The 52,324-nt window shown below is 35.7% G+C and overlaps 2 protein-coding genes across 2 annotated transcripts; both read right to left on the reverse strand.

The window, feature by feature from the left end:
* Positions 1–18,585: 18,585 nt before the first annotated feature.
* LOC132694725 (NKG2-F type II integral membrane protein-like) lies at positions 18,586–36,166 on the reverse strand. The gene is made up of 7 exons (XM_078450534.2): positions 36,119–36,166; positions 30,393–30,555; positions 29,928–30,005; positions 29,385–29,438; positions 28,689–28,840; positions 18,962–19,065; positions 18,586–18,706 (listed from the first exon to the last, which is right to left on the reverse strand). Exons 1-7 carry the CDS (start codon positions 36,164–36,166, stop codon positions 18,586–18,588), a joined length of 720 nt encoding a protein of 239 aa, XP_078306660.1.
* A 3,557-nt stretch (positions 36,167–39,723) lies between these two features.
* LOC132677284 (NKG2-A/NKG2-B type II integral membrane protein-like) lies at positions 39,724–49,243 on the reverse strand. The gene is made up of 6 exons (XM_081796022.1): positions 49,053–49,243; positions 48,654–48,785; positions 48,145–48,198; positions 47,512–47,636; positions 40,420–40,523; positions 39,724–40,169 (listed from the first exon to the last, which is right to left on the reverse strand). The coding sequence occupies exons 1-6, from the start codon at positions 49,237–49,239 to the stop codon at positions 40,049–40,051; spliced, it is 723 nt and encodes a 240-aa protein (XP_081652148.1). The 5' UTR covers positions 49,240–49,243; the 3' UTR covers positions 39,724–40,048.
* Positions 49,244–52,324: the final 3,081 nt, after the last annotated feature.

Here is a 52,324-nt window from a genome sequence, read left to right on the forward strand (position 1 = left end):
CAGTTTTCTAGGTGTGCAGGATGGTTTAGTGTTGGTCTGGTTGTATTTCATGGAAGTGAGACACACACAAAAATTTCCATGCTGTTCTGCCTGCAAAAAATATTTTTTAAGGATTTATACAACACCAGAAATAGTCAATTGATATAACGGCAAATATATTACACCATAAAGTAATAAATAGAAGTGTAGAACTTTTATGGAAGAATGCTGTTGGTACAAAATTCCAGAAAGATCTATGAATCTCAAGGCAGTGAGGGTAGCTTTAGTTGTATAAGGAATTCTAATAAATCAAATAATTGTAATGTAATAATTCAGTCAATGAGCTCTGCAGGCAACGAAATCTGGAATTCCTTTTGGCCTTTAAAAAGTTACTTCGTGTCCAGCTACCTAGTTTTTACTAATATAAAATGGGGATGAAAATAAGTTAAATAGAATGCATATAAAGCCTTTAATAGTCAATCTGGCTTTTTAAAGCTCTCAGTAATATAGCAGTTATTTTAATTATTTTTAACACAATAGCCACATTAACTTTACTGATTCATATCCTTTGGACCATGTAACATAATTCATTAGACAGGAATGTCTTTCAATATTGAATATCTTTTTTGCCAAGTTTTGTTCAATTTTTTAGGAAGTGTTTTGATTGTTTATAGTTCAGTTTAAATTAGCATTTTACAGAAAGTACCTCATCTTGCTTTTTATGAAAAATCAAACCGCTTTCATTCATCTAAGCAAATGTATGAGGAATTACGTTTGACCATTATGATTTGATGGATTCATCTTAAGATCTCTTTCTTAAGGCTGAGCTAAATATCAAATAATGTAACTGTATCTATAATTAATGGCAAATGCAAATTAAGGGTTTTGACATGATGCTCATGGGTTTCACGTGAAATGATGTTGATTTGCAAACACAATTGCACATGCGTATATGCACTTAATTACTTTTCCACAGGTGAGAATTTAAATATTTTAAGAAATTCTCCAATATGTTTCCTACTCATCCTTGTTTTTCACCCTGAGTTGTTGGAGTACAGATACCAATGTTTTATGCAATGTGATTGTGTAATAGTTGTGCCTCAGGTGCGTCCCATCCAGCATTTGTATCTCCCACTAAATGAGGTGACTAGTAGTGGCAGTAGTGACACATACCTTCTGTTGGCCAGACAGTCATGCATCGTCCAGAAGGAACCAGGTTCCTCTTGTAACCAGACAGTATCTGTGGTCTTCACAGCCTGCCGGCCCTGTGAGACCTCAGAAGGAGGCAATCGTGGAAAAAGTAGATTTCTCATCAGTGTGTCACTTCAAATTTGGACAGGAAATTCTTACCCTTGGGCTATTTTGAAGACACTTTATCTCCTCACACACCTCAAGAATGTAGGGAACCTTGAGCTTGTAGTCATGTAGTTTGTCCATTGGCAAGTGCCTCTGAGAAATTTTTGTGTTCCACAAGACCCTGAGGTCAGAGACTTGACCACTTAGGCTGTTAATTTGTTTGCATCTGACACAAACACTGAGAACTTATGCCTCGTGTAAAATATCTTCGATGTTTAAGTTTTACTTTTACACAATTTTGCTACATCTTCACATTACCAACTTCTTTTTTTAAGCCCTTGGTATGTCATTTCTATTATACGGAGAATATTCTAAAATCATCATCCCCGTAACAGGTATTTAATGGTATTTGGCAGTAATTCTGAAGACTTACTACATTTTCAATTTTATTGTCACTGACACAAAGATAACAATTTCAGAACCTTTCTTCTCAATTTTTCTGCCTTAGTTTTAATATACCTGTACTCAATGTTATTTGCAAATGAGTTATTTAGGTTGCTGCTGATAAGTAAATGCCTGTGGGAAGGATAAAACATTGAACAATAGTGAACAACAGCACCATGCCAGAAATGTGAATGTTAAATAATTACTCATATTATTCATTGCTTCATCCTCCAGTGATAGCTAGTTGTCTCTATTTAATTAGGAATATTTGTTGTACATGAGAAGAGCCTAAGTCTAACTAGGTAGGTGGGAAAATGAATGTGATTTTTTAAAAATTTCACTTAACTGACAACATTGGGAGAGTGCAGAGAAAAGTACTTTTAAAACACAATTAAATGATACATGAATATCAAAAGAAAAAAAAACACATTAAATGTAAATTACCTAATTTGCCTCAATGGAATTCTTTTCCTTTATTGTACATTATTGGACTTTATTTGTGAATAATTTTTGAGGATATTTGCCTGTATATTTCTATTGGTCTGTGTTTCTGGGTTTTTGTTTTTTGTTTTTGCAAAGGTGGGTGGCTATTTTATTTTTATGTATTTATTTTTAATGATTTTAATGAGAGTTGACATAGAATATTATATTAGTTTCAGGTGTAGTCATGGTGATTCCACATTTATCCACATTATAATACAATCATCACAATAAAGCTTTTTATATCGATCACCATACAAAATTAATACAATATTGTTGCCTATATTCCCCATGTTATAATTTACATCCCTGTGATTTATTTATTGTATAACTGAAAGTTTGTACCACTTACTTTCTTTTGCCTATTTCAGACATTCCTTTTTCCCTCCTTCCTTATGTCAATCACAACTTTAGCCTCTCTGTATATGTCTGCTTCCGTTTTGTTTGTTTTTAGATTCCACACTATCAGCTAAATCATATGGTGCGTGTGTTTCTCTGTCTGACTAATTTCATTTAGGATAAAATCCTCCAGATCCATTTTCATTACTTTCAGGACTGGTTATTGGTCATGAACTCCTTTAGTTTCATTTGTCTGAATGAGTCTTTACCTCGCCTTCTATTCTGAAGATAGCCTTACTGGATAGAGTTTTCATGGCTGCAGATTTTTCTCATTCAGCATTTGAATATACCAGGCCACTCCCTTCTGACTCCCCAAGTTTCTGTTGAGAAAAGTGCAGTGACCCCTGTGGGTTTTCCATTATAAGTTAAGGATTTCTTTTGTCTTTCTGTGTTTAAGATTTTTTTCTTCATCAACATATTTTGCACGTCTAATTACAATATGTCTTGGTGGTGTTGACTAGCTTTTGTTGATTTTGACGGGAGTTCTCTGTGCCTTCTGGATCTGGACAGTAAAAAAGAGACAGAGAAGGGCATTGTATAATCATAAAGGGGACAAGCCAACAAGAAGATCTAACAATTGTATCTATTTATGCACCCAAAGTGGAAGCACCCAAATATATAAAACAACTAATAACAAACAAAAGGAACTGTTTGATAGTAACACAATAATGGTAGGGGACTTTAACACCCACTTACAACAATGGACAGATTACCAAACAGAAAATAAACAAGTAAACAACGACTTTGAAAGACATTCTGTATCAGATGGACTTAACAAATATATTCAGAATCCATCCTCACATGGCAGAACTCACATCTTTTTCAAGTGCATATTGAACATTGTCCAGAATAGATCACATATTAGTTCACAAAACAGGCCCCAAATCATACAAAAAGTTTGAAATCGTAACATGCACCTTTTCTGACCACAACACTTTGATATTAGAAATCAACCAAAAAAACATATTAGAAAAAACACAAATACATGGGGACTAAACAACATGCTAATGAACAATGAGTCAACCAGGAAATCAAAGAAGAAATTTTAAAAAATACATCAAAAGAAATGAAAATTAAAACAAAACTGTGCAAAACCTTTGGGATGCAGAAAAAGTGGTCATAAGGGGGAAGTATACAGCAATGTGGGTCTACTTCAAGAAGCAAGAAAAATCTCAAAAAAACAACCACAAAATGATGACTGGATAAAAAAGAGGTTTTATAGGGGCACCTGGGTGGCTCAGTTGGTTCAGCGTCTGACTTTATAGCTCAGGTCATGGTCTCGCAGTTCATGGGTTTGAGCCTCGTGTCGGGCTCTGTGCTGACAGCTCAGAGCCTGGAGCCTGCTTTGGATTGTGTGCCTCCCTCTCTCTCTCTGCCCCTCCCCTGCTCATGCTCTGTCTCTGTCTCACAAAAAAAATAAACATAAAACATTAAAAAATAAAAAAGAGATTATATATGTGTATACATATATGCATATATATATATATATATTCAATGGAATGTTTTTAGGAGACAACAAAAAGAAATCTTTCCATTTGCAACAACCTGGGTGGAGGTAGAGACAATTATGCTAAGTGAAATAGTCAAGTGGAGAAAGACAAATGCAATATGTTTTCACTCATATGTGGATTTTAAGAAACAAAGCAAACAAAGGGAATAAAGAGAGAGAGAGAGAGAGGCAAGGCAAGAAACAGACACTTAACTATATATAACAACCTGATGGTGACCATAGGAGATGTAGGTGGGGGAATGAGTGAAATACGTGATGGGGATTACGGAGTGCACTTGCTCCGATGAGCACTAGTTTATGTATGGAAGTGTTGAATCACTACGTTGCACACCTGTAACGAAACGTTACACTGTATGTCAGTTAACAGGAATTTAAACAAAAACTTAAATAAAAAGTATCGTTTGGATATTCAGAGTCTTTTGTGATTTCATACCATCTTTAAGGTAGTTTAATCTAGTTCTGTGAAAAATGCCATTGGTATTTTCATAGGGATTACATTGAATCCGTAGGTTGTTTTGTGTAATATGGATATTTTCACAATATTAATTCTTCCAGTCCATGAGCAAGGTATATCTTCCCATTTACTGATTTATGTCATCTTTGAATTTCTTTTATCAATGTCTGATAGTTTTCATAATGTAGGACTTACTTCCTTGGTTATATTTATTCTTCAGTAATTTATTCTTATAAACATAAATGGGATTGTTTTTTTCATTTCTGTGTCTCATAGTTTTTTACTAGTGTGCAGAAAAGAACCCACAGTTTTCTGCATATTAATTTTGTATTCTGAAACCTAACTGATTTTATTTATTCTAATCATTTTGGTTTTGGTTTTGGTTTTTTGTTTTTTGTTTTGTTTTGTTTTTTTGTTATTGTCAGTGTTTTGTATATTTTTGGCAGAGCTTTTAGGTTTTTCTATCTAGAGAATCCTGTCATTTGAAAATAGGGACCATTTTGCATTGCCCTTATCAATTTCGGTGTCTTTTATTTCTTTTTCTTTCAGATTACTCTGGCTAGAAATACTGTGATGAATAAAAGTTAAGAGTGGACATCTGGTCCTGGATATGTATTTTTATTGGGAGTTTTTTGCCTACTGATTCAATTTATCTACTATTAATTAGTCTCTTTAGATTTTATTCCTGATTCAATCTTGAAAATTTGAATATTTTTAGGTATTGGTCCAATTCTTCTAGATTGTCCAGTTTGTTGGCATATAACTCTTCACATAGGTCTCTTATGATCATCTGTATTTCGGAAGTGTGGGTTGTCCCTTCTGCTCCTAGTTTCTGAAGGTATTTACCTGGGTCCTCACCCTTTTTTTCCTGATAATTCTGGTTAATGTTTTATCAATTCTCTATACTTTTTCCATGAAGCAGCTCTTTTGGTTTCATTGATCTTTTCTATTGTTTTTATAGCCTCATTTCCAATTATTTCCATTCTCATCTTTACTATTTCATCCTTCTAAAAAGAAGAGCATGGAAAGTTATAAATCTCTGGGTAAATATGAAAGACAATCTTCTGTTAATTTCTATGCAGTCTGCATAAGTATTCAGAGCAAAGTTTGCAAAACTGTTTTCCAGCGTATACAGTGTATGTAGGATGTAACACATATGAAACTATGCCGTAATGGGACAAGGGGGTAATCATATTTTTAAAGTGTCATTTATTCACTACTGATGCCATCTGAGCTTGTGAGTAGAATGTTTTGTAGGAAGGTTTATATAATGAACTCAATTTCTTTCATATATGGTTGGTTTGCTTAGGTTTCTTTTTGTTGAACTCCAATTTAGTATTTAGCCTTTTCTAGGAAGTTTTTTTATATATAGGTTTTACATTCTATTTATAATATGGCTTTATTAACATTTAATATCTGTGCAAAGAATAATGTATTCCCGAGTTTAATTCAGACCTAAAAGGTCCTTGTCTTTATTTTTTCCTTTGACAGCCTTATCCATTTTTTAAGTCTTTTCAATGAAAATACTCCTGTCCTTTTTTGATCCTTTCTACTGCAGATTTGTTCTGTCATGATTTTGTACTATTTATTATTTTCTCTTATTTACTTTGTATATAATGTCACCTAATATTTGCTTTTATGTTTTTATTTTTTTTTATTGTCCAACAATTTTATTTTCTATACGGTATGGTAGTATGTAAAATTTTGAGAGAATCTTTACATTGTAGCATTTTCTTCAAATATTTATTTATATTCTAGTTAGTTAACATATGGTGTAAGATTGGCTTCAGAAGTCAAATTTTCTGATTCATTACTTATATATAGCACCCAGTGTTCTACACAACAGTGCCCTCCTTGACACCTGTTACCCATTTAGCCCATCCCCCTGCCTATTTCCCCTCCATCAACCCTCAGTTTGTTCTCTATGGTTAATAGTCTTTTATGGTTTGCTTCCCTCTCTTTTTTTTTTCCCTTCCTCCATGTTCATCCATTTTGTTTTTTTTTAATTCCACATATGAGTGAAGTCATATGGTATTGTAGTTCTCTGACTATAATTTTGCTTATTTGCTTAGCATAATATTCCCTAGCTCTGTCCACATCCTTGCAAAGGGCAAGATTTCATTCTTTCTGATGCCTGAATAATATATATGTATATATATATATATATGCATGCCTGTGTGTGTGTGTGTGTGTGTGTGTGTGCGTGTGTGTGTGTGTATCCTTTATGCATTCATCATTTGATAGAAATTCACGCTCTTTCCATAATTTGGCTGTTATTGATGATGCTGTAGAAACATCAGGGCGCATGTGCCTCTTCCAATCAGCATTTTTGTGTCCTTTTGGTTAAATACCTAGTAGTGAAATTGCTGGGTTTTAATGTAGTTCTATTTCTTTTCTTTCTTTCTTTTTTTTTTTTAAGAACATCGATACTATTTTCCAGAGTGGGTGCACCAGTTTGCATTGCTGTCTACAGTGTAAGAGGGTTCCCTTTTCTCTGCATTCTTGCAAACCTCTGTTGTTTCCTGTGTTGTTAATTTTAGCCATTCAGACAGGCATGAGGTGCTATCTCATTGTGGTTTTAATTTGTATTTCCTTGATCATGAGTGATGTTGAACATTTTGTTCATGTCTGTTGGCCATCTGTATGTCTTCTTTGGAGAAGTGTCTATGCATGTCTTCTGCCCATGACTTAACTGGATTTTTTTGTTTTTTTTTGGATGTTGAGTTTGATAAGTTCTTTATATTTTTGGATATTAACCCTTTATCAGATATGTCACTTTGACAATATCGTCTCCCATTCTGTAGGCTGCCTTTAAGGTTTGTCGATTGTTTCCTTTGTTGTGCAGGAGCTTTATATCTTGATGGGGTCCCAATAGTTCGTTTTTGCTTCTGTTTCCCTTGCCTCTAGAGACATGTCTGGTAAGAAATTGCTATGGCCAAGATCAAAGAGTTTACTGCCTGTGTTTTCCTCTAGGATTTTGATGGTTTCCTGTCTCACACTTAGGTCTTTCATTCATTTTGAATTTATTTTTGTACATGGTGTGGAAAAAAAAGAAAATCCAAAGCTTTCCTGTTTTTAGCTTCTTGTGGTGTATGCTCATATTTCTGCTCTCTCTCTTTTGTAATATATGCACTTAAGGCAATTAATATTTCACAAGACAAAATATTGCTGTTATAGTTTTATTGTAACTCCTTAAAAAATTGTAAACATCCAGTGTGATTATATATCTGGCTCATATGTTAATTAGAAATATGCTAGGGAGATAAAACCATTCAAGGGTTTGCAAATTGTTGGTGAACTGTAGTTGGAGAATGTTCTATAATGGTGGATGTGGTCTACATTTGTGTTTAATATGGCTAGTATGACTGCTGACCCAATATTAAGCTTTTGTTTATGTTTAATTACTTAAAATTAGATTTAAATATTCATGTACATGTGCTCAGTTATAAAGGTTATTGCAGTGACATCACTGCTCTATATATTTTATATTACTATACATGAAAATGTGAGTGTATATATGTGTATATATGTATATAGTGTATTTTGTGAAACTTTGGAAAATTTTCATGACATTAAAAATATGGGTAGTCTATACTAATACATAGATCATGTATTATGTATGTGCATATATATATTTGTTAATTGTGTAGATTAAGTCTTTCTATAGTATTCCTGGTAAATCTGCTTGTTTGATAAGCAGGATGATAGAATTGTTTGAATCTCCATTTATGATTATTTTCTTCCCTTTTGTTTCCAGTCTGTGTTCAACTTGTATTATTAAGTACGTTCAAGTTTTATGAAACATTGCTAATGGTTTGGATACTCAATCTATCACCGTGAATTGTGCTTCATCATTTCAACAAAGGTTTTTGCCTTGTATTTTGACATTACATTAGCTAGAGAAGTTTTCTGGCTTGTGTTGGATGATTTTTTTTACATTTTTTATACTTTTATTGTTATGTTTGCTTCTGTTGAAGGAATATCTCATTAACAATTTAAAAAACAGTTACTTAAGTATAAATATTCTTGGACTTGAGATGAACATTATCCTATTTATGTTAATATAATTTTTAACTTCTTATATAAGTTTTACTGATACATTTTATCTCTGTGGTAAGTATACACACACACACACATAATTAATTGTTAAGTATACCATATTTATCAATTCATTTGGATAAACACTATCATTTCTTAGAACTCTACTTTCTCCTGGTTTACTTATTTTTCACAATATATATTTTATTTAACTTTCCTCTGTAAGAAGATATGAATTTGATATGTTTTAAACATCCTTTTACTGTGCCCTACATTTTACAGCATGTATTCTTTGCTCATTAAAGTCTAACAAATTAGTACCTTTACTCATTTTCAAGCAGTGAAAAGACCTAACCACCCTCACTTCTATTTCCTAAAAATGCTGTATTTGCTTGCTTAAATACAAATTATATATATATATGTATATATATATACATATATATATATATAATTTGAAACATTATCATCAAATGTTTTAAAATGCAAATATCTTTGGTATGTATGATCGAAGTATATAAGTCAGATTATGTTTCTGATGCCTTTCTGCTGCTTCGTTACTGGTGGATAGAAATGCAACAGATTTCTGTACATTGAGTTTGTATTGTGTGACTTCACTGAATTATGTATTAGTTCTAGCAATTTTTGGTGGAATCTTTTGGGTTTTCCCCATAGAGTATCACGTCATCTGCAAATAGTGAAAGTTTGACTACTTACTTGAAGGTTTGGATGCCTTTGATTTCTTTTTGTTGTCTGATTACTGAAGCTAAGATTTCCAGTATGATGTTAAGTAGTAATGGTGAGAGTTGACCTCCCTGTCTTGTTCCTGACCCTAGAGGAATAATTTTTCTCTTAGTTTTTCTCCATTAAGGATGATTTAACTGTGGGTCTTTTGTATGTAGCCTTTATGGTGTTGAGGTGTGTTCTATCTATCCCTACTTTATTGAGGGTTTTTATCAAGAATGGATGCTGTATTTTGTCAAATGCTTCTTTTGCATGTATTAAGTAGATGATATGGTTCTTATACTTTCCTTTATTAATATAGTGTATCACTTTGGTTGATTTGCAGATATTGAATCACCCTTGTAGTCCAGGAATAAATCCCACATGATCGTGGTGAATAATTATTTTAATGTACTGTTGGATTCAATATGCTGGTGTCTTGTTAAGAATTTTTGCATCTATGTTCATCAGGGTTATTAGTCTGGAATTCTCCTTTTTAGTGGTTTTTTTCTGGTTTGGGCATCAAGGTAATGTTGGCCTCATAGAGTGAGTTTGGAATTTTTTCTTCCAGTTCTATTTTTTGGAGCAGTTTGAGAAGATTGGGTATTAAGTCTTCTTTAAATATCTGGTAGAATTCCCCTGGGAAGTGATCCTGCCCTGGACTTTTGATTACTAATTCAACTTCTTTGGTGCTTGTGGGTGTGTTCAAATTTTCTATTTCTCCCTGTTTTATTTTTTATAGTTTATATTTTTCTGGGCACTAGTGACATCACAATTCCGGAATTCAAGCTATATAACAAAGCTCTAGTCATTAGGACACTATGGTAATAGAAAAAAATAAAAGACACAAAGATCAATAGAACAAAATAGATAACCCAGAAGTAACCCACTGTTGTTTGGTCAACTAATCTTTGACAAAGCAGTAAGAATATCCACTGGAAAAAAGACAGTCTTTTCAACAAATGTTGTTAGGAAAATAGGACAATAACGTACAGAAAGAAGAATGAAGCTGGGCCACTGTCTTACACCATACACACAAATAAGTTCAAAATGGATGAAAGACCTAAAGGTGAGACAGGGAACCATTAAAATCCTAGAGGAGAACACAGGTAGCAAAGTCTTTGTCCTTGGCCTGCACATCTTCTTTCTAGATATGTCTCCAGAGGCAAGGGAAACAAAAGCAAAACTAAACTATTGGGACCTCATCAACATAAAAACCTCCTTCACAGTGAGGGAAAGTGTAAAACAATTAAAAGGTAACCTACAGAGTGGAAGAAGATACTTACAAGTGATATTTCTGGTAAAGAGTTAGTATCCAAAATTTCTAGTAAAGAGTTAGTATCCAAAATTTATAAAGAATTTATCAAAATCAACACTCAAAATAAATGATCCAGTTAAGAAATGGGCAGAAGATATGAATAGACATTTTTCTAGAAAAGATATATAGATGGCCCACAGATGCATAAACAGATGCTCAGCATCACTCACCATCAGGGAAATGCAAATCAAAACCATGATGAGATATGACCTCACCCCTGTCAGGGTGGCAAAAATGAACAACAGAAGAAACAAGAGATGTTGTCAAGTATGCGAAAAAAGGGGAATTCTCTTACACTGTTGGTGGGACTACAAACTGGTGCAGCCACTGTGGGAAACAGTATGGAGACTCCTCAAAAAGTTAAAAATAAAACTGCACGATGACCTAGTAATTGTACTACTATGTATTTACTCAAAGCCATCAAAAGATGTAATCTTGGGGTGCTTGGATGGCTCAGTTGGTTGAAGGTCTGGCTCTTGGTTTCTGCTCGGGTCATGATCTCATGGCTCGTGAGTTCATCCCCACATTGGGCTTGTGCTGATAGTATGGAAGCTTCTTGGAATTCCCTCTCTCTCTCTCTCTCTCTCTCTCTGTCTGCCCCTTCCCCACTCACGCTCTCTATCTCTCAAATAAATAAATAAACTTTTTTAAAAAAAAGATGTCATCTTGCCATCAGCAATGATGTGGATAGAACTAACGTCTATTATGCTAAGAGAAATAAGTCAGTAAGAGAAAGAGAAATACCCTATGATTTCACTCATATCTGGAATTTAAGAAACAAAACCAAGGGTGAAAAGTGAGAGAGAGAGGCAAAGCAAGACACAGAATCTTAACTGTATAGAACAAACTGATGGTTACTAGAGGGCAGGTGGGTGGCAGAATGAGTGTAATAGGTGATGGTGCTTAAGGAGTACACTTGCTGTGATGAGCACTGAGTGTGGTATGGATGTGTTGAATCACTATATTAACTACTTGTAACTAATATTACATTATATGTTAACTAACTGCAATCAACAGAAAAACTTAAAAAAATAAAATAAAGGTTGCTTTCAATATTTACAGTCTTTTGTAGTTCCATACCAACTTTAAGATAATTTATTCTAGTCCTATGAAAAAATGCTATTGGTGTTTTCATAGGGATTACATTGAATCCATTGGTCTTTTTGAGTAATATGAATATTTGCATAATATTAATTCTACCAGTCTATAAGCATGGCATATCATCTTATTTTTGATTTGTGTCATCTTTGAATTTCTTTTACCAGTGCCTTATAATTTAGAGGATATGAGTTACTTCTCTGGTTAATTCCTTCTTAAGTGATTTATTCTTATAAATTCAATTATAAATGAGATTGTTTCTTAATTTCTCTTTCTCATAGTTATTTACTAGCGTATAAGAATGTAGCAGATTTCTGCATATTAATTTGGTATCCTGCAACCTAACTAATTACACTTATTAGTTCTAATGGTATTTTTAGTGGAGTGTAGGTTTTTCTATCTAGAGAATAATGTCATTGGAAAATAGTGACAGTTTTGCATTTTCCTTATCAGTTTGGATGCCTTTTTTTTCTTTTTCTTTTCAGATTTCTGTGGCTAGGACCTCCAGCCCTGTGTTGAATAAAAGTGGTAAGACTGGAATTCCTTGTCTTGATCCTGATCTGAAAGGAAAAGCTTTTGGCTTTTCACTGTTCAGAAGATGTTGGTTGTGGGCTGGTAATGTATGAACTTTATTGTATGGAGGGACATTCCCTCTCTACACACTTTCTGGGCAGTTATTATTATAACTGGATGTTGAATTTTCTCAAATGCTTTCTCTGCATCTGTTGAGATTACCATGTGAGTTTGATCATTGAGTCAGTTAATGTGATGTGTCAAGTTGGTTAATTTGCAGGTGTTGATCCATCTTTGCATAAGTGGAATAAAGCCACGTAACCATGGTGTATGATCCTTGTATTGTGAAATTCAGTTTGCTAATATTTGAGTGACGATTTTTGCATTTTGATCAGGGATATTGGTCTATAATTGTGTGTGTGTGTGTGTGTGTGTGTGTGTGTGTGTGTGTGTGCATGTGTGTGTGGGGGGTGTGTGTGTGTATGTTTTGTGTCTTTGTTTGGTTTTGATTTCAGGGTAATGCTATCCATATGGAATGAATTTGGTAATTTTCTATTGTCTTCAGTTTTGAGACTAATTTAAGATGCAGAGGTATTTTGTAGAATTGGGGTGCCTGGGTAGCTCAGTCAGTTGAGACTCTAATTTATGATTTTAGCTCAGGTCATTCCAGTGTCAAGGGATAGAGTCCCACGTTCAGCTCTGCACTGAGCATGGAACCTGCTTGAGATTCTCTATCTCCTGCCCCTCTCCCTATTCATGCTCTCTCTCTCTCTCTCTCAAGTAAAAATAAATAAAAATAAAATAAAATAAAACTAATTCTTTGTTGTTGTTGTTCTGCTTGCACGATTTCTACTACCTTGTTTCCCAGGTAGTTGATCCTTTCTGCATCACCTAATCTGTTATTGATTCATTCTAGTGTATTTTTAAATTTCCATCATTCTTCTCTCCAGGTCTGATTGGTTCTATTTTATATTTTCCATTTCTTTGTTGACATTCTCACTGTGTTCATCTTATCCTTCTCTTGGGTGAACATGTTTATGATCATTACTTTGAACTGGTTATCAGATAGATTGCTTATCTCCATGTTATTTCAATCTTTTTCTGAGATTTTATCTTATTCTTCCATTTGGAACATATTCCCCTATCTCCTCATTTTCCTTGACTGTTTCTTTCTATCTATAGGTAGGATTAGAACAAAGCATTCATTAATGATGCCAAATAATGTAAATTCACTAATGTCTTCTGAAGTTAGATGCACTTATATCTATTATTCCTGTATTTATAAACATTTATGCTTTTAATTACATAATTTATAATGTCCTTTGTTACATGGAGAAATATGGGTACCCATTTTTGGCTTTTAACTCTAATGAAATCTATGCCTATCAGTATAAAAAACACACCCAAAATTACTCAAAATAATATGGATAGTTAGAATTTACATTTTATGATATAAAGGTATATATTTAACTGCCTATTTCTAATAATGGCAAACCAAGTGACCTAAGAGAGATGGATAAATTGGAAGTCAAAAATAGTGAAAATATATTTGAAATATGATGGTAAAGTGAATTTGTTTCCAAGGATTATTTTTTATTTATTTATTTTCTCTCTCTTTTTAGTATTTATTTATTTATTTATATGAAATTTATTGTCAAATAGGTTTCCATACAACACCCAGTGCTTATCCCAACAGGTGCCTTCTTCAATGCCCATCACCCACCCTCCTCACCCTCCCACCCCCCCCCAACCCCCCATCAACCCTCAGCTTATTCTCAGTTTTTAAGAGTCTCTTATGGTTTGGCTCCCTCCCTCTCTTTTTTTTTCCCTTCCCCTCCCCCATGGTCTTCTGTTACGTTTCTCAGGATCTACATAAGAGTGAAAACGTATGATATCTGTCTTTCTCTCTATGACTTATTTCACTTAGCATCCCACTCTCCAGTTCCATCCACGTTGCTACAAAAGGCCAGATTTCATTCTTTCGCATTGCCAAGTAGTATTCCATTGTGTATATAAACCACATCTTCTTTATCCATTCGTCAGCTGATGGACATTTAGGCTCTTTCCATAATTTGGCTATTGTTGAGAATGCTGCTATAAACATTGGGGTACAAGTGCCCCTATGCATCGGCACTCCTGTATCCCTTGGGTAAATTCCTAGCAGTGCTATTGCTGGGTCATAGGTTAGGTCTAGTTTTAATTTTTTGAGGAACCTCAACACTGTTTTCCAGAGTGGCTGCACCAGTTTGCATTCCCACCAACAGTGCAAGAGGGTTCTCATTTCTCTACACCCAAAAAACAATAATCCAGTGAAGAAATGGGCAGAAAACATGAAAAGACACTTCTCTAAAGAAGACATCCAGATGGCCAACAGGCACATGAAAAGATGCTCAACGTCACTCCTTATCAGGGAAATACAAATCAAAACCACACTGAGATACCACCTCACGCCAGTCAGAGTGGCTGAAATGAACAAATCAGGAAACCATAGATGCTGGAAAGGATTATTTTTTTTAAATAAACATATTTATTTTGGTGAGGGAAGAGGCAGAGATACTGGGAGAGAGATAAAGGAAGAGAAAGAGAGTATCCCAAGCAGTCCCTGTGCTGTCAATGCAGACTCAATATCATGAACCATGAGATAATGAACTGAGCCAAAATCAAAAGTCAGACATTAAAGTGACTGAGCCACCTAAGTGCCCTTGTAGTTTTATCTCCAACCTTACACCCATTAATTACCAGAAAACAAAATTTTTAGATTAGTAAATTTGGTACAAGAGATTAGGGATACACAGCCTAGTCCTTCCTGCATTCTCCTTGGCAATAGCTGCCTGTAAAGAATACATTTTCTGCTCTGTTTCAACAATAGTAGGTTTTAAAAAGGCACCATCTTTCTCTGAATTTAGCACTAAATGGGTACTATTTACTTCTGGGATCCAAAATTACAAGTCCATTATGTTAGATACCTATGGATATTCTCACAAAGGAAGACACAGAGAAAATTACCAATTTGATCTTTAGAATAAGGGAAAGAACAGTACTTGCAACTTGATTTCAAGACAGCAAACACATATACAGAAAAAATTACTCTAGTGTCCACACATGACGTGTATTGAATTTCTCCCCTTTTTAAAATGCAAATTGCTTTGATGTATGTGATCAAAATGGTTGCCAGATAGCATTTCTGATGCCTGGCTATATCACTGTGTGAAAGGAAGATGACAGTTATAGGGCTTTGGGTAGCTGGAAAATGGCCTTTATTGAATATTGGCAAAAGCAAAATATGAAGAGATCACAGACAGCAAGAAGTTCATGCGGTTGGGCTTTATTATAAGGATCTTTAGGCATTATATTATTTATTGTTATTTATTGCTCAGAAAAACCCTATGAAGTTGCTACAATTAAGATCATAATGTCACAGGTGATGGCACAAAAGCAACAGTTTCTTAAGCCCAAACCACTGAAATCTAGTGACTACTTGTGCCAAGAGGTACTGTTCAAATACTCTTCAAGTAACTATGAATAAGATACTATTTCTACCATATATTCCAGCAAAGGAAACAGCCAGAGCAGTTATGTAACTAAGCCCCAGGGCTAAGAGTGTGCACTGAGAAATTACATGAAGTGACCAGTTTCAGGGGATCCTGGGTGGCTCAGTCAGTTGAGCATCTGACTTTGGCTCAGGTCATGATCTCACTGTTTGTGGGTTCTAGCCCTGCGTCAGGCTCTGTGCTGACAGCTCAGATCCTGGAGCCTGCTTCGGATTCTGTGTCTCCCTTTCTCTCTGCTTCTTCCCTGCTTGCTCTCTGTCTCTCTGTCTCTCTCTCTCTCTCTCTCACTCTCTCAAAAATAAATAAACATTAGAAATTACATGAAGTAACCAGTTTCAATGCCAACGTCCTTTAACATTATACCTTCTGCTTATGCCTTATTTGATCAAGAACCATGGTGAAACCATCATGTTTGTCTCTATACAAAACTGCTTTACAAGGATTTTAGGCACACAAGAAAAAAAACAGATGGGAAGTTAAGAGAGTATTAAATTTTTAATCTATTTCCAAATAATTTTCCTTTACAAACTTATCTATCTCATGAAATATAAAAATATTCTTATGACTACAATGGTAGATTAGGTTATTTTCAGTGAATCTACATTTCTTCCCTCTGACCACTTTGAGAAGAGTATAATCTACAGACAACCAATGATTAGTTTGCCATTGTGACTTGTTTTCACAATATAATGTGTGGGTAATGTGATAGGATATGAGTTCAGAGGCACTAAGTTCAGGCACTAAGGAACACATTTCTGCTAGTTGCTATCTCTGCCATGCAAGATCATATACCAGGATCTGAGCTGCATCTGTATGTAGTCTGGAGTCAAGTCCGTAAATGCCCAGACTTGATCAACCCTAACAGAGCCAAACCACAAACAGGTGAATGAAAATTAAATGCTTAATTTTTAATGTCATTGCAATCTTGGGTTGTATGAAACACAACTTTAGTAATTAGTTACAGCTACCATAAACAGTTATATTCAATTCATTTTGAATATTCATATAATTTTTCTATAAGATAATAAGGAATATGTAGAGAGAATATAAAGAATATGTCTATCTTCACAGAAAAATGTATATGAGATATGAATGTATTTTGCAAATAATAATTGAGTTTAAACTCCTTCCCTCTTATAATTGAATTAGGGTAGGAATATTTCTGATTCATCTAATTACTCAAGTTTGCCTTGAATTCTGTCAATAACTAGCTGTTTGACCCACACAAATATCTGTACATTTTAATTTTTGGTTTTCTTCATTATTTAACATTTTATTTTTTGCATCAAAATGTTTTTTAGCCTGGCTGTAAAGACTGACAGAAGTGGGCACATAAAAAATTGAAAAAACTAAATGTCATCCAAAATATATGAACCCAGTTGAGGAAAACAACATATAAGAAAGGGTATCAAAGGACACTGGTTATTATCCAATTAGAAACCAATCTCTACCTTGAAATAAATCTAATTGTTGATAGTGCTGCACTAAGAGAGATTCAGAAAATACACTAGAGTTCCATTCTTGGAGGAAGTGGGGCTGATATGAGTGGCTCTTATGCAGAAACCCTGTGGTTGTTCCATGTTAACCCCGAGGGGCCGTTCATTTAGTACTCTCATCTCCAAATCCACCCTCAGTGCCCTGTTCTCAGATAACGGTGCAAGATCCTATCCATTTTCTCTCTTTTCATCTCACATGAAGTTGACTTTTGTCAGTAAAAGACAATGGAGAGCCAGTGCAGCAGAAAGGGCTCTTCTTCCTGGCTTCATGGTGTTGTCTCTCCTTTGGCCGCCATGGCTTGATTGCCAGTTGCAGTCTTGCAAGAAGTCCTGTGTATTTGTCCTCCAGCAACTTTTTGTAGCCAGTCTGTCAGTTTCCTGTCTTCTTGTCTTGCCTTCTACTGCTCTGACAAGGAGTTCTTACTGTCTGCCAGTCACAGCCTGAGATCCTTCCTCACCAAGTTCAGCCCGAGGAGTGTGGAGCTGCTCTGTCCCAGGCCAATCCAGTGAGCATGTCTGCCATGAAGCTGTGTGTACCCACATCATCTTCAACGACATCTGAATCCCATCTTTCGAGAGTAGACCTAGCTTCCCAGTGATCCCTCCTTTAGTTCTAAGATATTCTTTGTAATTTTATTTACTTAGTAGCCTTTCCCCTTAGTAAGCTTTCCCTTATAAGTAGATAATAATTGTTTACCTCAACTTCCTTCCTTGTTTCTGTCTCCTGACTCAATTCTGACCGATAGCCTTGTCACCCTGGAGTGTTCAATCCTCATTTGAGGCCCTTAAAGGGCTAGAACAAATCAGCTAATTTGGAAATATATATGAAATTATTCACTGTATTGAGAAGTTTACACTATGTTATGATTTGTAATTAATACATATTTTATTCTACTAAATAGCAAAGCATAAGAAATAAATAATATATACCGAGTATATTTTTTTACACTAATATAATTACATTTGAGAATAGTTCCATAACACCAAGAATGAAGCCTCAAGTACTATTTGGACTTTGGGCGATATATATGCATTGATGCGGATTCATCCTTGGTAAGAAATGAAACATTCTAGTGAGTGATGTTGATAATGGGAGAGGCCATGCACATGTGCAGACAAGGACAATCCAGGAAATCTCTGGAGCTTCTTCTTAATTTTGTTGTGAGCCTAAAATTACACTAAAAAATATTATCTTAAAAATTGCAAAGAATATAATCATATTGCTTTTGAAATAATGAGAGATGTATTCTTTATAAATGGTGAAATAACATTATACCAAAATGAGGTAACTAAAATGCCTGGTGCTTACAAACATATGGTCTTATTACTGAGCAGGGTGCAAAATAAGTTTTTCTTATTTGAAAACTGAAATATGGACACTTCTTGTCACTCTCTGAAGATGCTGACAACCTGAAATACAGAGAATTATACCTCATTAATCTTGCCATAAGATTGCTTATATCTCTTATTAGGGACCATAGTATTTTGAGGAATGAACCATCCATTTGACTCATACTTAAATATCTCAATCTCAATATTTCTCATACCATTTTTCTCTGGAAAAACTTCAACTACTGTGTTTATCCGATTGTTCACACATTGCTCTTTTTGTTTCTAAGAACAATTCTTGTGAGGCATAAAATAAAAAGTTGTCAGGAGACTTACACTTTGGGAGAAAATGTTAAGGCCTTTGGCTGCACAGATGAACTATGATGGCTTCTCGGGGATCCTCTAATCCATGTAGTAGTAGAGAGTAAATTCCACAAAAACTATGAGAAAACAAATTTTATTGGGAGTCAAATACAAGATCTTATACTCATTTTAATTCTGTAATAACACATAAAAGTTCATCCTTTCTTCCTTTATAGACACTTTCAAATTATAATGTTACACAGTGGACACGAAAGTATAAAATTATCTTAGTAGGACTAAGTGAGGAGGACAAACTGACCGTGAAAACAATTTCAGAGTTTAGAAAATGGATCACAGGTTAATAACTTATGAAATAGGTACATTGGAAAAAATCCTGGAGATTCAAGGCAAAAGCACATTTGTCATCTACTCGCCTAGGATGCTCCCGTGACTCCCACCTGCCCACCCCTGGATCAGTGGTAAGAAGACTGAAGCTGTTACAACTGGGAGAAGCTGCAAAGAGCAAGGGTGCTGGTGCCATAGGTGGAGACTTGATCAGCAGTAATTAACATCAAAGGTAAAAGTCACAAGGTCATAAAAATAAACAATAAGAATTTGGAAAAAATGAACAAAACTATCAGCAGACAGACTGTAGTAGAGAAGATTCTGCCATAAATGTTTGGCAACAAAAAATAGTAAATCTAGGAAAAATGACATGCAATGCATGTTTACTGAAGTATATGTTTAAAAAGTGTCTACCTAAGAAGTAAAAAAAAAATATGAAGAGAAATTTAAAAAATCTTCCAATGAAAGGAAAGCATAGGTCAATAGAAACATCTGCTGGGATAAGTTGTTGCACGTATTAGAACAAAAGTACTTAAAAGTCATATTTAAGGGCACCTGGGTGGCTCAGTCGGTTGGGCGTCTGACTTCAGCTCAGGTCATGATCTCACAGGCCCGTGAGTTCGAGCCCCGCATCTGGCTCTGTGCTGACAGCTCAGAGCCTGGAGCCTGCTTCCCAGTCTGTGTCTCCCTCTCTCTCTGCTCCTCACCTGCTCATGCTCTGTCTCTATCTCAAAAATAAATAAAAGCATTAAATTTTTTTTTACATAATAAAAATAAAAGTCATATTTATACACATATGAAAACTATAAAGAAAACTTAGTTCAAAAATTTGCATGAATATGTGATGGCAGCAATTTAGCAAGTAGGAAATATCAATAGAGAAACAAAACTATATGAAGAAACCACAGAGAATCTGAGTGCATCATTCCATACTGGAAATGGAAAATCCACTCAAGTAGAAAAAAAAAAAAAACTAACGAATGTGAAGGAGTAACAAAATTTATTTATACCTTAGGATGAGACAGAAAAAAGAGAACCACTTACAGAATTCAGACACTTTCAAAACAGTATCAGGAAAGCCAGCATAGGTCTAAGGAGAATATGAGAAGAACAACAGAGGCAGAAAAATACAGGACAACAATGTTAAGGCATGACAAATGAACTGCGCACTAATATAATGTAAAATATTTATAGACACCAGAGACTTAGCAAACTGCTAACAGAATGAGCACATACAAATCCACGTCTCATGACATCATAATGAAATGACCAAAGAACACTGGCAAATACAAAGAAATAGTCTTGAGGGAAGAGAGTGGATTTGAAGTGACTTAAGTCAGCATGAAAATCAGGGATGGGTGATGCGTCTTCCATCTCCATCAGCCTTACACCACATTATCTACCACAGAATCCATATCCCTGCCCTGCACACTAGTTCCGACTGAAACGGGATACAAGCAGCAAGATGAAGGAACAGAAAGACACAGACCCTAAATCCCCCATGGAAACAATACCTTAAAAATATCCAGACACAAACCGAGGTATAATCGGTCTAACCAGCTTTGATAAAGGTGCCAGGACCATTCAATAGGGAAAGACAGCATCTTTCACAAAGGGTGTTGGCAAACTGACTTCCCTCCCACATGCAGAAGATTGAAGCTGGATGTTTCCATTTACACCGTATACTAAAATTAACTCAAACTAGACGAAAGACATAAATGTAAAGTGTAGAAGTTCCTCAAAGAAAAATTGGGGGCAAAATAAACAACACTGCATTTGGCAATGGTTTCTTGGCTCTGCCACCAAAACCAGACCACAAAGGAAAAGTCCATTGTAGACAAATGGGCTATATCAACCTAAACATTTCTTTGCATTAAAGGGAATGATCAACAATGAAAAGACAGAGTGGAAAAAACACTTGCAAATCATATATCAAACAGGGAATCACGTCTAAAATATATAGTTAGTCTACAACTTAGTATCAACAACAACAAACACCAAGAACACAATGAAAAAATGGGCAAAGAAATTAGACATATTTCCAAAGACAATATAAATTGTGAAAATCATATGGAAAGATGCTCAATATCGCTAATGATCAGAGAAAAGCAAATCAAAATCATGATTACTTATCACTTCATACTCATAAAGATGGATGGCACACAGCAGAAAATTGTTGAGTCGCCTGGTGGCTCAGTTGGTTAAGTGTCTGACTTTCAGTTTTGGCTCAGGTCATGAGCTCACAGTTTTAGGTTTGAGCCCCGCGTTGGGCTCTGTGTTGATGGCGCAAAGCCGGCTCTGGATGCTGTCTGTCTCCGTCCCTCTGCACCTTCCCTGCTTGCTCTCTTTCTTTCTCTCTCTCAAAATAAATAAATAAACCCTCTTTAAAAATGTTTCAGTGAGGAGGTCAAAAAGAAGGAGACTTACACATGGTGGTTGGGAATGCACATCGTTCAGCCGTTATGAAGACATGGATGGAGCTTCCTCCAGTGATTAAAACTACAGTTACCACAGGAGTCAGCAATCCCACATGTAAGAAACTATCTACAAGAATTGAAAGCAAGATCTCAAGGATACATGCACACCCATGCTCAGTGCAGCAATACTCCTAAGAGCCACAGGGTAGAAGCAGCCCAAATGTCCACTGATGGATGAATGGAGAAAGAAAGTGTGGTATACACCTACCAGTGTAATATTATTCAGCCGGAAAAAGGAAGGAAATCCTATTAGAATAGCCATTTCTTCTCACTTATGGTTAGTTTGTAGGATATAACTTGGGTATGTATTAGAAGGAACTGAAATCAGTATCTCAAAAGGATTTCTGCACAGCCATGCTCACTACAACTTTACTTACAATAGCCAATCTATGAAAGCAACCTAAGTATCTGCCACCCGAGAAGTGGTTACGAAGATATGTATAATGACTATAAATGTGTGTATAATGACTATAAATGTGTATATAATGTATATGTATAATGACTATGCATATATACAAATGCTATTCAGCCAAGAGAAAAAAGGAAATCTTGCCATTTGTGACAAATAGATGTCCCTTCAAGGCATTTTATTAAGTGACTTAAGTCAGAGAGAGATACACAAATACTGTATGATCTTACTTACATATGGAATCTCAAAAAACTGAACTTGTAAAGAAAACATATAGCCAAATGTTGTTTCCTGAGCCTGAGGGGTGGGGGAACTGGGGAAGTGTTGTTTAAGTTTACAAACTTGCAACTAACAGATAAAGAAGTTCTAAAGATCTAATGTACCATATAATGAAATGGTCATCATTACTGCATTATGAATTTTGAAGTTGCTGAAAAAGTAAATCTAAATAAATAAAAACTAAAACTAAATACATATGTGACATGACAAAGGTGTTAGCTAATGCATATTACCATAGTGACCATACTGTAATGTATTAGGCAGTGTTGTATGTTAATTATATGTCACAAAACACAAACAAAAGATATATTTGTTATACTTACAGCAACTACTAAGTACATAATTTAAAAACATAGCTAAGACATCAACAGAAGATTTAAAAGGGAATACTAAAATATGTGTTTAATCCAAAAGATGTCAGGTAAGGTGGAAGAAGAAAATAACACAGACATCGAGAACATTCAGCAAATGACAGACCTAAATCCAAGGATACAAATAATTACCTTAATTTGAATGAAATAAATATTATAATCAAAGTTAGAAATTGACATTCTGAATCAAAAACAAGTAAGATCCATCTATATGTTCTCTACAACGAATGAATATTCATGGGAATTAAATAAGTATTCCAAGTATAAGATAGTGTCATCCTGAATAAAAGAGTAGTATCCATCTATATGCTCCCTGTAACTGACACACTGTAGATTCAAAGGCATACATTGGTGAAAATAAAAGGATAGCAAAAAAATAGACCCTACAGACAGTAACCAAAGAAGAGAGTAGAAATGACTGTTTTAATAACAAAGTAGCTGTTAAAACAAGAAATGTTAACCAAAATTAAAATAAACATTTCAAAATGTTCAGGCTGTCAATATAAGAGGAAGATAAAACAATTATAAACATATGTTAATCACCTAACAATAGAACCCTTAAACACATGAAATAGAAACTGACAGAATTAGAAGGATAAATAAACAATTCAATGAGTGTACTTGAAGATTGAAATCTCTTCCTTCAGTAAGTAAGAACAGATAGTCACAAAATCAGAAGGACTATGGAAGACTGTCAAAACACTAGGAATCAGCTTGATATAACTGACATGTATAGAAAGTGTTCTAGATCATAAATATGGATCAAAAATTTTTTTTAACGTTTATTTATTTTTTTGAGATAGAGAGAGACAGAGCATGAACGGGGGAGGGTCAGAGAGAGGCAGACACAGAATCCAAAACAGGCTCCAGGCTCCGAGCTGTCAGCACAGAGCCGGACACGGGGCTGGAACCCACGGACCCGAGATCATGACCTGAGCCGAAGTCGGCTGCTTAACCGACTGAGCCACCCAGGCGCCCCATGGGATAAAAAATTTAAGCATGGAAATATTCAAAGTAATTTCTCTGAAGAATAAGAAATGAGAAGAAACAATGGAAAGAAATCCGGGAAATTTCCAACGTGTGGACAGTGATACACTTCTGAAAAATTCACAGTTCAAATATGAAATCTTTGAAAATCTTATACTGGATGATAGAAATTACCTTGTACTGGTTGACAATAAACTGAGAAACATCAAAGCTTTTAGGATGAAACTAAAGTAGCGTTTAGAGACAATTTGTACCTTTGTCAATTACACTCAAAGGGAAGAATGTTATCAATACATGATTTAAGTTGCTACCCTCTCAAAAAGCAAGAAGAGAGGAGCCAGTAGTTAAAATATGAAACACATACGTTTAGCTAAAAGTTGATTGTGGAGTATGTATAATAGAATAACTCAAAGTAGCCCCAAATGGACCAATACCCAAATATCCAAGAGCATCCGCAACAGAATTGGTGAATACATTGTAGTAGAATCGGACAACAGAACAACAAAGAGATGTGGACAATTTGCAACTGGTGCAGCTATCGGGATGAATCACACAAGTTTACCTTCACCTGACAATGCCAAAAATACAATATGCATACTGTTTGATTTCATGTATACAAACTGTTTTTAAAATGCAGAAAAGAACTTGATAGTGGCATTTTGCAGTGCTGGTAATATTGATTTTCTCATTCCATACAATGGTGACACTGAAAACTCAGCTGTCTGTTGGCATTTATAGCATATGATCCATGTGTATGTACATTATACCACAATAAAAACTATCAAGAGAATATTATGAAGAAATGCAAATATATGTAAATGTGATTTCTCTGATGCAGAAGGCACCTGAACAAAGTAATATTTATTCTTATTTTTAAAAAGCCTTTTGAATGGGGCACCTGGGTGATTCCATTGGTTAAGCACCCGACTCTTGATTTTGGCTCAGGACATGATCTCAGCGTTTGTGAGTTTGAGCTCCGCATTTGGCTCTGCGCTGACAGTGGGTAAAGTGTTTGGAATTTTCTCTCTGTCCCTCTTTCTGTCTCTGTCCCCCTCATTCACTTTCTCTCTCACACAAAATAAATAAATAAAAATAAACTTTATAAAAACCTTTGGAAGATAGAAATGAATAGGCAATATACATGCAAAGATCCTGAAGACATATAATAACTCTGAAAATGAACTTGTATAAACTCCCTGTTTAACAAAGGACAATGTTGGGGACACCTGGGTATATCAGGCAGTTGTGCTTCTGCTCAGGTCAGGAAAGGATTGCTTCTGAAATGGAGCCCCAAGGCAGGCTCTGTGCTGACACCATGGAACCCTCTTGGGATACTCTCTCCCTCTCATTCTGCCCCTGCCACTGTTTGCATTCCCACTGTATCAAAATAAATACATACATATTTAAAACAAAAGGAAGGTCTTTAAAGTAGAAAGCTGACATTAAAAAAAAAACAACATAAGGACATTAATTAAACACATAGGAAAGTGCAAAATTTGTACCCACACAATATGAAATGCGTATTTCCAAAAAATGCAGTCATTCATTGGAAAAGTATAGGCCTTTGAAAAAGTGTTGTGGAAACAATGGGGTATCAAATATTATTTATAATTATATACTTCAACTATATTAAAATGCTCAAAATTAAGCACACATACGTGAAAAAAAATTGAAGGTGTATTATAAAATGTGCGAGACCTACAGTTTGACAGAGATATTTTTAGACAGAATATCAAAAGCACAATCCATAAAAGAAGAAATTGATGAAATGTAGTTCATCAAGATAATATCTGCTCTTTGAAGAGAAAATAAAGTCATAAACTTGTGAAGAAACATTTACAAATCATACATCTAATAAAAACAAAAACAAAAAAACTTGCCGCCTGGGTACATAAATATTTGTCAAAATACAATGAAAAAAAGTAAAAATGTTAGCAAAATATTTCAGGAGATACTTCACCAAACACCATGTATAGATGGCCAATAAGTACAGGAAAAGATGCTGAACACTATTAACTTTAGGAGCATTCAAAATAAAACCACCCCCAGACCAGACTTCCTGTTCTGGAAAGAAAGAGTGGATAGACTTTTCCCTGTTCCTCCCACCAATGCAGCTACAATCCCTGGGCATTATACAGAAGATGACATAAGATTCAGAAAGCTAATGAGAAAGCTGACAGATCCCAGCCCTGGAGACCCAAGGAATGGCATGGTGGTGAGCTTCCTGGAATTTCCCTCTACCTCACATAGACTGGTGTCAGAGAGCCTAGCAAACCACAGACACCAACAGGTACATACCCAAGTCTCCAAAATGTTTTTTCTCTCTGCTCAAAATAACAGATAAAAGGCATGCTAGAAAGACAGAAATGTTTTAGACACTAATTGCGTGATTCTAATAAAAAACCATTGACTATCCACCAAAAAAAATCAACAGGCATGCAAGGGAAATTAAGACTTTGTCTGATAAAGGAAAACTAAGAAAATGTATCACCACCAGACCCACTCTGAAAGAACTCCTAAAGGCAATAAATGGCAAAAGAAGGCATCTTGAATCATCAGGAAGAAAGAGAGAACAAAAGAATGAATAAAACTCTCATAGGCATAATGGACTTTCCTTCACTGTGTTCTCTAAATTGTTTGATATTTGAAGGAAAATTATCAGTTGCAGCAAAATTATAAATTCCATGTGATTCTCAAAGTAAGTAGAGAAACATTTAGGACACAGTATAATTGGGACACGGTAAGGGGCCATAAAGGCAAGTAAGTCTCTACATTTTACTCCAGCTGCTGTGGGTTGTTACAGACTGTATAGACAGTGATCTGTGAATATATAATTATCTATATAAAGATATATAATATCCATATATTTATATAAAGGAGATTAGAGCATATGTGTACATATATAACTTCATGTATATAAAGTTATTTATTGTGCTTGCTTCGGCAGCACATGTACTAAAGTTATTTATGAAGATGAGACCTACTTTGCTATAAATGATGCTCCGTCACAGAGGTAATGATGTAGAAAACTATAACCTTCACTTTTATCTCACAGCATCAGAAATATAGCATCACAAAAAATAAATTCTAACTGGGTCATAAACATAATTAAAAGTTAAAAGATAAAGAAATAAAGAAAAAGGTGAGTCCAGGAAAATAATATAGGAAATAATATTCATGAACTATCAGTAACTTCTGAAATAGGTCCATAGTAATGATTGTAACACACCAAGTGCTAAGTAGGACTATGGTAACATTAAAATTCTGATCATTCCAGAGAGAGAGAAAGGGAAATAAAGAAGGAGGTGGGGATAAAGAAAAGAAAAGAAGATAGACCAGACAAAGTAACTATATGGCTTAAGGTATTATGCTGAGTGAAATAGTCAGAGGAGGACAGATATCATATGTTTTCAATCATACTTGGATGTTGAGAAACTTAACAGAAGACCAAGGTGGAAGGGAAGGGGGAAAAAAACAGTTACAAACAGAGAGGGAGGGAGGCAACCCACAAGAGACTCTTAAATCCAGAGAACAAACTGGGGGTGGATAGAGGGGTGCGGGAGAGAGGAAAATGGGTGATGGGCATTGAGGAAGGCACTTGCTGGGATGAGCTCTGGCATCAATCACAGGAATCTACCCCCAAAACCAAGAGCACATTGTATACACTGTATGTTAGAAACTTGACAATAAATTATATTAAAAAATAAATAAATACAATTCTGATCATTAAAAGACTCCATTATGAAAGTAAAAAATGCATGTCACAAATATTTTCATCTTAAAAACTTGAGAAAGAGCTCATATCTAAAATATGACAAAGGCTTCTAAGAGGTGAAAAAAAGGCACCATCCTGGAGAAATGGGCAAGAGACACAGCCCAGTACTTCTCTTTCTCACAAAAGAGAATGGCCTTAAGATTTACAACACAGAAAAATGGTACTGTGTATAACCATCAGAAATTATTAATTACTTTTACTGAGACTACTGAGATTTGGGTCAAAAGACTAGTTGATACAATGGATATTTACACAATACAATAAAAGATGTAGGGAACATTTAATATATTGAAATTTCCACATGTCAATGAGTGTGCAATTTCAGACTAACGCTTACAGGGAAGTGTATTACAATTATACATAAATATAATTATGTTGTATTTATAGGTTATTTTATTATGAAAACCATAACATTTATATTACATAAATATGCTCTGTAAGATGTAGTTATATATAATAAAGGATTATAAATATGATATGTGGAGGAAGATATAGGAAAGAATTTTCATAACACAATTATTCATAATACCCACATAATAAAAAAGAACTATTTTACTGAGAATGGTTTGAAACTGTCATATTCATATAAGAGAGTAGTGAAATTTCACAAACTATAGACAAATGTGTTAATATAGATTGATTACAAATACCATCTGCCAGAGAAAGGAGACACATATAAAAATGCACACTGAATGATTCCATTGACATAAAGCCCCCAAATAAGCAGAAATATTTCATAAAATGAAAATGGGCAGGCCTGATAAAGGCTGTAAACTTCTGTCCCATGATGTGATTGGTATTTGTGTGATACTATATATTTTATAATCAGTGTGCACAAATGCATAGTTTCCTTGATGTCTTGTAAAATTAAATGTGAAGTTTATTTCAGGAAAAAGAGCATTTCTAGAGAGACAGGTTTCTATGAAAAGTAAGAACTGGAAATTATCAAATGTACATTCAAGGTATAAGCATATAAATAATGTGTCATACAGTCAACATGTGGAGTATTAAAGACTTTAAATAAACTACAAATACATATGTCACTATGGATGAACTCTACAAGCATAATATTCACTCACAAGCTTTTAATAGAATCTGGAAACATCTAAAATCTTACCTTGTCCTCTTCATCATCATAGTAGAGCAGGTTAGAATTCTTAGAAGCACAGGACGTCAAACTCTCCTTCCACGATTTTCTCTCAGTGCTAATGTAATAGCAATTGTTGGAATACGTAAACCACTCTTTCAGACAATGACAACAGAGACATGCTGGAAAGAGATTACGAGGTATTATCCAAAAAGCTTTGACTATTACAAAATGAAACTTTACATACTGTATATGTGTACACATATGTGTACATAACATATTCATATACCCTCACAAGCTGGTAAAATTAAAGCAACACACACACACACACACACACACACACAAACACACACACTCAGAGAAGAGTCAGACTTTCATCCCCTAATTTATGTGCCCATATAAAGCAACCACAAAAATGTCCACCTCTACATGTCCTGAGAATCACTGAACACAACAATCTTTATGGAACGATTTATCTTTTATCATGTTATAGGAGGAGAACATGTGAGGCAATTGTTAACAACGGGTACGGTGATTTTAAATGAGCATTTCTTCATATTGTTGCCTAAGAAGTAATAGTCTCCTAGAATCATTATTTCTGAAACTTCATTAAGCGATTTTCTAATTCACTTTTTCCAAAAGAGTCTGTTATCATCTTTGCCTACTTGGAGATAGAGCTAAAATAGACAGAAGACTAGTAACAGATGTTTGCAAGTGATGTTGTACCTTTCTGGATCTTTGTTTCCAGGGACGTTTTGTTCTGCTCTGGTCCTTCAGTAGCTTGAACATTAAAGTAATCTTCAAGAAACATAACATTAAATTAAGTGGATCGCAATAATTTGAATTTCTTAGTTTGAAATTTGGTATATTATTTAGAATTAGAAAATGCTGCAATAAAATTGATTTTACCAGTAAAATTTTAATAAAGTAATGAACATGAGAGGGGGAAAAGAATTCAAATGCTTAATGAACCAAATTTCACCATCTCTTACAGTATTTGGTTTAACCAATCTCAAGAATTCATTTGTATATATCAATAAAGTCTCTCACATAACTTGACTGTGAGTTATAAAAATTCTGAAAAATGTTTAATACTTCCTACAATTATGTGTTATTTCTACTTTAGATAAATTCAGAATAACTATTCCACCTTTAGAGCATGCATCCATCAAAATGGGATAATAAAATTCCATATGTTATATAACATTTCAAAGAACTGATGATATTAACGTGAAACACTCCCTATTAGTCATTCAAACACTGACTTACAGGGAATAACGTTTATTTTTACCACAGTGGACATCAAGACAAGGCAGATGATTCCCAGAACCTCAGCAATGTACCTCCCTGGACACAAGAGAAATGAAAACACTGACAAAAGATGCATGGAAATAATCATTTAGGAAATTTACAAACAAGAGAAGCAACAACCTGCAGGGAATCAAATGTAAACCCTTGGACCCCAAACCCATATCTACAATTGTAATCTTCTCTTAGATTACACCATTGCATTTGCAGTCAACATACTACTCCATGACAGGTTGGTAAACACTACGGATTGTAACACTGGAACAAAGTGAGTCCCCAGAGTTCAACGACACTACCATATTCCAACTTCTATTTCTGATCCTCACAAATGAAAACTACGTGAGATCATTTCCTACTCTTTCCCTACACCTCTGCACCCCAACATCACATCCCGGAACAGATATACCTGTCTGTTAAATATTTTACCTTTGCAGAGATAGTTCTTGTCAGTCCCTTGAAGCTCCTGAGAAGCAACTTGAAGATTGAATTCCGCATGGGCCATTTCCTGCTCAGTTACTGAAATGGATCTATTCATGCTCTTAGGTTTCACTCGCCCTCTTTGTGACTCCTTAACCTGACTGAGTTCTGCCTAAGTTAGTCTTGGGTTATTCGTCTCTGCAGCTGAGTAGTGTCAGGCACAGTGCTGAATGGAACTGCCCTGAAGGTCTTGATCAAGAGTGTATGTCATGTGCTGACGACATTGCTAGTACAGTGACACCGGGTGGGGTGCAGGGTGAGGGATACTGCTCATTTGAAGTGGAACAATGCAAAATCTAGCTCCACTTCCCTTAGAGCTTAAATAAGTATTTCGTGACAGAATAACAGGGTTTTACAGTGACACAATGTTTGACACTGTAGTAATGGTTGGGAAAGTGTAAACAATACATGAGTGAAGAAGAAAATAATTCAAGAATAATACTGACCTCATTACTGTAAGGTCAGATCCAGGGACACCTTTCTACACTATTAGACTAGCCAGATTAAAATTAAAGGCTGTATTAGAGAAATCCTGTTGCACCAATTTTTGTGATGGTGAAAATCCATTATTGCTTAAAAATAAAGTACTGTGAGACTAGGGAATACTAGTTTTAGCATATATAGGAATTTCCTATAATAAGTGACTTTTCTTTGGGGATTTAGATTTCTTTACTAAAAGGTAATACAATGCTATCAAGTGATATTTTAGGCTGAAACCTGTGGAATTCTGAGTTTTGTTGATTTTAAAAGGACTATTTTATATGTTGCAAAACATTATGTGACACACTAAACTTATCCAAAGCATGAACAATGGTGAAAACAAACAACAACAACAAAACCCATATTCTTAAAAAACACTTATTTAACATCTGAAAATGGCAATTGATTTCATGGCAAAAATATGAAAGTATAGAATGATAAATAAAAGTGTAAATCATTTATGGAAGAACACACTTGGTGCAAATTTCTGGAAAGATCTATGATTTCAAAGGCAGTGAGAGTAGCTTTATTTCTAGAGGAATGGTACCAAATCACATAAATGAAATTTCATACTTCAGTCAATGAGGTCTGCAGTCCATGAACTCTGTAATTACTCCTGGCTCTCAAACTTACAAGCATCACCTTCTAAAAGTTACTTCATGGGTGGGAGGAGTTAAGGTGTTGGAATGGCATGGAGACGCTAATTTTGTCTCCTCCCTGTAATGCAGCTAGAGAAGCACCAGACCATTTGGAACACCTAGGAAATTGATCTGAGGAGTGTAGCAATAACCTGCAAAACCTGAGACATAGAAGTAGGCGGTTATGCAGGGCGAGAGGTGAACTGAGGGGAGAAAAGATGAAGAGAGTAGGGAGCCATTTTCATGCAGAGAAGACAGAGAGAAAGAAAGGGGGAGAATGTGGTGCATTGGGATCCTGCAAGAAAAGCACTCCTCCCTGAAAGCAGCTGGATAAAAGAGACAGAAAGAGTGAAAATACTCATAGGGGACTGAAGAAGAAATCTGTCCCCCAAAACCACTGACAGGGGGAAAGGAGAGGTAGTCAGTACTGCCAGGGTTTCTATAAACAGTAGAGCGGAGTTTCTATAAACAGTTGATTCAGAGCACAGAGGTTGGTGGTGCTCTGGTGAGGAAGTGGGGCGAATCCCCAGGAGCAGGCAGTGCTGTCTGAACCGTCTATGTGCTGTAGAGAGAGAAGCTGTTCCCTGCTTGGAGTGCAGTTGGTAGTGGCCATATAGCTTCACAGTGGGCAAAGGTCCGAGCAGACCCCAGAGACAGCTACATTTGTTAGTAATGGGACAAAGATGCCAGAGTGCCACAAAACTGGATCTAGCTGTGTGTTGTGATTTCCTATAATCTCTGAACCTCTGCCACTGTGCAATCACATGAACATTTTCTGAGGCAAGACTGCACCTGGCCACTGCTCAGCAATACCCTCCCCCAGAGAGTCAGTGCATATCGAAGCAAGCGGTCTCTGAAATGTGGGGTTCTGAAACACAACACTGTCTGAGATAAAACTCTGGAGAGAGGTTTCACCTGGAAGGTGGACAGCTTAGACATGGACAGGGTAGAGGTGTAGAGTGGGCAGAGGACTGCAGCCAAGGAGGGGTGCTTGCTAGTGGGGCAGTGAGAGCACAAGTCCCTGTGCCAAAGACTAGGACACTGGGTGAACCCATTTCCACCTCTCCCAGGCAAGCACATGGGTGCCACACTGATCCATCACCGTAACCTAAGCACGGCCACCTAGTGAGGAATGGAGCCATTACACCAAGCCCTGCCCAACTGTGCCCTCCAAGCACACCCCCCAGAAGACCAGCACAAGTCACTCCACCTGCCTAGTGCATGAAATAGAGGAGGCTTCATCGTTTCAGTTCTAGGGGAAACTGGATGTCACTTCATTTGGGTTTCATTGTGTTTGCTGGTTCACTTATTTGCTCATTTATGTTGCTTTTGTTATACCTTAAATTATTTCCCCCCCCTTAATTTTCTTTATTTTCTTGGATACAGAAAAAAATGGTTTTATTTTTAACTTGTTTTTTTTTATTTTTTAAGTTCCTATTTCAGATCATTTTTGTATTTTATTTTATTCTACTTTATTATATATATTTTTAATTTCTAAATTTTTTTCTTAGTTTTTCTCCTTTCCTTTCCTTTTCCTCTCTATTCTACCGAGATTTTTTTCAATATGCAGATCAAAACACTCCTAGGATCTAGCTTCCTTTATTTGATTTTTTGTTTTTTTTCAAATTTTAATTTTTTATTTTCTTAATTTTTTTCTTCCTTCAAAACGACAAAACAAAGGACTTAACCCCAAAAGAGAGAACAGGAACATATCACAGCCACAGACTTAGTCAACACACACAAAAGTAAGATGGCTGAACTAGAATTAATAACCACGATAATGTGAATACTAGCTGGGGTTGAAAAAGCATAGAAGGCACCTGACAATCCCTTTCTGCAGAGATAGAAATAAAATCTCTTCAGGCTGATAGTAAAAATGCTACAACCAAGATTCAAAATGAATGCATGCCATGACGGCAAGGCTGCATATGGCAGTGAAGCGAATCAGTGACATAGAAGATAAAATTATGGAGAATAATGAAGCAGAAAAAAGAGAGAACAAAGGCAAAGAGCAGGATACGAGACTTTTAGAGCTCAGTGACTTAGTAGAAAGGAAAAACATCCAAAACAGAGGTGTTTCAAAAGATGAAGAGAGAGCGAAAGGGGCAGAAAGTTTAGATGAGCAAAATACCAAAACATTTTCCTAATCTGGGAAGGACACAGATGTCAAAATCCAGGAAGCACGGAGACCTCCCATTAGATTCCCCAAAAACTGACCATCACCAAGGCATATCTTAGTAAAATTCACCAAATACACTGACAAGGAAAGAATTGTGAAAGCAGCAAGGGAAAAAAGTCCTTACCCTATAAGAGAAGACACATCAAGTTTGCAGCTGATGTATCCACATAAACTTTGCAGACCTGGAAGGATATATTCAACGTGCTGAATCAGAAAAATATGCAGTCAAAAATTCTTTATCCAGCAAGAATGTCATTCAGAATAGAAGGAGTGATAAAGAGTTTCCCAGAGACACAAAAAATAAAAGAGTTCATGACGACTAAACCAGCCCTGCACGAAATTTTATGCAGGGCTCTTTTAGTGGAGAAAAGACAAAACAAAACAAAAAAGACCAAAAGCAACAAAGACTAGAAAGGACCAGAGAACACCACAAGCAACATCAACTCTAGAAGGAACACAATGGTACTAAATTGATATCTTTCAGTACTCACTCTAAGTGGAAAAGGACTAAATGCTCCAATGACAAGACATAGGGTATCAGAATGGATAAGAAAACAAGGTATATGCTTCTTACAAGAGACTCATTTTAGACCTAAAGTCATCTACAGATTAAAATAAGGGGATGGGGAACCATCTATCATGCTAGTGGCCATCAAAAGAAGCCTGGAGTAGCTGACTTATATCAGACAAACTTGATTTAAAAATAAAGACTGTAACAAGAGTAAAAGGGCATTAAACCATTATTAAGGGGTCTATCCACCAAGAAGTTCTAACAATTGTAAATGCATATTCCCACAATGTGTGAGCACCCAAATATATATATAAATTAATTACAAACATAAATTTCATTGATGGTAATACCGTAAGAGTAGAGGACTTCAACACCCACATCTTACAGTAATAAACAAATCATGTAAGCAGAAAATCAACAAGGAAACACTGGCTTTGAATGACATGCTGGACCAGATGGACTTAACAGATACATTCAGAACATTTCATCCTAAACTAGCAGAATACACTTTCTCTCGAGTGCACATGGAACATTCTCCAGAATAGATCACATACTGGGTCACAAATCAGCCCTCAACAAGTACAAAAACATTGAGACCATACTGTGCATATTTTCTGACCACAACTCTATGAAACTTGAAATTAATCACGACAAAACTTTTGAAAGGACCATATTTACTTGGAGATTAAAGAACATCCTACTAAAATATGGATGGGCTATCCACGAAATTAAAGAGGAAACTAAAAAGTACATGGAAGACAATGAAAATGAAAACAAGATATTCCAAAACCTCTGCGATGCAGCAATGGTTATAAGAAGGAAGTACATAACAATCCAGGCCTTCCTGAAGGAGGAAGAAAGGTCTTAAATACACAACCTAAAGTTACACCTAAAAAAGCTGGATAAAGAACAGCAAATAAAGTCCAAAAGCAGTGGGAAAGGGGAAATAAAAAAGATTAGAGCAGAAATCCATGATATTTACATTTAAAAAAAGAACAGATCAAGGAAAGCAGGAAATTGTTCTTTGAAAGATTACCAAAATTGATAACGCAGTAGCCAGACTGGTCAAAAAGAAACACGGAAAGAACCCAAATATAATCACAACTGGAAGAGGAGATATTACCACCAACACCACAGAAATACAAACAATAATGAGAGAATATTATGAGCAATTATATGCGAACAAATGGGACAATCTAGATGAAATGGACAAACACCTAGAAATATTTAAACTACTAAAACTGAAACAGGAAGAAATGAAAATTTTGAACAGACCCATAAGCAGGAAAGAAATTGCTTCAGTAATCAAAAATCTCCCACAAACAAGATTCCAGGACCGGCTGTCCAGGGGAATTCTGCAAAACATTAAAGAAGAGTTAACCCTTATTCTTTTGAATCTGTTCCAAAAAGTAGAAATGGAAGGGAAACTTCCAAACTCACTCTACAAGGCCAACATTACTTTGATTCCAAAACCAAAGACCCCTCTAAAATGAAGAAATACCAACCAATTTCCTTTGTGAACATGGATGCAAAAACTCTCAACGAAATACTAGCAAATTGGATCCAGCAATACGTTAAAAGAATTATTCACCCTGATCAACTGGGATTGATTCATGGATGCAGGTCTAGTTCAATACTGCAAGTCAGTCAATATTTTACATCACATTAATAAAAGAAAGGATAAGAACTGCAAGATCCTCCCATAGATGCAGAAAAAAAAAACCTTTCACAAAATGTAGCTCCCATTTTTGATATAAGCCCTCAAAAATATAGGGATAGAAGGAACATAACTGAAAATCATAAAGGCCATATTCGAAAGACCCACAGGTAATATTGTTGTCAGTGTGGGAAAAACTGAGACCTTTACCCCTAAGGTCAGGGAGATGACAACAATGTCCACGGTCACCACTGTCATTCACTATAGTGTTGGAAGTCCTAGCTTCAGCAATCAGACAGCAAAAAGAAGTAAAATCATCCAAATAGGCAAAGAGGAAGTTAGACTTCCACTCTTCTCAGCTGAAATGATACTTTCTGTGAGAAATCCAAAAAATCCTACCAAAAAACTGCTAGAACTGATACATGAATTCAGCAAAGTGGCAGCGTGTCAAATCAATGGATCTCTAATATATTGCATATTCATTCTGCTTTGTTACCCTGAGTTGTTGGAATAAAGATACCAATTTTTCTGTGATGTAATTGCTGATTAGTTGTGCCTCAGGTGCATCCCATCAGCATGTATAATCTCCCACTCACTAGAGAGACAGGACAGTGGTGACACATGCCTTCTTATGGGTATAGGTAATAATTTTTGCAATGTTTTTTGTATGTATTTATAAATGTGAAATATACTTGGGGACAAAATGGTAGGTGTTCTACATCAGAATGCATTTAGCAGCATCTCTCACTTTTCTCCATTCTTTATGGTAACAGATGCATATGTGTAGATGGGATATTCCAACATTGGAAGAGATAGGGCATTTCAGTCCCTTCTTCACCCTGGACTCTGTAGGATCCCCAAATCTAGGATTCAAACAGGTTATCTTGTCACAGATTGACAATCTCCTTTGTATTCTTCAATTCCAAAAGACACAGCCTATACAGATGCCCAAATAACACACTTTGTGAGGAGACTGGGGTTCTTGAGCAATAGGGGAAAGGACAGTAATTGCAACTTGATTTCAAAAAAACACGAAACACAGACACCGAAAAAATTACTCTAGTGTCCACACATGATGCATATTGAATTTCTCTCCTTTTTTAAAAGCAAATTTCTTTAATGTATATGATCAAAATGGTTGCCAGATAGCATTTCTGATGCCTGGCTGTTTCACTGGGTGAAAGGAAGAAGACAGTTATAGGGCTTTGGTTTTTATGGAAAATGGCCTTTATTGGACACTGGGAAAAGCAAAACATGAAGAGATCACAGACAGCAAGAACTTCATGTGCTTGGGCTTTATTTTAAGGATCTGTAGGCATTATATCATTTATTATTATTTATTCCTCAGAACAGCCCTATGAAGTTGCTACATTTAAGACCATCATGACACAAAAGCATCAATTTCTTAAGCCAAAACCACTGAAATCTAGTGACTACTTGTGTCGAGAGGTACTGTTCAAATACTCTTCAAGTAAATATGAATAAGATACTATTTCCATCATATATTCCGCAGAGAAAACAGCCAGAGCAGTTATGTAACTGAGTCCCAGGGCTAGGAGTGGGCACTTAGAAATCATGAAGTGACCACTTTCAATGCCAATGTCCTTACACTTTTTAATTTTCTGCTTATAACTTATTTCCTCAAAGACCATGTTGAAAACATCTATACTATCATGTCTGTCACTGTATAAAACTGATTTACAAGGATATTTGGCACAGAAGGCAAGAAAAAAAAACCAAATGGGAAGTTAAGAGTACTAAATTTTTAATCTATTTCCAAACAATATCCTTTACAAACTTATCTATCTCATAAAGTATTACTTAAAAAAATATTCCTACGGCTCTAATGGTAGATTAGGTTATTTTCAGTGAATCTACGTTTTTTCCCTGTGACCACTGTGAAAAGAGTGTAGTCTACAGACAGCAAATGATAAGTTTGCCCCCGTGACTTGTTTCACAATATAACGTGTGTGGGAATGTGATAGGTTATGAGTTCAGAGACCAGGCACTAAGAAACACATTTCTGCTAGTTGCTATCTCCGCTATGCAAGCTCATATACCAGGATCTGAGCTGCATCTGTGTGTAGTCTGGAGTCAAGTCCATAAAGGCCCAGACTTGATCAACCCTAACAGAGCCAAACCACAAACAGGTGAATGAAAATTAAATGCTTAATTTTCAATGTCATTGCAACCTTGGGTTGTATGAAACACAACTTTAGGGATTAGTTACAGCTACCGTAAACAATTATATTCATTTCCTTTTGAATATTCACATAATTTTTCTAGAAGAGTGTAGGGAATATGTAGAGAGAATACAAAGAATATGTCTATCTTCACAGATATAAATGCATATGAAATATGAATTTATTTTGCAAGTAATAACCAAGTTTCATTTCTTTCCCACTTATAATTGAATTAGGATAGGAATATCTGTGAATCATTTTCTAATTACTCACGTTTGTCTTGAATTCTGGCAATAACCAGCCTTTGACCTACACAAATATCTGTAGATTTTAATTTTTGGTTTTCTTATGTAACACTTTATGTTTTGCATCAAAGTTGTTTTTTATTTTTTTATTTTTTAATGTGAAATTTATTGTCAAATTGGAAGCTAAGTGAAATAAGTCACACAGGGAAAGACAACAAAGTGTTTTTTAGCATGGCTGTAACGACTGACAGAAGTGGGTACATAAAAAATTGAAAAAAACTAAATGTCATTCAAAATACATGAACCCAGTTGAGGAAAACAACATATAAGAAAAGGTATCAAAGGACACTGGATATTATCCAGTTAGAAACCAATCTCTACCTTGAAATAAATCTAATCTTTGATAGTGCTGCACTAAGACAGATTCAGAGAGTACACTTTGGTTCCATCATCAGAGGAAGTGGGGCCGATCTGAATGGCTCTTATACAGAAACCCTGTGGTTGTTCCATGATAACCCCAAGGGGCCGTTCATTTAGTACTCTCAGCTCCAAGTCCACCCTCAGTGCCCTGTTCTCAGACAACGGTGTAAGATCCCATCCATTCTCTCTCTTGTCATCTCACATGAAGTTGACTTTTGTCGGTAAGAGACAATGGAGAGACAGTGCAGCAGAAAGAGCTCTTCTTCCTGGCTTCATGGTGTTGTGTCTCCTTTTCTGCCATAGCCTGGTTGCCAGTTGCAGTCCTACAAGAAGTCCTGTGTACTGGTCCTCCAGCAACTTTCTGTAGCCAGTCAGTCAGTTTCTTGTCTTCTGGTCTTTCCTCCTGATGTTCTGACAGGGAGTTCTTCCTGTTTGCCAGTCACAGCCTGAGATCCAACCTCACCAAGTTCAGCCGGAGGACTGTGGACCTGCCCTATCCCAGGATAATCCAGTGAGCATGTCTGCCACGAAGCTGTGTGTAGCCACATCGTCCTCGATGACATCTAAATCCCATCTTCAGAGAGCGGACCTGGCTTCCCAGTGATCCCTCCTTTAATTCTAAGATATTCTTTGTAATTTTATTGAACTTAGTAGCCTTTCCTCTTAGTAAGCTTTCCTTTACAAGTAGATCATAATTGTTTACCTCAACTTCCTTCCTTGTTTCTGTCTCCTGACTCAATTCTGACCTATAGCCTTGTCACCCTGGAGTGTTCAATCCTCATTTGGGGCCCTTAAAGGGCTAGAACAAATCAGCTAATTTGGAAATAGAAATGGAATTATTCACTGTGTTGAGAATTTTACATTAATGTTATGATTTGTAATTAACATATTTTATTCTAATAAATAGCAAAGCATAAGAAATAAATAATATATACCGAGTATATTTTTTACACTAATATAATTACATTTGAGAACAGTCCCATAACACCAAGAATGAAGCCTCAAGTACTCTTTGGTCTTTGGGTGATATATATGCATTGATGCGGATTCATCCTTGGTAAGAAATGAAACATTCTAGTGAGGGTGTTGATAATGGAAGAGGCCATGCGCATGTGCAGACAGGGACAATCAAGGAAATCTTAGGAGCTTCTTCTTAATTTTGTTGTGAGCCTAAAATTACACTCAAAATATTATCTTAAAAATATGCAAAGAAAATAATCATATGGGTTTTGAAATAATGAGAGACGTATTCTTTATAAATGGTGAAATAACATTATACCAAAATGAGGTAACTAAAATGCCTGGTGCTTACAAACATATGGTCTTCTTACTGAGCAGGGTGCAAAATACGTTTTTTTTTCATGAAAATCGAAATATGGACAATTCTTGTCACTCTCTGAAGATGCTGACAACCTGAAATACAGAGAATTATATCTCATTAATCTTACCATAAGGTTGCTTGTATCTCTTACTAGGTACCATAGTATTTTAATGAATAAACCATCCGTTTTGACTCATATATCTCAATCTCCATATTTCTCATACCATTTTTCTCTGGAAAAACTTCAACTACTGTGTTTATCTGATTGTTCACACATTGCTGTTTTTGTTTCTATGAACAATTCTTGTGAGGCATAAAATAAAAAGTTGTCAGGAGACTTACAGTTCAGAAGAAAATGTTAAGGCTTTTGGCTGCACAGATGAACTATGATTTCTTCTCTGGGAGCCTCTAACCCATGTAGTAGCAGAGAGTAAATTCAACAAAAACTATGAGAAAATAAAATTTATTGGGAGTCAAATACAAGCTCTTATACTCACCTGAATTCTGTAATAACACATAAAAGTTCATCCTTTCTTCCTTTATAGACACTTTCAAATTATAATGTTACACAGTGGACACGAAAGTATAAAATTATCTTAGCAGGACTAAGTGAAGAGGACAAACTGACCATGAAGACAATTTCAGGGTTTAGAAAATGGATCACAGGTTAATAACTTATGAACATTGGAAAGATTCCTGGAGATTCAAGGCAGAAGCACATCCATCATCTTCTCACCTAGGATGCTCAGTGTCTCCCCACCTACCCACCCCTGGCTCAGCGATCAAGAAGACTGAAATGTTACAACTGGGAGAAGCTGCAAATAGCAAGGGTGCTGGTGCCACAGGGGGAGACCTGATCAGCAGTAATTAACATCAAAGGTAAAAGTCACAAGGTCATAAAAATAAGCAATAAGAATTTGGAAAACATTGAACAAAACTATCAGTAGACAGACCTCAGTGGAGAAGATTCTGCCATAAATGTTTGGCAACAAAAAATAGTAAATCTAGGAAAAATGACATACAATGCATGTTTACTGAAGTATATTTTTACAAAGTGTCTACCTAAAAAGTAAAAAAAAAAAAAAAATATGAAGAGAAATTTAAAAATGTCTTCCAACGAAAGGAAAGCATTGGTCAATTGAAACGTCTGCTGGGATAAGTTGTTGCACATATTAGAACAAAGGTACTTAAAAGTTATATTTTGGGGTGCCTGGGTGGCTCAGTTGGTTGGGCGTCTGACTTCGGCTCAGGTCATGATCTCACAGGCCGTGAGTTTGAGCCCCGCGTCTGGCTCTGTGCTGACAGCTCAGAGCCTGGAGCCTGCTTCCCAGTCTGTGTCTCCCTCTCTCTGCTCCTCACCTGCTCATGCTCTGTCTGTCTCTCTCTCTCAAAAATAAATAAAAGCATTGAAATTTTTTAAAATAATAAAAATAAAATTCATATTTATAAATATGTGAAAACTATAAAGAAAACTTAGTTGAAATAATTGCATGAACATGTGATGGAAGCAATTTAGCAAGTAGGAAATATCAATACAGAAATAAAACTATATCAAGAAACCACAGAGAATCTGAGTGCATAAATCCATACTGGAAATGGAAAATCCACTCAAGTAGAAAAAAAACGGTGAATTTGAAGGAGTAACAAAATTTATTTATACCTTAAGATGAGAGAGAAGAAAGAGAACAATTTACAGAATTCAGAGTCTTTCAGAACAGTATCAGGAAAGCCAGCTTAGGTCTAAGTAGAATATGAGAAGAACGACAGAGGCAGAAAAGACCAGGACAAAATTTAAAATACTTATAGACACCAGAGACTTAGTCAACTGCTAACAGAATGAGCACGTACAAATCCACATCTCATGACATCATAAATGAAATGACCAAAGAACACTGGCAAATACAGACAAAGAAATACACTTGAGGGAAGAGAGTGGATTGTGAAGTGACTTAATTCAGTGTGAAAATCAGGGATGGGTGACACGTCTTCCACCTCCATCAGCCTTACACCACATTCTCTAGACAGAATCCATATCCCTGCCCTGCACACTAGTTCCGAATGGAATGGGATACAAGCAGCAAGATGAAGGAACAGAAAGACACAGACCCTAAATCCCCCATGGAAACAATACGTTAAAAATGTCCAGACACAAACCCCCGCATAATCAGTCTAACCAGGTTTGATAAGGGTGCCAGGACCATTCAATAGGGAAAGACAGCATCTTTTATACAAGGTGTTGGGAAACTGATTTCCCACATGCAGAAGAATGAAGCTGGATGTTTCCATTTACACCGTATACTAAAATTAACTCAAAGTGGACTAAAGACATAAATGTAAGGTGTAGAAGTTCCTCAAAGAAAAATTGGGGGGGGGAATAAACAACACTGTATTTGGCAATGATTTCTTGGCTCTGCCACCAAAACCACAGAGCACAAAGGAAAAGTCCACTGTAGACAAATGTGTGATATCAACCTAAATATTTCTGTGCACTAAAGGGCATGATCAACGATGAAAAGAAAGAGTGGAAAAAACACTTGCAAATCATACATCAAACAGGGAATTGCATCTAAAATATAAAATTAATCTACAAGTTAATACCAACAACAACAAACACCAAAACACAATTAAAAAATAGGGCAAAGAAATTAAAAAAGCATATTTCCAAAATCAATAAAAATTGTGAAAAATCATATGGAAAGATGCTAATGATCAGAGAAATGCAAATCAAAATCACAATGAATTATCACCTCATACTCATTAGGATGGATGGTATAAAAAAAAAAAAAAAGCTCAGGTGCCTGGGTGGCTTAGTTGGTTAAGTTTCCAACTCTTGGTTTTGACTCAGGTCATGATCGCACATTTGTGGGTTTGAGTCCTGCATCAGGCTCTGTGTTGACGATGCAGAGCCAGCTTCAGATGCTGTCCCTTTCCCTCCCTCTCCACCTCCCCTGCTTGCTCTCTCTCTTTCTCTCTCTCTCAAAACAAATAAATAACATTTTTTAAAAAAGGGTCAGTGAGGAGGTCAACCAGGAGGATACTACACACTGTTGTTGGGCATGTAAATCGGTCACCGTTATGAAGAAGGGAATGGAGCTTCTTCAAGAAATTGAAAATACAATTATCACATGAATCAGCCATCCCAACTGTAGGAAACTATCTAAAAAAATTGAAAGCAAGATCTCAAAGATATATATACACCCATGCTCACTGCAGCATTATTCATTAGAGCCATAGGGCAGAAGCCACCCAAATGTCCACTGATGGATGAATGGAGAAAGAAAGTGTGGTATACACATAACACTGTAATATTATTCAGTTGTAAATGGAAGGAAATCTTATCACCTGCCACTATATGCATGAAATTCCAGGACATTATGCTAAGTGAAATAAGCCAGTCATACACATGAAAAAAAAAAAAACCTGTTTGATTTCACTTATAGAAAGTATCCAAAGTAGTAAAAGTGATAGAAACAAGTAGAATAGTGGTTGCTCAGGTTGAGGGGAAAGCGTTGAAGAAGAATTATTGTGCAGTGAGTTGAGTTCCAGTTTTACAAGAGGAGAGCTCTAGATATCCTTTGCAACAATGTGATAGTTGGCACTCCTAACTTAAACTGGGTGCTTCAACTGGTTACGATGGATGATCTAGTTAAATGCAATGTAAGATATGCGAGAGTATAGGATTCCCGCTATATGACACTCTGGAAAAAACAAAATTATGGAGACAGTAAATTGATCAGTGGTTGACAGGGTTTAGGGGGAAGGAAGGATGGATAGGGAGCACAGAGGATTTTGAAGGACGGGAAACTATTCTGTAGAACTCCATAATGTTTGATACATGTCACTATCTACTTTTCCAAACGCATAAAATGCCCAACCTCAAGAGTAAGCTTTGAAGTAAACTATGGTCTTTGGCTGATAATGATGTGTCACTGCAGGTGTATCAGTTGTAGCAAGTGAACCACCCCACTGAGGGCTTTTGAAAATGAGACAGTCTATGAACTGCTCCTGCATTGACACATAGACAGTAGGGGAATACAGCATATACCGGTGCTATGTCTGAGTTTTGCTATGAACCTAAAACTGCTCTAAGACACTAGGCTATTTTTTTAACATGGGTAATGTGTTAAATTCTATGTTATGGGGTCATGGAATTTTCTGCAACAGCTTAAAAAAGAAAATCAAAGTCAAACCCACAAAAAGAGGTGATCTTGACAAGGACAGGAGAAAAACAACTCATTATATTTAGGTAAATAACAATATGATTAAAAGATGAGCTCTCACTGGAAAAATAGTGGGAAAAAAAAGAAAGAAACCCACTACCTGTGCGCACACACACACACACACACACACACAAAACAAACAAACAACCAAAACAAAGCAAAAAAACCTGTCAAACAGGAATTATACATTCAGAAAATAGTTTTTTAGAAAACAAGATGCATAAAGATCCCACATAAGACACACAAACGAACAGAATTTATTCTTACTACACCTGCCTTTCAACAAAGTTCTTCAAGCTACAAGTAAAATGACACTAGATGGTAACGCATATCCGCAAGAAGAAATAGAGATCACCAGAAATGATAAGTAGGTCGGTAAATGTTTAGATCTGCATGTGTATTTTCCTCTCTGAATTTCTTGAAAAGACAAGATAATTTGCAGCCATAATTATAACACTGTATGGTGGAATCTATACTATAAACCTTATGGTTTTTAGCATTTGTTAATGTGTGTGGTACAAAGTCTCCATGAATGCCTCCCTTCAGGTATCCAACGTGAAAGCATGAAAGCAGAGAAGGTAAAGAGATGCATAGTTTGTGTTCAGAAACGAGTGGGAGCTGGCTTCAGTACAGCACTGTTAGAAGTACAGATTTCCCCTCTCTCTGACAGTAGATTGTTCCTATGAAAACTTTCCTAAGCTGAAATAGTGTAAATGAGGAAGCAAATATCATTAATTTACACGGAAAAATTGCTGAGCATCCCTGTTCCAAAAATTCACCACCACCGCCAAACACAAAACACAAAAAATAACCTCCCTTAGGCTTTTCTGATACCTCAAGACAAGCCTTGTGAATGAAGAGGTACAGAAAATAAATTGAGATGAAGCACAGACACTCAAAAATACAGTTCAAACCTACGCCTGATACTGATATACAGAGTGGATTGTTTTTTGAGAAATGAACTTGACAGGAACAGTCTTGCTCCTCGGGCTGTGAGCTGCTTCTCTAACAGTAAAACTAGCCCTGAACACAATGAAAGGATTGCTATGGAGAATACATGGTAAAAGAAGGCATTTTGGATCATAAGGAAGGAAGAGAGGACAAACGTAAGAATAAAATTCTTACCAGGTCTAATGGACTTTCCTTCACCTCCTGTGTTTTCGAAATTGTTTGATATTTGAAGCAAAAGTATCAGTTGAAGCAAAGTTATAACATGCATGTGATTCTCCATGTAAGCAGAGAAATATTTAGGACACTTATAGTATAAATGGGACATACATTACCATAAATGGTAATGGACCATAAAGGCAAGTAAGTCTCTACATTTTACTCGACCTGCTGTGGGTTGTGATAGGCTGTGTAGACTGTGCTCTATGAATATACAATCATCTATATAAAGATATATAATATCTATATTACTTATATCAAGGAGATTAGAGCACGTGTATATATATATATATATATATATATATATATATATATATAAAACTTTATGTATATAAAGTTACTGATGAAGAAAAGACCTACTTTGCTATAAATGATGCTCCGTCAATGAGGTAATGATGTAGAAAAATACAACTTTCACTCTTATCTCACAGCCTCAGATATAAAGCATCACAAAAAATAAATTCTAATTGGATCATAAATCATAATGGAAAGTTAAAATATTAAGAAATAAAGAAAAAGGTAAATACAGGAAAATAATATAGGAAATTCTATTCATGAACTTTGGCTAACTTCTGAAATAGGTCCAATAATACTCATTGTATGAACAAAACGCTAAGTAGGACCATGGTAACATAAAAATTCTGATCATTGAAAGACTCCAATAGGAGAGTAAAAATGAAGATGCAGGTATTTGCATCTTAAAAGCTCAAAAAAGAACTCAGATCTAAAATATGACAAAGACTCCTGAGAAGTGAAAAGAAGACACCGTCCTGGAGAAATGGGCAAGAGACACAACCCAGCACTTCTCATTCTCACCAAAGAGAATAGCCTTGAGATTTACAACCCAGGAAAATGGTACTGTTTCTAACCATCAGAACCTTTAATGAATTTTTCTGGGACTGCTGAGTTTTGGATCAAAAGCCTATTTGGTACAATGTATTTTGCACCATAAAATAGAAAAATGTAGGGATAATTTAGTATAGTGAAATATACACATATCTATGTGCAATTTCCTACTAATGCTTACAGAGAAGTGTAGTATAATCATACATGAATATGATTGTGTTACACTTACACATTATTATTTTATTATGAAAACCATACATTTATTTTATATAAATATATAATTTGTCGCTATGTGCAATAAATGATTATCAATATGATATGTGGAGGAAGACATAGAAAAGACTTTTCCTAACATAATTATGCATAATACCCACTTACAAAAAAGGAACAAAATTTCTGAGAATGGTTTTTAAAATGTCATATTCATATGAGAGCAGTGAATATTCACAAACTGTAGACAAGTGTGTTAATATAGATGGATTACAAGTAGTACCTGGGAGAGAAGGGAGACACACATAAAAATGCACCCTGAATGATTCCATTGATATACAGCCCCAAAATAAGCAGAGATATTTCATAAAAGGAAAATGGGCAGGCCTGACAAAGGCTCTACACTTCTGTCTCATGATATAATTTAGAATTGTGTGATTCTAACTACACTGTAATCAGTGTGCACAATCATATGCCTAGTTTCCTTGATGTATTGTAAAATTAAATAGTAAAGTTAATTTCAGACAAAAGAGCATTTCTAGAAGCACAGGTTCCTATGAAAAGCAAGAACTGGACATTATCAAATGTACATTCAAGGTATAAAACTATAAATAATGTATCATAGAGTGAAACCATGGAATATTAAAGACTTTAAAAGAAATAAACTACAAATACACATAAAACTATAGATGAATTCCACAAGCATAATATTAATTGCAAGCTTTTTCTTTTTAATTTTTTTAACATTTATTTACTTTTGAATCACAGAGAGAAAGCACAAGCAGGGGAGAAGCAGAGAGAGAGGGAGACATAGAATCTGAAGCAGGCTCCAGGCTCTGAGCTGTCAGCACAGAGCCCGATGTGGAGCTCAAACTCACGAACCTTGAGATCATGACCTGAGCCAAAGTCGGAGGCTTAATCCACTGAGCCACTCAGGAGCCCCATTTAATGACAAGCTTTTAATAGAATCAGGAAACATTTGAAAACTTACCTTGTCCTCTTCATCATCATTGTAGAGCAGGTTAGAGTTGTTAGAAGCACAGGACGTCAAACTCTCCTTCCATGATTTTCTCTCAGTGCTAATGTAATAGCAATTGTTGGAATACGTAAACCACTCTTTCAGACAATGACAACAGAGACATGCTGGAGAGAGATAATACGAGATATTATCCAAAAAGCTTTGAATATTACAAAATGAAAATTTACATACTGTATATGGATACACATATGTGTACCTACCATATTCAAATACCCTCACAAGCTGATAAAGTTAAAACAAAACACACACACACTCAGAGAAGAGTTAGGCTTTCATCTCCTAATTTATGTGCCCAAAAAGGAACTACAAAAATGTCCACATCTACATGTCCTGAGAGTCAGTGAACAAAATCGTCTTTATGGAATGATTTATCTTTTATCATGTTATGGAAGGAGGAAATGTGAGGCAATTGTTAACAGCAGTTACAGTGATTTTGAATGAGTATTTCCCCCTCAGTCCAGAAGTTCATTAAACGATTTTTGAATTCACTTTTTCCCAAAGAATCTGTTATGATCTTTGCCTACTTGAAGATAGAGCTAAAATAGACACTAAACTAATAACAGAATTTTGCAAGGGATGTTGTACCTTTCTGGATTGTCGTTTCCAGGGATGTTTTGTTCTGCTCTGGTCCTTCAGTAGCTATAACATTAAAGCAATTCTCAAAAAAACATAATATTAAATTAAATGAATCATAATAAGTTGAGTTTCTCAGTTTAAAATTGGGTGTGCTATATTACCAGAAAAATTTAATAAAGTAATGAACATGAGAGAGAAAATAATTCAAAAGCTTAAAAAACCAAACCTCGCCATCTCTTACTATATTTGGTTTAAGCAATCTCAAGAATTAATGCGTATTTCACCATAAAGTCTCTTCTATGACTTGCCTTTGCGATATTAAATCCAAACATATGATTAATTCTCCCTAAATTTATTCTCTTATTTCTACTTTAGATAACCTCTAAATAATCATTCCACACTTAGAGCACACATGCATTAAAATGAGATAATAAATTCAAAGTGTTACACACTATGTCGAGGAACTAATGATCAGTAAAGTGAAAAATTCCCTTTTAGTCATTCAAACATGTACGTACAGGGCATAACAGCTATTGTTACCACAGTGGACATCAAGACGAGGCAGAGGATTCCCAAGATACCGGCAATGAGCTTCTCTGGACATGAAGGTGAGTAGTAGGAAGAGAAATGCAAACACTGAGAAGGGATGCCTGGAAACAATCATTTAGGAGATATACAAGCAAGAGAACCGACAATGCACAGGGAATCACATAAAATAACCTGCACCTCAAACCCATCACTATCATTGGAATCTTCCCTCAGAATATACCAATGCTTTCAATTACAATACCATATTCCAACCTCCAGCTCTGGTCCTCACAAATGAAAACTATATGAAATCCTACTCTTTCCCCACACACCTGCACCCTACCTTCACATCCTAAAACAGATATACCTGCTTGTATTAAATGTTTTACCTTTGCAGGGAGAGCTCTTGACATTCCCTTGAAGGGCCCGAGAAGCATTTTGAAGATTTAATTCTGCATAGGCTATCTCCTCCTCTGTTACTGAAATGGAACACTTCGTGCCCTTAGGTTGCACTTGCTGTCTTTTTGAGCCCTTAGCATGATGGAGTTCCGCATAAGTCACGCCTTGGTTGTTCATGTCTGCAGCTGAGTAGTGTCAGCTACAATGTGGATGAAACTGCCCTGAAGGTCTTGATCAAGAGTGTGTGTCATGTGCTGATGACATTGCTAGTACAGTGACACCATGTGGGGTACAGGGTGAGGGATGCTACTCATTTGCATGTGAACAATATAAAGTCTGATACTAACTTCCGTAGAGAGAGAAATAAGTGTTTCATGATAGAATAAGTGGATTTTTACGATAATAGCAGAATAGTATTGGTTGCAAAACATGTAAAGCACTAAATTAGTGAAGAAGAAAGGAATTCTTGAATAATAGTGTCCTCATTAATGTAAGGTCAGATTCCACAGACATATTTCAACACTATTAGAATAACCAGATTAATTAAAATGCCATATTAGAAAAAAAGTGTTGTATCAATTTTGACAATGTTAAAACCCATTACTGGTTAAAATTAAGTCCCCTAAGATGGGAGAATATAATTTTTAGCACATATAGGAATTTCCTGTTGCAAATGACTTTTATTTGTGGTTTGAAATTGTGTTTCTAAAAAGTAATGCACTGCTATCAAAGTGATATTTTATTTTGAACATCTGCAGAGTTCTGAGAATTGTTAAATTTTAGAAGAAATATTTCATATGTTGCAAAATGTTACATGACACACTAAAATTGCCCAGAGCAAGAACAATAGTGAAAACAAAAAGAAACAAAGCATTTTTTACAAGAGGACTTAACATCAGAGTGACAACTGATTTAATGGCAAAGATATGAAACCATAAAATGATAAATAAAAGGGCAGATCATTTATGGAAGAACACAGTTGTTACAAACTTCTAGAAAGATCTACGATTTCAAACGCAGTTAGGGTAACTCCAGTTGTTTAGTTATACTAAAACTCACATAAATGTAATTTCAGACCTCAGTCAAGGAATTGTGCAGTCAGTGAACTCTGGAATATTCCTGTCTCTCCAAGTACAAAGTATCAGCTTCAAAAATTATTTCGTGGGGCACCTGGGTGGCTCAGTCAGTTGAGCGACCAACTTTCGCTCAGGTCATGATCTCATGGTTTGTGGATTTGAACCCCACGCGGGGCTTGTGCTGACAGCTCATAGTCTGGAGCATGCTTCAGATTCTGTGTCTCCCGCTCTCTGTCCCTCTCCTGCTCATTCTGTGTCTCTTTCTGTCTCTCAAAAATAAATAAACATGAAAAATTAAAAAAAATAAAAATTAAAAAGATTTATTTCATGTCTAGCTATCTAGTTTAGTAATCTAAAATAGGAATTAAAATACGTACAATATAACGCATATAAAACACTTAAACTCAATCTGAGTGGTCTAAGTTCTCAATAATGTGTTAGTGATTTAATTATTTTTATTAAAAAATTGTTTTGTTTCCTTTTGAGAGAGAGAGACAGAGAGTAAGACAGACCGTGAGTGGGCAGGGTTAGAGAGAGTAAGACACACAATCTGAAGCAGGCTCCAGGCTTCATGCTGTCAACACACAGTCTGATGTAGGGCTCGAACTCACAGACAGTGAGATCATGACCCCCGCCGAATTAGGACGCCCAACCGACTGAGCCACCCAGGAGCCCCAATTTTAATTATTTGTAGCACAGTACCCATTTATCATTACTGATTCATAGCATTTAGATCATGTAACAATTCTTTGCACAAGAGCGTCTTTCAGTATTGAATATCTTTCTTGGCCAAGTTTTGTTCAATTTTATAAAAAGTCTTTGGATTGTTTATAGTTAAGTTTAAATTAGCATTTTTACGCAAGGTACCTCGCGTTTTATGAAGAATCAAACTGCTTTCATTCATTGAAATAAATATATGAGGATTTCCATTTGACCTTTATGGTATAATGGATTCATTTTAGGGATTTATTTTAAAGACTGGACCAATGTCGAATATATATAATATATTCTTGATGACAACTGATGACAAATCCAAATCATGTGTTCTTTGTCCTGATGCTTCTGTGATCTCACCTTAAATTATATTGATTTGCCTATATTTATAGGTATATGCATATGTACTTAATGACTTCTCCACAGGCAAGAATTTGAATATTGTAAGATCTCTAATGTATCTCATACTCATTCTTGTTTGTTACCCTGAATTGTTGGAATGCAGATACCAATGTTCTCTGTGATTTCATTGTATATTGGCTGTGCCTCAGATGCATCCCACCAGCATTTATAATCTCCCACTCACTGGCGTGACTACTAGAAAGGCAGGACCGTGGTGACACATACCTTCTGTTGGCCAGACAGTCATGCACCGTCCAGAGGGAACCAGGTTCCTCTCGTAAGCAGACAGTATCTGTGGTCTTCACAGCCTGCCGGCCCTGTGAGAGCTGAGAGTGAAGCAATAATGGACAAAGTAGATTTCTCATCAATGTGTCACTTCAAATTTGAACAGGAAATTCTTGCCCTTGGGCTATTTTGAAGACACTTTATCTCCTCACACACCTCCAGAATGTAGAGGCTTTGAGCTTGCAGTGTGGCATTTAGTTTGTGCCTCAGCAAATGCCTCTGACAAATTTTATGTTCCAGGAGATACTGGGGTCAGAGACTTAACCACCCAGGCTGTTCACTTGCTTCCATCTGAATGACAAACACTGAGGACTTAGGCCTTGTGTAAAATATCTTAGAAGTTTTTGTTTTACTTTTAGGCGAATTTGCTACATGTAGATATTATGTGTTTCTTTTTCTTATGCCCTTGATATGTCATTTCTATATCACTGAAAATATTCTAAAATCATCAACCCGTAGACGGGTGTTTAATTATATTTGACACTAAGAGTGAAAAATGACTATGTTTTCAATTTTTTTGCCACTGCCATAAAGACATCAATTTCTGAATGGATCTTCTCAAATTCTACCTTCATTTTGAATATACCTACATTGCATTTGTATTATTTGTAAATAGGTTATTAAAGTTTCTGCTGGAAAAAATAAATGCCTGTGGGAGGGAAAAAACATTGAATAATATTGAGCAATAGCACCTTTCCAGAGATTTGAATGTTAAATAATTATTCATGCTATTTACTTATTCATTCTCCAATGGTAACTAGGTGTCTCTATTTAAATAGGAATAT

Source organism: Panthera onca, chromosome B4 (genome assembly GCF_046562875.1).
Source record: "Panthera onca isolate mPanOnc1 chromosome B4, mPanOnc1 haplotype 2, whole genome shotgun sequence".
Lineage (NCBI taxonomy): Eukaryota > Metazoa > Chordata > Mammalia > Carnivora > Felidae > Panthera > Panthera onca.

Bases quoted from the DNA above. Each gene is read 5' to 3' on its own strand.
- LOC132694725 (XM_078450534.2), bottom strand. From the start codon at position 36,166: ATGACAGTGGTGACCGTGGACATTGTTGTCATCTCCCTGACCTTAGGG. The intron at 30,556-36,118 runs GTAAAGGTCTCA...AGACTAACTTAG, and splicing joins TCATCTCCCTGACCTTAGGG to GCAGAACTCAGTCAGGTTAA. The intron at 28,841-29,384 runs GTACAACATCAC...ATCTCTTTCCAG, and splicing joins GGAAACAAAGATCCAGAAAG to CATGTCTCTGTTGTCATTGT.
- LOC132677284 (XM_081796022.1), bottom strand. From the start codon at position 49,239: ATGAACAACCAAGGCGTGACTTATGCGGAACTCCATCATGCTAAGGGC. The intron at 47,637-48,144 runs GTACAACATCCC...ATTGTCTGAAAG, and splicing joins GGAAACGACAATCCAGAAAG to AGTGGTTTACGTATTCCAAC. The intron at 40,524-47,511 runs GTAAGTTTTCAA...ATTTTCTCATAG, and splicing joins ATGATGATGAAGAGGACAAG to TTTTTGTTGAATTTACTCTC.